This window comes from Caretta caretta, chromosome 1, assembly GCF_965140235.1.
Source record: "Caretta caretta isolate rCarCar2 chromosome 1, rCarCar1.hap1, whole genome shotgun sequence".
NCBI lineage: Eukaryota > Metazoa > Chordata > Testudines > Cheloniidae > Caretta > Caretta caretta.
The window spans coordinates 6,912,770-6,984,351 of NC_134206.1; the positions used below are offsets into that span (position 1 = coordinate 6,912,770).

General features: G+C 47.1%; 3 protein-coding genes and 2 pseudogenes across 3 annotated transcripts; all 5 read left to right on the forward strand.

The window, feature by feature from the left end:
• Positions 1 to 9,124: 9,124 nt before the first annotated feature.
• On the forward strand, positions 9,125 to 10,060 carry LOC125631669 (olfactory receptor 51G2-like). The gene has a single exon (XM_048838712.2). The coding sequence runs from the start codon at positions 9,125 to 9,127 to the stop codon at positions 10,058 to 10,060; it is 936 nt and encodes a 311-aa protein (XP_048694669.2).
• Positions 10,061 to 13,642: 3,582 nt separating this feature from the next.
• Positions 13,643 to 14,578, forward strand: LOC125642536 (olfactory receptor 51G2-like). The gene has a single exon (XM_048864132.2). The coding sequence runs from the start codon at positions 13,643 to 13,645 to the stop codon at positions 14,576 to 14,578; it is 936 nt and encodes a 311-aa protein (XP_048720089.2).
• Positions 14,579 to 17,150: 2,572 nt separating this feature from the next.
• Positions 17,151 to 23,704, forward strand: LOC125631721 (olfactory receptor 51G2-like; annotated as a pseudogene).
• Positions 23,705 to 41,023: 17,319 nt separating this feature from the next.
• Positions 41,024 to 41,958, forward strand: LOC125632113 (olfactory receptor 51G2-like; annotated as a pseudogene).
• An 18,062-nt stretch (positions 41,959 to 60,020) lies between these two features.
• On the forward strand, positions 60,021 to 60,956 carry LOC125644806 (olfactory receptor 51G2-like). Its single transcript, XM_048869375.2, has one exon. It carries the CDS (start codon positions 60,021 to 60,023, stop codon positions 60,954 to 60,956), a length of 936 nt encoding a protein of 311 aa, XP_048725332.2.
• The last annotated feature ends 10,626 nt before the right edge of the window (positions 60,957 to 71,582 follow it).

Below are 71,582 nucleotides of genomic sequence, written 5' to 3' on the forward strand. Positions count from 1 at the left end.
CAAAAAAGACACACAGACAGGAATATTCATTCTTTTCAGCACAGCTATGTTCTCAGCCATTTAAAGAAATTACAATCTAACACATACCTAACTAGATTACTTATTAAAAGTTCTAGGACTCCATTCCTGTTCTGTCCCCAGCAAAAGCCTCACCCAGACAGACCCAGACCCTTTGGTTTTCTCCCTCCTCCCAGCTTTTGAAAGTATCTTGTCTCCTCATTGCTCATTTTGGTCAGGTGCCAGCGAGGTTACCTTTAGCTTCTTAACCCTTTACAGGTGAGAGGATTTTTCCTGTGGCCAGGAGGGATTTTAAAGGGGTTTACCCTTCCCTTTATATTTATGACACAGGGGGATTGAACTCTCCCATGAGAACAAGGGCGTGAGATCTGGAAACTTCTGTTAGTTTTCTGAAGAAAGCCTCGTCTACCTCATCCTCCTGGTCTGGTGGTCTATAGCAGACTCCCACCACAACATCACCATTGTTGCTCTCACCTCTAAACTTACCCCAAAGACTCTCAACAGGCTTTTCCCCAGTTCAGAGCAACTGGAGCTCTGAGCAATAGTACTGCTCTCTTACATACAGTGCAACTCCTCCACCTTTTCTCCCCTGCCTGTCCTTCCAGAACAGTTTATACCCATCCATGACAGTGCTCCAGTCATGTGAGCTACCCCACCAAGTCTCTGTTATTCCATTTACAGCATAATTCCTTGACTGTGCCAGGACTTCTAATTTTTCCTTCCTGTTTCCCAGGCTTCTTGCGTTCCTATACAGGCACCTAAGATAACTACTGATTGCCCTACTTTCACAGTAGGAATCAGGAGGCCACTCCTGTTGCACCCTACTCATTGCGTTTCCTCCCAGTATCCCACTTCCAAGCATTCCACACTGCTTAGGTCACCGTCCTCCAGCGAACCTAGTTTAAATCCCTCCTCACTAGGTTAGCAAGCCTGCCTGTGAAGATGCTCTTCCCTCTCTTCGTTAGTTGGATCCCATCTCTTCATAGCAACTCTTCTTCCTGGAACAACATCCCATGGTCGAAGATTCTCCAGCAGGGACCTGGAGACCGTCCTAGAGAAGATGTGGAGGCACAGAGATTGTGGGTGGGGGACCTAGCTACCAGTGCATCACTGAGATCTGTGTCTCACTTTGGGTATCTCTGGATCCTGGGTCCCCCTTGTCAATCCTCAGGGAGATGGAAAGAGACTTCCCATCCCAGAACAATCTGAAGGAAATTTCCATGTAAGGAGCCTTGTGGCAACTCCCTTCACTTCCCTGGCCTGCACCCTGAGTTTGTAATGTAGGACAGGGGGCTACTGAGGAGAAATCAGTCCCTATATTATTATTATTGTTGTTTTATGTTATATTATTTCAGCAAGATCACAGCTGAGACAGCATCATCCTTACCACTTGGCTGCACCCAACGTAGCCCTGTGACTAATCGGAATCATATGAACAGTGATGACATTCCTAGATACCAGGAATAGGGTTACTTCCACCTGCCTCTGAAGCTTCTGGAACTGGCCACTGGATAGTTTCCTCCCAGTATCCCACTTTCCCGCATACCACAAGGCTTAGATCACTGTCCCCCAATGAACCTAGTTTAAATCCCTCCTCACTAGGTTAGCAAGCCTGCCTGTGAAGATGCTCTTCTCTCTCTTGGTTAGGTGGATCCCATCTCTTCATAGCAACTCTTCTTCCTGGAACAACATCCTGTGGTCGAAGAATCCAAAGCCACGTAGTCTGCAGTGGCCCAGTCAAGGTCATTCTTGGCAGTACATCGACACCCACGTGGAGAAGTACGAAGGGTTAGAGGTCCCAGGGCTTGATCAGTCTCAGTAGATGCTCTGTCACATCCTGAATTCTAGCTCCAGGCAAGCAGCACAGTTCTTGAGTCTCCCAGTCTGGACTGCAGGTGGAGGACTCCATCCCCCTTAGAAAGCTGTCCCCAAAACCCACCACTCATCTCCTCCTCGTGGAACCCCCATCCCTAGGACAATGCATCCCATGCCTTCCAGTTGATAGGGTTTCCTTCTGATCCCTTCCCTCAGATGGCTGTTCCAAGTTATTCTCCGCCATAGTACATGTGTGGAGAACCTGAAAATGGTTTCTTATCTCTATTTACAATGGTGTGGATGGGTTCTCCTCTTTCTTCTTCTGGAAGTAACATACTGCCTGTTTTCTTACCCATTCTGCACTGCCCTCTCTGATTCTCCAGCATGCTGTGCCTGCAATACCAAAAGCTGACTTCTATCCAGAAAGTCTTCATTTTCTCTTGTTACGCATTACACCTGGTAGGACACGCACACAACTGCTGCGAATTACACCTGGTAGGACACGCACACAAGTGCTGTGAATTATACCTTGTAGGACACGCACACAAGTGCTGCGAATTATACCTTGTAGGACACGCACACAAGTGCTGCGAATTATACCTTGTAGGACACACACAGTTCGAATCTAGGCTGAGGCACAGAAATAAAGTCCACAACTGCAGAGTTCCCAAAAAACACTAAATTTATTACGCTCAAGCGTGGTGCCCCCCTGCTAGCCAGAAGGGGACCCTGAATGCAGATTATACAAAGGTTATATACCTTTTAGCAAAGCATGTTGCCCTCGTGCATCGGAAACCTTAGCCAATAAACAAACCCTTGTCTTATCTACCACCTATCCCTGCTTGGTGCATTCCTCGTGCTATACCAGTATGTTAATTACACAGCATGGTCCTAAAGCCATGCATCAGTAACTTTTATTATTCGGATGGGAGGCCTCACATCAAGGCCAAGAGACAGGGAGTTAGAGACTGACAAAAACCAGATACTGGGAGTCAAGGCAGGCTGGAGACAAGGAGGAGGATTTTCACAGGGATTCAGTATTTAAGGATTACTCCTCCTGGTGTATGATGTGCTGGCATTTAAACAATGGTGGGCCCCAAACCAAAATGGAGTCACATGTGCTAACTTTTCCTTAACACTCTGATGTAATGCAGGGTTCATACTTGGGTCTTGAGTCCTTTAACCTTCTCTTCCAATATGGAGGCCAGCCTGCACTTCACACAGATGGAGTCACTTCTATCCTCTGGGAGAGAGACAAACATGGCACATCCTATCCAGGTCACAACAGCTGATCACTCACTATCCATAATGTGTTCCTTCTAAGAGCCTCTTCAGAAGTTGTAGTTACTGATCACAGAAGCCTGAAAGGCAACCCCCAGCCCAACATTCTGTGGGATCTCCCCCCAAGGCAAACTCTCAGGCAAACTCCGTATATTTAGTTACTCTAACCAGCCTAGCCATCTCTGTGAGCCCCATCCACCTGTACAATGTCTCTTCAGCAGATCCTGTGGGCAGTGACTACTGTGAGAAGCCCTGGAAGCACAACTCTGATAAACCTGTTTTAGCAGGGAGCTGGAGACCGTCCTAGAGAAGATGTGGAGGCAAAGAGATAATGGGTGGGAGACCTAGATACCAGTGGATGACTGAGATCTGTGTCTCACTTTGGGTATCCCTGGATCCTGGGTCCCCCTTTACAATCCTCAGGGAGATGGAAAGAGACCTCCTGTCCCGGGACAATCTGCAGGAAATTTCCATGTAAGGAGCCTTGTGGAATCTCCCTTCACTTCCCTGGCCTGCACCCTGAGTTTGTAAGGTAGGACAGGGGGCTGCCGAGGAGAAATCAGGTCCTAAATTATTATTATTGTTGTTTTATGTTATGTTATTTCAGCAAGATCACAGCTGAGACATCATCATCCTTACCACTCGGCTGCACACAACGTAGCCATGTGACTAATCGGAATCGTATGAAAAGTGATGACAGGCCGAGATACCAGGAATAGAGCTGGCACTGCAGTCCAGTTGTGTAGCATCCCCTGTGATTTGGCCTCCTGCAGTTTGCCATTGGACATGACGGGAGTTAAAGCTGATGTACAGTAAGTCAAGCAGCTGAGGCTCCCTGTTGGCCAAGTGGCCCCCAGGGGAATGTGCCGGAAGGCTTCATAAAGGGAGATGCCTCTCGATCTGAAGAGATACTGCCTGCAGCCTGTGCAGGCTTGCCGATGACTCCTTGTCATTTAGGGTGAAGACCTCTAGTGTCAGCGGCTCCTCTTCTAGCAGGAACTGGGTACGTTGGCAGGTTTCACTGTCTTTAAAATGCGAAGCGAACGGGAAAGGCTGGAAGCTGTTTCCATTGGCAGGTGTTCTGTGCAGCGGCAGAGGACTCAGACAGGCTGTCGGGGTCACTCAGTGACGGGGCTGGAGGACAGGCAGCGCTAGGTAGCTTAGGAAGCCCTCCCCCACATCTGCCCATGCTGGGTGGTGGCTTGTTCAAGCTACACAGAAATCTGACATTCAAAGTGAGCTCGGACTGTTAAAATCCTGATGCTCCAAGTCCGGATTTTTCAAGGGGTCATGTTTCTAGAGGTGCCGTGTGCTCTGGGCTATAACGGGGTTCAAAAAAGAACTCGATTATTTCATGGAGGACAGGTCCATCAATGGCTATTAGCAGGTTGGGCAGGGATGGTGTCCCTGGCCTCTGTTTGCCAGAAGCTGGGAATGAGTGACAGAGGATGGATCACTTGGTGATTCCCTGTTCTGGTCATTCCCTCTGGGGCACCTGGCATTGGCCCCTGTCAGAAGACGGGACACTGGGCTAGATGGACCTTTGGTCTGACCCAGTATGGCCGTTCTTGTTTTTATGTTCTTATGGGCCCAATCCTGCCAGTGTTTGAGCGAGATGAGACCCCATGGAATATCAGTGACTAGTTCACAAATCGTCTCAGGTATATTTGCTGCTGGAAATTTATTCAGCAAAAGCATTTTCAAAGGTTTTATTCTCTGGCTTGATTGTGAAAGCAGGAATTGAGAGCTGCGTTGTTCTATAGTAAGAGGTCTGATATGGCATGTATCTTTTACCTGACTGGCTGAGGGCTCCAATGTTTCTGCCCTGTAGATACCCCTCAGAGCTGCAGGGATACTGGCATCTCCACCCCCTCTCTGGCCTCTGAGTGCCAGACATCAGACCTTGTAGTTTTCCGTCTCCTGGGCTGGAATCCCGTGATCCTCCCACTCTCAGGCTGGGCTCTGGGCTACCACACACTGCGGGTCCACCGGGCTGGCCCTGCAGGTCTGAGTGCATTTGGCACCTGTGGCTCTTCCCTCTGGGAGTCTGTGACCAGTGGTGAGAGGAGTGACCAGCCAGCCTTCTTGCCCCCAAATACTGTTTGATCTGAAGAGAAGGAAGAAAGTGTAACATGGGAGAATAAGAGGTTTTTTCAAACGATGGTCTGTACACGTCTCTGAGTCCAAGCCCTCCCACTCTGTTGGGGACCCAGGCAGGCTGAGAGCCTTTAGACTTCCCCAGCCGTGTCTGTGCCTGTCAGCCTGAAGAGCTTCTGAGCAACAGCTGCCCCACCTCTGGACAGACTCCCAGTGCTGGCAAAACAAGCTGTGTAATGTGGCTGGAGCCTGGAAATAGGCTCGTCCCAGCTTGTAGCTCCCGTGTTGTCTCTCAACCTTCCTGAAGTGCTCACTGAGTGATGGCTTTTCTTGAGCTGTTGCTTCTCTTCCTGCTTCTTTTTTAGCAGCCTGCTGCTAAACTAAGATGAGCCAGACGAGTTTCTCCTAATATAGGTGGAGCACAAACATCCCAATACTTAACCCAATACAGCTCTACAGCAAACATCCCCAGAACTGGGTTTAACCCACACATTCATTATGGCAGCTCAGCTCCATAGATGTCACAGTGCCGTTCCCAATGCTCCGCATTTTATGAATACAGAACACAGGCAGCCAGAGAACAATAGGCTACTTTCCTGTGGGAAATGAGGTTCCATTTCCCTGAATACTCATACACTTGACTTTGAAATCCACGTCCGGCAAGCTCTCATCCTGGCTGAATCACAGGTCCTGGGGTTACCTTGTGCTAGTGAGTGAAAGCTCAGGGAATGAATATTTTCTATAGCAATCCCAATGCTTGTTCCTACTCCGGAGACAGGCTACAGACTGACAGAACAGAAGCTGAGGAGACCCAGTCAGCTATTAAACCAGGGACAGAGGAGCGACTAGACATTTGTTTGCTGCCAAGGGACTGAATGAGGGCCGAGATGCTGTCATTTTTTCAGGTTCTGAAGAAATCCAGATGACATAAACTAGGTTTTAAGTCCCACTCTAACCTGAGAAATCATCTCTGAAAGCAGATCAGAGGGGAAAGAATGGGTTGGCAGGAGTGGACTAAAGTACAGATATGCAAATGGAATGCCTAAACTTTTCATCATAATACAAATATTACAAACCAAAGTTTCATAACATGCATCTCTAGCCAAAGCTGGCAGTAGAGTTGTTGGAACCGCGATAGGAACGAGCACTGGTAACAGATGTGGAAGAAATTATCTGATAAGTTTTTGTGATGCCCCTATTGCAGGATAATTGTAAGTGCTAAGAAGGATGGGAAAGGGTCATCTTAGTGGGTGGCCAACAGGGAATATGGCAGCAAAAGAGTATCTGAAGGCCCCTGATTATCCAACTACTTCCACTTAAATTTCCCCTAACCGCAATAAGTCTGTTATAACCCATGGAATACTGTTAACCGCACTTGGACTATGATTTACCCTCAAAACTGGCTTAAACTGGAAACATTACTTATCACTGCAATATGTATGATTTTGTCCTTACAAGGCATTGTTGGAAGGGTCTGTGGAAAAGTACCCATGCAGAAGAGTATTGTTTGAAAATGCCACCGAAAACCCTGGATAAGTCTGTTAAAGTGTATGGAAAACAGAGCAGCTTCCCACCCTGTGTGGGGCTATGCTGACTCTCCTGCTCGCAAAAAATAAAAAAAGCCTCAGGCAATTCTGATTCCTAAAACAAAGTGCAGTTAATTTTCCATGACACAGTTAATGGCCTTTGTTTTAGAAACTATTTCAGAAGTACTCCACATCCTGGTTGCAATAGGTTTGTGCTATTAATTGTTTTGTTCAGTGAACCATTGTATGATACTATCTCCTGGTAACTCACAAGAAGCTGTTTCTAACACATACATTAAGGTCCTGCATTCATTTACTCTGCAAGTCTTGTGCAAGGCTTTCCATACAGCCCTGAGAGAACAGAACCATTGGCCTGTGTTTCTGCAAAGAGCAGAGCCGAGGTGCATCAAAGGGGAGTACAATAGAGGTTGTATATAATTTACACCCATCAGCTGTTACGCACTCATGGCTGAAGTAACTTGCACTCTCAGCTGGATATTAGTGCACAACTAGTGTTTGCATTATTCACCCATTTGTGAAGCCAACCCTTCCCCCCAGCTGAAGTAACTGTCAGTCTTATCTTTTAACTTGCCTGATATCCACAGATCCTTGCACGGGGAGATGATGCAGTTCCTGTGAGGATGAAGAGAAACTTGTTGGATGATTGAATTCTCTGGAATCAGTCAATGCTGACCAGGCAAAGCACTTCAATTTCTCTTGGAGGGATTCTTGAGAGTCAGGGTGTATCACCAAGAGCATTTGGTAAGGGAGAGTTAACAGAGTTCAGTTCTGATCGAATTTATACATTTATATCTGGAGTGATGCAGTTGAAGTCACTGTTACTGAATTCAGAACCTGGCCCTGCGAATTGATCCCATGTGCTACAAAGAGGCAGTGGCAGAATTTTGACTCTGAGGATTTGTCATAAACATACAGCTGTGGGTAGCCTAGAATTCCTCCTTACCTGTAAGGGGTTAAGATGAGCAAAAGGACCAATGGGGAAATAAGATATTTTCAATTCGGGGTTGGGGGGGGAAGAAGGCTTTGTTTGTGGTCTGTGTTGTGTGTTCTCTGGGGAAGCAGAGAAGCATTAGGTCAGAAAACTGCTTCTCCTAAAATCATCTTAAAATGAGTCTCAGTATTGCAAAAAGAGTTAGTAAATAAGGCAAGGCATGTTAGATTATCTTTTGTTTTTAGCTTGTGAATTTTCCCTATGCTTAGAGGGAGATTTATCCCTGTTTTCTGTAACTTTAAAGTTTGACCAAGAGGGGAATCCTCTGTGTTTTGAATCTGATTACCCTGTAAAGTTACCTTCCACCCTGATTTTACAGAGGTGCTTCTTTTACTTCTTTATAATAATGTTCTGTTTTTGAAGAATCTGGTTTACCTATTTGGTTGGTAGATTATTCTCAAGGCTCCCCAGGAAAGGGGGTGAAAGGACTTGGGGGGATATTTTAAGGAAACAGGAACTCCAAGTGATCCTTTTCCTGAATCTTTCTCTAACTCACTTGGTGGTGGCAGCAGCACCCATCCAAGGACAAGGAATGATTTGTGTCTTGGGGAAGCGTTTAACATAAGCTGGTAGAAAAAAGGTTCGGGGGTCCTTCATGTGGGTCCCCAGATCTGTACCCTAGAGTTCAGAGTAGCATGGGAACCTTGACAGGAGTAGAGAAAGTGAAAAAGAATGTATATAATGAGGCAATGAAACACATTTACAAATAGCTTCAATGGAGGACAGATAATACAACGACCGCTTTCACCATGCACTTGCCATGTGTTTATGCACGTGTCATGATACAATGGGCCACACTCAGAAGTGAAGGGCCAGAAAGGGTGACTGTGTGAAAGTTACAACTGTAAAATCACAGTTATCAAATAGGCTGCGGAACTCCCAGCCACAAGATATCACTGGGGATCAAAGCATGCAGGATTCAAAGAGGGACTGGATGCTTCTCGGGGTAATTGGAAAATCCAATTTCATTAGTGAGCATTTTTTTTTAGAAAAGGCTTGGAAGGGCTCTAAACCCTCCTGATTTATACCACAAAATATGGCTAACTTGTGGGTGTCAGGGGGAAACTTTCCCTGAGTGCTCGTCATCTCATAGCTCCCTATTGCAGGGTTTCTTCCACCTGCCTCTGAAGCTTCTGGAACTGGCCACTGGATAGTGCACTAGATGGACTCAGGTCTGATCCAGTCTGGCAAAGCCTATCTTCCCATTAATTGGGTAAATCCAAGAGTATGTTTTTGCTGATCTTTTTTGAACTCCTGGGAGTCTCTAGACTTGCACTCAGAGCAGAAAGATATCTAGTTAAATATCAGCTAGTCTCCTGTTCTTTTACTTTTCAGGAACAAATGATGAAAACTCCTTGAACCTGCCCAGTCCATTATGTCAGCTGTCAATCATACCAAATTCCAATTTACAATTTTCCTTCTCCCCGGAATACCTGGAAAGGAAGATGTCTATCTCTGGATCTCTATCCCCTTCTGCTTAATGTATGTTATTTCAATAGTAGGAAATTCAGTCATTCTGTTCATTATAAAAACAGATCCAAGCCTCCATGAGCCCATGTATATTTTCCTTTCCATGTTGTCCATCACAGACCTTGGCTTATCAATATCTACCATACCGACGATACTGGGCATGTTCTTGTTCAACTCTAGGGAGATCAGCCTTGATGCCTGTTTTGCCCAGCTGTTCTTCATCCACTTGCTTCAATGTATGGAATCCTCCTTCCTCTTGTTGATGGCCTTTGACCGCTTCATTGCAATCTGTCACCCACTGAGATATGCCTCCATCTTAACTCCATGGAGGTTATCCAAAATGGGACTGCTGTGTGTGCTAAGAGGTGTAGTCCTAGTATTACCACTCCCTTTTCTGCTGAAACGGTTCCAATACTGTCGAACTAATATTCTCTCCCATTTCTACTGCGTACATCAGGAGGTCATGAACCTGGCTTGTTCGGATATCACAGTCAACAATGTCTATGGCTTGTCTATTCTAGTCTTAACTTTCGGGTTGGACTCGTTGCTCATCTTCCTCTCTTATGTGATGATCTTCAAAACAGTGCTGAATGTCGTGTCCCATGCGGAGTGTCTCAGGGCTTTGAACACCTGCGTTTCCCACCTCTGTGCTGTCCTGCTCTTCTACCTACCAGAGATCGGCTTGTCTGTGATACACAGATTTGGGAATAGCTCTTCTCACTTGCTTCAGTTTGTCCTGGGCTACTTCTATCTGCTGGTCCCACCCCTAATGAACCCCATCGTGTACAGCGTGAATAGCAAACAACTTCGTGCAAGGATAATCAGGGTGTTCATCAACTGAAGGGTCAGTTCCTCACGCTGCTCCCATATTAGTGACCTGGGAGTCAAAAAACACAGGCCACAGCCATCTATTCCATCCTGGACCCTTACATCTGAGACAAACAGACACAAATCTGACATCAGGAATCATAACATTCAAAAACCGGAAGGAGAACACTTCAACCTCTCTGGCCACTCAGTAAAAGATTTAAGGGTGGGAATTTTGCAACAGAAAAGCTTGAAAAACAGACTCCAACGAGAAACTGCTGACCTTGAATTAATGTGCAAACTAGATACCATGAACTTGAGTTTGAATAGAGATGGGAGTGGCTGGGTCATTACACATATTGAATCAATTTCCTTAACTTAAGTATCCTTACACCTTCTTGTCAACTGTCGAAATGGGCCATCTTGGTTATCACTACAAAAAGTTTTTTTCTCCTGCTGATAATAGCTCATCTTAACTAATTAGCCTCTCACAGGTCCTATGGTGACTTCCAACGTATCTGTTTGTATATATCTATCTATATCTTACTATATGTTCCATTCTATGCATCTGATGAAATGGGCTGTAGTCCACAAATGCTTATGCATGAAATGGGCTGTAGTCCACAAATGCTTATGCATGTTGTTTCCAGTTACACCTGGCCTGTCCCTGTACCGTCTCTGCTGTAGTCCACAAATGCTTATGCATGAAATGGGCTGTAGTCCACAAATGCTTATGCATGTTGTTTCCAGTTACACCTGGCCTGTCCCTGTACCGTCTCTGCCTAAACATCCAGGGGCCATGACAAAAGCTGCAGAGTTCTTCTCTTGTTGCAGTCCTGGCCCTTCCTGAGCGCTCTGGGTGCTGCATGATTCATGGAGCTGCACCAGCTGTGGACAGGGGCTACTACTTGGGCAGAGACATCCACCCTTCCGCGACACCTTCAGCCAGATTCTTGTTTCTGAGTGGTGTCAGAGACTTGATTTACACAGGAGCCCCAGGAGAAGCCATTCATGCATCCCCTCCCCTACTGATGGCTCTGCACACTGCACAACCACTGAGCCCTCTTCCCACAGAGGCAGAGCAGAACTATTTGTGTGAGTGAGGGTCTGACACACACGAGTCCTGCCAAGAGACTCAGGCCCAGTTTCTCTCCCCTTCCTCCGATTTGTGCTTCCCCAGGTGATTGGAAAGTGGTGGAAATGCATCTCAGCTCCCCCAGGAAGGCACGGCTAGCTCCTAGCTCATGCAGTTTTGGGTGACCACCTAGTCAAAAGGTAAAAGCAAGACACATGAAGGAGCCTTGCCTCCCTGTGACCCTGCCCCTGCCCTTCTTCTCCCCCCTGAGGCTCCACCCACTCCTCCTCCTCTTCCTCTAAGGCCTTTGCTCCATCTTTCCCCCCACAAGGCTTCATGCTCTGCTCCTCCTCTTCTCCTTGAGAGCCCTCCTCCTAGTCTTCCTGAAAGATAGAGCTAGGCTGTGTTAAGTGCCACCCAGGAATCCTGGCCCACCGTGGGGAACCATGGACCCCCTATCTGCCCTGGGCATGGGGAGGCAAGAGGAGGAGCAGTGGCTGGAAAACAGTCCCCATCCCATGACTCTGACTGCCCACAGGTAGCAAAATGGAGTTTAGTGTAAGCTTAGGTTAAAACTTCCCCAAGGTACAAATTAATTTTATCCTTTGCCCCTGGATTTCCACTGCCACCACCAAACTTTAACTGGGCTTACTGGGAAATGTAGTTTGGACACGTCTTTCCCCCCCAAATCCTCCCAACCCTTGCACCTCACTTCGTGGGAAAGGTTTGGTAAAATCCTCACCAACTTGCATAGGTGACCACAGACCCAAACTCTTGGATCTTAGAACAATGAAAAAGTATCCAGTTTTCTTACAAGAAGACTTTTAATAGAAGTAAAGGAATCACCTCTGTAAAATCAGGATGGTATATTCCATACAGGCTAATTAGATTCAAAACACAGAGAATCCCTCTAGGCAAAACCTTAGTTTACAAAAAGACACAAAAACAGGAATACACATTCCCTCCAGCACAGCGAATTTCACAAGGCAAAACAAAGAAAACCTAGCTCATTTTCTAGCTAGATTACTTACTAACTTTACAGGAGTTGGAAGGCTTGCATCCTTGATCTGTTCCCGGCAAAGGTATCACACAGACAGACAAAAGCCTTTCCCCCCCTTCCAGGTTTGAAAGTATCTTGTCCCCTCATTGGTCATTTTGGGTCAGGTGCCAGCCGGGTTACCTGAGCTTCTTAACCTTTTACAGGTAAAAGGACTTTGCTTCTGGCCAGGAGGGATTTCGTAGCACTGTATACAGAAAGGTGGTTACCCTTTCCTTTATATTTATGAAGGGAAGGGTAACCACTCATCAGTTGGTTCACCCTCTATAACACTGATAGAGAGGTATTCAAAGCTGTTTGCCTCCCTGCCCAGGTATTAATACATACTCTGGGTCAATTAAAAAGTAAAAAGTGATTGTATTAAATACAGAAAGTAGGATTTAAGAGGTTCCAAGTAGTAACAGACAGAACATCTTGTGGGTGGAGACCCCCTCCACTCCCCTAGACAAAGTCCAGCTGCAAAATGGAGTTTGGGGGTCCCCCGGGCAAGTCACATGTCCACGCATGACTGAGTTCCGTATCAGCCAAGCCACATTCCTGGGAAAGCCCAGATGTGGATCGGCATCTCCTAGTTCATTGTTGGCATAAGGGCTTCTTGATCGGGCACTTACTGAGAATAGTCTTTTCTCACGAAGCTGACCAACTGCTTCACTGAAACCTACTCAGAATTAAACAAGTATGCAGCCAATATTCATAATTTCAAATACAGAAATGAGACATGCATACAAACAGGATTAATAGATTCAGTAGATCATAACCTCTACAGAGGCAATAAAACCTGTTTATACGTAGCTTCAATGCAGGACAGCTAAATAGAATGACTGTTTTCAGCTCTATAGAATGACTCTTTTCACTGCACTTGCCATGTCTTTACCATCTGATACATATGATACAACGGGTCACACTCAGAAGTGGAGGGCCAGAAAGGGTGTCTTTAGGAAGGTCGCAACTGTACAATCACACAGTGCTCAAGTAGGCTGTGGAACTCAAAGCCACAAGATACGAATGGGGCCAAGGGCTAAGTATGATTCAAAGAGGGACTGGAGGTTAATATGGGTAACCAGAAAATCCAATTACAGTCATGAGGATTTGTTTTTTAAAGTCTTGGAAGAGCTCTAAACCTTCCAGATTTACATCACAAAATATGTCTAAGTAGTTGGTGTCAGGGGGACACTTTTCCTGGGAGCAGGTTATCTCATAGCTGCCTATTGCAGGGCTTCTTCCACTTTCCTCTGTATCATCTGGAACTGGTCACTGGATACTGGGCTAGATGAAGTGCGGGTCTGATCCACTCTGGCAGTGCCTATCTTCCAATTGGTGCTGCAAATCCAACGATATGTATTTGTTGATCTTCCTTAAGCTCCTGAAAGTCTCTCAAGTGGCACAGAGAGCAGAAAAATGTCTCATTAAATATCATCTAGTCTCCTGTTCTTTTATCTTTTAGGAAGTAAATCTCAAAACTCTTTGGAATGGCCCAGTCCATTATGTCAGCTGCGAATGACACCGTATTCAACTCTGCAGTGTTCCTTCTCACTGGGATACCTGGGCAGGAAGACGTCCATATCTGGATCTCTATCCCCTTCAGCTCAATGTACGCTATTTCGATAGTAGGAAATTCAGTAATTCTGTTCATTATAAAAACAGATCCAAGCCTCCATGAGCCCATGTATATTTTCCTTTCCATGTTGGCCGTCTCAGACCTTGGCTTATCGATATCCACCACACCGACAATCCTGGGCATATACTTGTTTAACTCTAGGGAGATCAGCCTTAATGCCTGTTTTGCCCAGCTGTTCTTCATCCACTTTCTTGCAAAAATTGAATTTTCTGTACTCTTGTTCATGGCCTTTGACCGCTTTGTTGCCATCTGTAACCCACTGAGATATGCTTCCATTTTAACTCCACCGAGAATAGCCAACATGGGGTTGGTGTTTGTGGTAAGAGGGGTGGCTGTAGCTTCACCATTCCCCTTTCTCCTGAAAAGGTTCCAATACTGTCGAGCCAACGTCCTCTCGCATTCCTACTGCCTGCACCAGGATGTCATGAAGTTGGCTTGTTCGGATATCACAGTCAACACCATCTACGGCATGTTTACTACAGTTTTCACATTGGGGTTGGACTCGCTGCTCATCTTCTTCTCTCATGTGATGATCCTCAAAACAGTGCTGAGCATCGCATCCCACACGGAGTGCCTCAGGGCCCTGAACACCTGCTTCTCCCACATCTGCGCCGTCCTGCTCTTCTATATACCAGACATTAGCCTGGCTGTGATACACAGATTTGGGAATAGCTCTTCTCACTTACTTAGGATTCTCCTGGAATACGTCGACCTGCTGGTCCTGCCCCTGATAAGCCCAATCGTGTATAGCGTGAAAAGCAGACATCTTCGTGTGAGGATAATCAGGGCCTTCGTCAAATGAAAGGTCAGTTCTTCACCCAGCTCCAGCATGTGTGAAAGAAGAGAGAAAAAACATGAGTGACGGCAATGGCCACCTATTCCATCCTGGGTCCTATTTCCCTGAGGCTCCTCTCTTTGCCTCATCTCTTCCCCCAAGGCCCCACCCGTACTATTCTCCTTTAACTGAGACTTTGCTCTCTCTTCTGGCTGCAAGCCAGAGCTGGGCCATGGTAAGAGCTGCCCAGACAGCCACAGCCACTGTGAGGTGCCCCAGACTCCCCACATTTTACCCCCAAGGATGTACAAGTCGGGGAAAGTGAACAGTCTGGAGTTCCTCACAGCAGCCAGTGCTCCCGGAGCAGCTCTTACCATGGCCTGACTCAGGCCTGCATGTAAGGCGGAGCATCGGGGAAAGTGGAGAAGCAGGAGGCAGGGCTTAGTGGGAAGAGATGGGATACAGGGTGGGGCTTCAGGGGAAAAAGGGGAGTAGGGGATGTGGCAAGTCTGAAACAAATGTCACCCCAGCAAGCAAGATGGTGGGGATGTTCCTGAGTAAAGGAGGAAGATGGGGCCGGAGGATCGGAGAGCCTGTGTTTTGGAGAAGACTAAATTAATGTGACCCCACAAAGGGGGCTCCTCTTTTAAGTGTCCCAGGCTGAGAGTAAGCCACTGCAAGAATCTCAGAGGGAGGGTCAGCGTGCCTGCAGGGCCACCTCAGGCCTGAACGAGGCACCCTGAGGTGGCATCTGTGCTCAGCGACTTAGCCAGAGTGTGCTGTGCTCTAAGAAGCTGTTACCAATGGGAGTATGTGTGAAGTTATTGACATGAACTGTGACCGTATTGATCATTGTTGCAACCAAGGTCCTATGGTGGCACCAAATATTGTAAAGCTTGTTGTGTAAGGTGTCTATGGAAAGGTTATGATTTGCTGGGGATGATCATGCTGTCTGTATGCATGTATTGTTGTTGTACTTAAAGTTATAAGTATTGGTTCTATGCTGTCTGTATTCCAAACTTGCGCTATACTTCTGGGTGACACCCCAGACAATTTGGCATTAGCAGTACCTAGCCTGCTTGATGGCCAATCATCAGCTATACAGTTGACCCTTTGAGAGAAGGCAGATACACTTTGTGACTCAGCGAGGAAGGCAGGGACATGCCTATGGACAGAACTGGTTTTACCATGCCGTGTGCTGGGAAGCTTGTGTTTGGAATCAGAGACTATAAAAGGCAGCTGCATCTTCTCCATTTTGTCTTCAATCCTGCTCCTTACCCCTGGAGGAACTTTGCTACACTGAAGCTCTTAATAATGGCCTGAATGACCCACCCAAGCTGTGGATGGACTCCAGAGACTTGATTTGAGCCTGCAGTTTATTCCATCACTGCTGCAAGCCTGAACCAAGAACTTTGCCATTGCTGTATGTAATTGATTACTTTGACCAATTTTAGCTCTCATCTATATTTCTCTCTTTTATGAATAAACCGTTAGGTTTTAGATTCTAAAAGATTGGCAACAGTATAATTTGTGGGTAAGATCTGACTTGTATATTGACCTGGGTCTGGGGTTTGGTCCTTTGGGATCAGGAGACCCTTTTTCCTTTCACTGGGGTGTTGGTTTTCATAACCATTCATTTCCATAAGCAGTGATGCTAGTGGTGATTCTGGCAAACTGGAGTGTCTGAGGGAATTGCTTAAATGATTTCTGCTTAGCGAGTGGGGTAAAACCGAAGTTCTCTGTGTTTGCCTGGTTTGGTGTGCCTTAGTTGTGAAGGACCCACAGCCTTGGGCTGTGACTGCCCTGCTCCAAGCAATTTGTCCTGAATTGATACTTTCAGAGGTGTCCCGTCAGAGGCCGCATTGCTACAGCATGCCAGCCCAGCCCCCAGGCTGCCCTAAACTCCACTGCAGTAGGGTGAGAACAGGCCAGTGAATCAAACCTCTCCTTACCATCCTCAATCTCGACAGCGCAGAGGGGAGATCTGCTGGTATAGCAGAGAATCCAGCCAGGCCTGTCACCACTCTGGTGACTGGAAGTCTGGTTCTGTGCTCCAGACACTGCTCTGTGACTCAGGACTGCTGGGTTTGCTTCCCTTGCCATGTGTCACCATGGCCAAGCCATTGGCTGCCTCTCAGCCTCTGCACAGGTGGATAAGAGCCCTGCCCTGCCTCACAGCAGTGGCGAGACATTCCAGGTGCTCAGACACTCTGAGACCCTAAGATCAGGGCGGTGTCAGGGTTCCACAGAGCATCACCTCTGACATTTGTTGATAAAAGGCTTCTTACAACAGCCTCCTGTGACAGCTGGCCTCTGGGAAGCCCCATGATTCCAGCACCTTAGTGTCTGCGACACATTTGGGGGTGCTCGGGGGTGAGAGTGAAGGGTAGGTAGTGGATTTCTGAGGGGAGTGATGGAGTGTCACAGGGATACCAGGAGTTTCAGCACAGTCACCCGGTCAGTATTTGCAACCCGTTGAATCTCAATGGGTCTAACTGCCAAACAGTGGAGCAAGGGTCACTGGGGCTTCATCTTAGATGTCTGGCTGAGAGAAAGCAGTCTCGGGGCAAAAGTCAGTTTCACACCTCAGCTCTGTAACATGGACATGGCTGAGCACTGTGGTGACTGGGCCCAGGCTCACACAGGTTTCAGCAAAGGCTGCTTCCACAAGAAAATGGCCAAAAGATGGGAAGATGCTCTCATAGACACAGGGTAACTAAGCTGTGTCCCAAGAGCTCCTTGGCTTTCCAAAAGAACATAAGATGGGCCAGCTCTGTTCCTCTATCTACAGAGCAAACCCTGTCTAACTCAGTTGGTAGTGAGACATGAGATGGATGAGTGTAGATGTGTGACAGCTGCCTGTTATTTTAAAACCATTTTCTCTAATGCTTTGTGCTATTTGACAATAAACCTTCTACTTTGAAGGAGGCTGGGTTGGACTATGCAGTGCTGGTCACAAAGCCCCCTAAAGGGAAGGGATTGTGCTGTCCAATTGAACCTGCTTGGCGATAAACTTTTAGCATAGATGAGGCGTTGTTTCCAGCTGGAAGAGTGGGACAATGATGAGACTCCCCCCAAGAGAGGAAAGGACCTAGTTAAGAGGGTAAAGAGACCATATATGCCAGTTTTAGAGCGACAATCCTGATTCTTCTTGGCCAGTATATATCTTTGTTGAGTGCTTATCAGGATTTAGAGGAGCAACTTGTTCGAGTTGCATCCAAGATAACATTCCACTCAATACAATTCTTAACTGGGTCCAAAAAACAATTATATAAGTTCATGGAGGATAGGTCCATCAATGGCTCTTAGCTAAGAGGGTCAGGGATGCAGCCCCATGCTGTGAGTGTCTCTAAAACTCTGACTGCCAGAGGATAGGAGGAGATAAGGGAGGATGGGTCACTTAATAATTGTCCTGTTCTGTTCCTTCCATCTGAGCCAACTGCACTGGCCACTATCAGAAGACAGGACACTGGGCTAGATGGACATTGGTCTGAATCCATATGGCCATTCTTCTGTTCTTAAATTGTTCCTCTGATAGATGGGCTGGTGCAGAGAAGCCTTTTCCACGGGGATCCCTCTGTTGTAGGGCTGTTGTAGCCGTCCAAACAGATGTCCATGGTAGGGGGACCATACTTCCTGTTTTGGCCAGGGCAATTCCTTTTTTAAGCCCTCTCTCAGCCTCCCTCATCTTTTTATTTCCCCCACACACACCCCAAATGAGCCATTTGTCCCGGTTGCTCTTGCTGACTTTATCAGTTGGGAGGAGGAAACAGGACTAATTCCCACTTCTGTGAGAAAAGTGGGGAAGTGGGGAATGGAAGAACGTTCTGGGGAGGTGACGGAAGATGCCAGCCCCAAAAAGGGTGAGGCAGAGGAGCGGGGGAGGGTGTTTAGCATTCCAGCCAAAGTGACATCCTCTTGAGACCTAAGTGGGCCCCTGTAGGGTTCCAGCGACGGTCAACAGTCTCGTATGGGGAGAGAAACTGGGGGTCTCCAGTTTCTCCTTGGGAAATATGGTCACCCTAAGCGGGTGCTCTGCATGGGAGGCCAATGGGGGATGAGTGCTGCCACCTACGGGTGTGGTCCTGTAGCATGAGGGAGCTGGGCTCATGGGTGGAGCTTGAGTTGGGCTGGAAAACAAGAGAGTCCTGTCCCCCTCCCCCCCCCCCCATGAAAAATTTTGACTCAAATGAAATGTTTCCTTTTCACCCATTTTTGTGGGTTAGTTTTCATAAAAAATGGATCATTGTTCTCTGAAAGCTCAGCTGCCAGGATGCTGCCCAGCTGCAGCTGCCTGGATCCCCAAGAGAAAGTGGAGGCTTTTGATCGCCTCTCCCTCATCATGGTAATGAAGGTTGCACTGACCGAGTCTCTGGCTGCACTCTGGGTATGGAAAGGTTGAAACCTCCCGACCAGTCTGTGGCTGGGGCATTGTGCCCATCAGCTACTCTAACCAGCCCTCCCATCTCTGTGCAGCACCCGCCACCCTGTTCAGCAGATGCTGTGGGCAGTGGCTACTGTGACAGGCCCTGGTAGCACATCTCTGATGAGCCTGTGGTAGCAGGGAGCTGGAGAGGGTCCTAGAGCAGTTGTGGAGGCCCAGAGATTGTGGGTGGGGTGGTCTAGCTACCAGTGGATCACTGAGCTCTGTGCCAAACTTTGGGGATCCCAGGTTCCTGCGTCCCCTTTTTCATTCCTCATGGAGAAGGGAAGGGATCCCTCCCACACCATAATGATCCCAGGAAATATTGTGGAATCCTCCTTCCCTGGCCTGCACCCTGGATTTGTAATGCAGGAAGGGGGGCTGCTGGGGGGTATAATATAATTATTATTATTCTATTTTATTTTCTTTCAGCAAGATCACAACTGTGACAGCATTGTCGTTATGACTCGGCCATTCCCAAGGTAGCCATGTGACTAATCAGAACCATACAAACAGTGATGACAAGCCTGGATTCCAGAAATACAGGCTGTAGCAGGGCTTGCGCTGTGGCCTAGTTAGGTAGGATCACCACACATCCTCTGTGATTTGGCCTCCTGCAGTTTGCCATTGTCTGTCTGGGGTTAAAGCTGTTGCACCCAAAGCCAAGCATCTGAGCTTCCCTGGAGGCCAAGTGGCCCCCAGGGGAATGTGCCAGCAGGCTTCATAAAGACACCTGCCTCCCCGTCTGAACAGATACTGCCTGCTGCCTGTGCAATCTCTAAGATGACTCCTTCTCCTTTTGGGTGAAGACCTCTGGTGTCAGCAGCTCCACGCCGAGCAGGAACTGGGTACGTTGGCAGGTTTCACTATCTTTGAAATGTGAAGTGATGTGTAAAGGCTGGAAGCTGTTTCCATGGGAAGATGTTCTGCGCAGCGGCAGAGGGTTCTCTGCTGGGCTTTTCTGGGTGGCTCAGTGATGGGGCTGGAGGGAGGGCAATGCTAGCTCGCTTGGGAACCCCTCCTCTGCATGTGCCCACGCTCCATGGGGCTGCTGAAGCTGCACAAAAATCTCACATTCAATGTGAGCAATCTCCGAGCGTTAAAACCCCAATGCCCCACGTCAGGATTTCTCAAGGGCTACCATGTCTAGAGGTGCCGTGTGCTCTGGCCCCAATACTGCCAGGCACTGAAAGAGACGATACCCCATGGAATGTCAGTGACTAGTTCCCAAATCGCCTCAGGTTTATTTATTCCTGAAAATTTAATCAGTAAATGCATTTTCAAAGGTTTTATTTTCTTGCTCGACTGTAACCACAGGAATTCAGAGCTGTGTTACTCTGTGGTCACAGGTCCAGTAGGGCATATTTCTATTTCCTGACTGGCTGAGGTCTCCAGCACTTGTGCCCTTTGGATACCGCTCAAAGTTACTGGCATCTCTGCCCTTTTCTGGTCTCCAAGAGCCAGATGTCAGACCTCAGAATCTGCCCTCTCCTAGGTTGGAATCCTGTGATCCTCCCACCCTCAGACTGCGCCCTGGGCTACAGGACACTGCAGACCAACTCTGCTTGGCCCCTCAGGTCTGCGTGGGCTCGACACCAATGGTTCTTCCCTTTGGAACACTGTGAGTGGTGGTGAGACGAGTGACCAGCCAGCCTTCTTGAACCAAACTACTGTTTAGTCTAACCAGTAGGAATAAAGAGTAACAAGGGCAAAAAAGAGGGTTTTCAACAACAGTACACTTCCTGACCCCAAGTCCTCCCACTCTGACCGGGACTCAGGCAGGCCGAGGGCCTGCAGGCTTCCCCAGCCGTGTCCATGACTGTCCGTCTGAAGAGCTTCACAGACTTCTGAATCCAGTAACGTGGCTGGAGCCCAGAAATAGGCTCTGCTAGCTTGTAGCTCTGGTGCTGTCTCTCAACCTCATTGAGGTGGTTACTGAGCAATGGCTTTCCTTGAACTATTGCTTCCCTTCCTGCTTGTTTTTCAGCAGCCTGCTATTAAACTCAGAAGAGCCATACTGGTTTCACTGAATGTAGCCATAACATGAACATCCCAATAGTTCACCCCTGTCACTATGCAGTAAACATCCCAAGAACTGGGTTTAACATGCACATTCATTATAGCAGTGCAGCTCCATGCCTGTCACAATGCTGTTTCAGTGTGCTAGATATTTTATGAATAGAGGACATAGGCAGTCTGAGAGACAGAGAGAGCAATGGACTACTTTCCTGTGGGAAATGAAGTTCCATTTCCATGAATACTCATGCATTTGACTTTGAAATCACTTCCTGCAAACCCTCATCATGCCTGAATAATAGGTGCTGGGGTCACTGTGTACTAGAGGTTTCAGAGTAGCAGCCGTATTAGTCTGTATCCGCAAAAAGAAAAGGAGGACTTGTGGCACCTTAGAGACGAACCAATTTATTTGAGCATAGCTCACAAAAGCTTATGCTCAAATAAATTTGTTTGTCTCTAAGGTGCCATAAGTCCTCCTTTTCTTTTTGTGTACTAGAGAGTGAGAGCTCAGGGAGTGAATCTTCTCTATCCTGACCCCAATGCCTGTTACCACGCCGGACACAGGCTACAGACTGACAGAACAGAACCTGAGGAGAACCAGTCAGCTATTAACCCAGGGACAGGGAGCTACTAGACTTTTGTTTGCTGATAAGGGACTGAATGAGGGCTGAGATCTGAGATCTTTTCAGATTCTGAAGAAATCCAGATAAGAGACGCTACTTTTAAGCTCCTCTCTAACCTGCAAAATCATCTCTGATGGGAAAGAATGGGTTCACATGTGTGTATGAAAGTACAGACATCTAAATGTTATGCCACAACTTTTCATTGTAATACAAATATTACAAACTAAACTTTCAGACATGCATGTATATCGAAAGCCTGCAGCAGAGTTGTTGGAATCTCTACAGGAAGGAGCAGTGGCAATTTTACTGCTTAATTGCTTTTGCTTTAGAAAGTATTTCAGAAGTGTAGAATCATAGAATCAGAAGAGTAGGATTGGAAAAGACCTCAGGAGATTATTAAAGAGGCAGTGGCATAATTTGAACACTCAGCAGTGGAGAAAATAAAAAAAATATACAGATAGTGAGGCCATCAGTGCAGGACAAATAAATAAATAAATAAATAAATAAATTCAATGACTGTTCTCACCATGCAATTGCCTTCTGTTTACACAGATATCATGATACCATGGGCCACACTCAAAGGTGGAGGGCCAGAAAGGGTGTCTGTGGGAAAGTCACACTGTAAAATCACACGTTGCTGAATCAGGCTGTGGAACTCCCAGCCACAAGATATCAATGGGGCCAAGAGTATAGTAGGATTCAAAAAGGGACTGGATGTCTATATGGGTAACCAAAAAATCAAAATACAGTAGTGAGGATAGTGTTAAAAGAGTCTTGGAAGGATCTTAAACTTTCCAGATTTACACCACAAAATATGTCTAACTAATGTGTTTCAGGGGGAAACTTTCCCTAGGAGCAGGTTATCTCATAGCTGCCTATTGCAAGGTTTCTTCCACCTTCCTCTGAAGCATCTGGAACTGGCTACTGGATACTAAGCTAGATGGACTTCAGGTCTGATCCAGTTTTGCAGTGCCTATCTTCCTATCGGTGATGTAAATCCAAAACAATGTTTTTTCTGATCTTCCTTGAGCTCCTAAGAGTCTCTAAACTTACATTGAGAGCACAATGAAGTCTAGTTAAATATTATCAAGTCTCCTGTTCTTTTTTCCTTTCAGGAAGGAAAGCTCAAAACTCCTTGGACCTACCCACAACATTACGTCAGCTGTCAATGACACCAAATTCAAATCTGTCGTGTTCTTTCTCACTGGCATAGCTGGACAGGAATACCTCCATCTCTGGATCTCTATTCCTTTCTGCTTTAGATATGTTATCTCAATAGTAGGAAATTCAGTCATTCTGTTCATTATAAAAACAGATCCAAACCTTCATGAGCCCATGTACATTTTCCTTTCCATGTTGGCTGTCACAGATTTTGGCTTATTGATAGCCACCATACCGACGATACTGAGCATATTCTTGTTTAACTCTAGTGAGATCAGCCTCAATGCCTGTTTTGCTCAGCTGTTCTTCATCCACTCACTTGCAAAAATTGAATCCTCCATGCTGTTACTGATGGCCTTTGACCGTTTCATCGCAATCTGTAACCCACTGAGATATGCTTCCATCTTAACTCCACCAAAAATAGCCAAGATGGGGTTGGTGTTTGTGCTAAGAGGGGTGGCTGTAGCATTGCCATTGCCTATTCTCCTGAAACAGTTCTGATACTGTCGAGCCAACGTCCTCTCCCATTCCTACTGCCTGCACCAGGATGTCATGAAGTTGGCTTGTTCGGATATCACAATCAACTACATCTATGGCTTGTTTACTACTCTCTTCACGTTTGGATTGGACTCTTTGCTCATCTTCCTCTCTTACATGATGATCCTCAAAACAGTGCTGAGCATCGCATCCCACACAGAGTGCCTCAGGGCCCTGAACACCTGCGTCTCCCACCTCTGCGCCGTCCTGCTCTTCTACACACCAAACATCGGCCTGGCTGTGACACACAGATTCGGGAATGGCTCTTCTCACTTGCTTCAGATTCTCCTGGGATATGTCTACCTGCTGGTCCCGCCCCTGATGAATCCAATCGTGTATAGCGTGAAAAGCAAACATCTTCGTGCGAGGATAATCAGGGCGTTTGTCAAGTGAAGAGTGATTTCATCCCCCATCTCCAGCACTGGACACACAGTAGACAAAAAACACAAGTGACAGCCACAGCCACCTGCTCCATCCTGGTTCCTTTTACCCTAAGGCCCCTCTCTCTGCCCTATCTCTTCCCCCAAGGTCCCACCCCTACTACTCCCCTTTACCCGAGACTCTTCCCCATCCCCAGGCTACAGCCCAGAGCCAGGATGTGGTAAGAGCTACCCAGAGAGCCACAACACCTTGAGGAGCCAGAGACTCTCCACATTTTACCCACCCAGGATGTGAAACCCAGGGAAGGTGGACAGTTCAGGGATTGAAACAGCAGCCTGAGTTCTGGTAGCAGCTTTTACCATAGCCCGACTCTGGCCTGGCTGGGAGGCAGAGAGTCAAGGAAAGTGGAGGAGCAGGGGGCAGGACTTAGTGGAAGAGATGGGGCGGGGAGCAAGGCTTCAGAAGAAAAAGGGGAAGAAGGGGCAAGTCTGGAAAAACGCTGACCCCAGCAAGTAGGATGCAGGGGTGTGGGGGTTCCTGAGTAAAGGAGGAAGATGAGGCTGGAGGGTCGGACAGCCTGTGTGTTGGAGAAGATTAAATTAATGTGACCCCACAAAGGGGGCTCCTCTTTTAAGTATCCCAGGTTGAGAGTAAGTCATTGCTTAGACCTTATCTTTGAAAACTCATTGCAATCAGGGGAAGTCCCGGAAGACTGGAAAAAGGCTAATGTAGTGCCAATCTTTAAAAAAGGGAAGAAGGAGGATCCTGGGAACTACAGGCCAGTCAGCCTCACCTCAGTCCCCGGAAAAAATCATGGAGCATGTCCTCAAGGAATCAATTCTGAAGCACTTAGAGGAGAGGAAAGTGATCAGGAACAGTCAGCATGGATTCACCAAGGGCAAGTCATGCCTGACTAATCTAACTGTCTTCTATGATGAGATAACTGGTTCTGTGGATGAGGGAAAGCAGTGGACGTGTTATTCCTTGACTTTAGCAATGCTTTTGAAATGGTCTCCCACAGTATTCTTGTCACCAAGTTAAAGAGGTATGGGCTGGATGGATGCACTACAAGGTGGGTAGAAAGTTGGCTAGATTATCGTGCTCAACGGGTAGTAATCAATGGCTCCATGTCTAGTTGGCAGCCGGTATGAAGTGGAGTGCCCCAAGGGTCGGTTCTCAGGCCGGTTTTCTTCAATATCTTCATTAATGATCTGGAGGATGGTGTGGATTGCACCCTCAGGAAGTTTGCGGATGACACTAAACTGGGAGGAGTGATAGATACACTGGAGGGTAGGGATAGGATACAGAGGGACCTAGACAAATTGGAGGATTGGGCCAAAAGAAATCTGATGAGGTTCAAAAGCGACAAGTGCAGAGTCCTGCACTTAGGACGCAAGAATCCAATGCACCACTACAGACTAGGGACAGAATGGCTCGGCAGCAGTTCTGCAGAGAAGGACCTCAGGGTGACAGTGGATGAGAAGCTGGATATGAGTCAACAGTGTGCCCTTGTTGCCAAGAAGGCCAATGGCATTTTGGGGTGTATAAGTAGGGGTATTGCCAGCAGATTAAGGGATGTGATCGTTCCCCTCTATTCGGCATTGGTGAGGCCTCATCTGGAGTACTGTGTCCAGTTTTGGGCACCACACTACAAGAAGGATGTGGATAAATTGGAAAGAGTCCAGCGAAGGGCATCAAAAATGATTAGGGGTCTGTAACACATGAGTTATGATGAGAGGCTGAGGGACCTGGAATTGTTTAGTCTACGGAAGAGAAGAATGAGGAGGGATTTGGTAGCTGCTTTTAACAAACTGAAAGGAGGATCCAAAGAGGATGGATCTAGACTATTCTCAGTGATAGCAGATGACAGGACAAGGAATAATGGTCTCAAGTTGCAGTGGGGGAGATTTAGGTTGGATATTAGGAAAATCTTTTTCACTAGGAGGGTGGTGAAAAACTGGACTGGGTTACCTAGGGAGGTGGTGGAATGCCCTTCCTTCGAAGTTTTTAAGGTCAGGCTTGACAAAGCCCTGGCTGGGATGATTTAGTTGGGGATTGGTCCTGCTCTGGGCAGGGGGTTGGACTAGATGACGTCCAGAGGTCCCTTCCAACTCTGATATTCTATGATTCTATGATTCTTAGAGGGAAGGTCAGTGTGCCTACAGGGCCACCTCAGGCCTGAAGGAGGCAACATAGGGTGGATCCTGTTCACATGGACTTGGCCAGAGTGTGCTGTGCTCTAGGAAGCTGTTACCTGGGCCGATGTAAGCCTAGCCCTCAGGCTGCTCTAAACTCCAGTGAGGCAGGGGGAGAACAGGCCAGCGAATCAAACCTCTCTAACTGGATCCGTGCCATCCCTGCTCTCTGCCGTCCATGGGGGAGCTCTGCTGGCGCAGCAGACAATCCAGCCGGGCCTGTCACCATTCAGGAGTCTGGAAGGCTGGTCCTGTGGTCTGGCCATGGCTCTGCAACGCAATGCAAGAGAACTGGGTTTCATTCCCTTACTTTGGGCAAGCCATTGCCTGCCTGAGCCTCTGCTCAGGTGTATAATAGCTCTGCCCTGCCTCACAGGAGTGGCAGGAGGATAAATACATTCAAGGTGCTCAGATACTCTGAGACCCAAAGATCAGGGCGCTGTCAGGGTTCCACAGAGCAACACCTCAGACATTTGTGTATAAAAGTCCTTTTATCACAGCCTCCTGTGACAGCTGTCTTCTGGGAAGCCCCGTAACTCCAGACCCTTGGTGTCTGTAGCAGATGTGGGGATGCTTGGGGCTGACAGTGAGGGGTAGTTATCGGATCTCTGAGGGGAGCAATGGAGTGTCACAGGGATGCCGGGAGTTCCAGCACAGTCACAGGACCAGTGTTTGCAAGCCATTGAGGCCGAATCGGTTTAACTGCCAAACAATGGAGGAAGCAGCACTGGGACCTCATCTTAGATATCTTGCTGCGAGAAAACAGTCTCAGGGCAAACGTCAGCTCACCCCTTGGCCCTGAAACATGGACATGGCTGAGCGCTATGGTTACTGGCCCAGGCTCACACAGGTGGCACCAAGGGTTGCTTTCACTAGAATGGAGTAAACAGATGGGAAGATGCTCTCAGAGACACAGGGAAAGTAGGATGTGTCCCAAGAGCTCCTTGGTTTCCCTAAAGAATGTAAATGGGCCAGTTCTGTTCCTCTGTCTCCAGAGCAAAGTCTGTCTAACTCAGCTTGTACTGAGACGTGAGATAGATGAGTGTAGACGTGTGAGAGCTGCCTGCTATTTTATAACCATTTTCTCCAATGCTTTGTGCTGTTTGCTAATCAACCTACTAGTTTTAAGGAGGGTGGGGGTGAGTCTATAGCTCTGGTCACAAGCATCCCAAATGGAATAGACTGAGGTGTCCAATCAGATCTGCTTGTTGATAAGCATTTAGCACAGATGCAGCATTGTTCCAAGCTCAAAAAGTGGAACAATTGTAAGACTCCCCGCAAGACAGGAAAGGACCTGGTTTAGAGGGTACAAAGATGATATACCCCGGTTTTATTGTGGCAGTCCCAATTTTTCTTGGCCAGCATCTATCCTTATTAAGTGCCTGTCAGCATTCAGAGGAGCAACTTGTTCAAGTTGCAGCCAAGGTACGATTCACTCAAGACAATGATTCATAGCCCTGGTCTACATTACGAATTTCTTGTTTCTTGACTTTAGCAAAGCTTTTGACATGGTCTCCCACAGTATTCTTGTCAGCAAGTTAAAGAAGTACGGGCTGGATGAATGCACTATAAGGTGGGTAGAAAGTTGGCTAGATTGTCGGGCTCAATGGGTAGTGATCAATGGCTCCATGTCTAGTTGGCAGCCGGTGTCAAGTGGAGTGCCCCAGGGGTCGGTCCTGGGGCTGGTTTTGTTCAACATCTTCATAAATGATCTGGAGGATGGTGTGGATTGCACTCTCAGCAAATTTGTGGATGATACTAAACTGGGAGGAGTGGTAGATACGCTGGAGGGCAGGGATAGGATACAGAGGGACCTAGAGAAATTGGAGGATTGGGCCAAAAGAAATCTGATGAGGTTCAATAAGGATAACTGCAGGGTCCTGCACTTAGGACGGAAGAACCCAATGCACAGCTACAGACTAGGGACCAAATGGCTAGGCAGCAGTTCTGCAGAAAAGGACCTAGGGGTGACAGTGGACGAGAAGCTGGATATGAGTCAGGAGTGTGCCCTTGTTGCCAAGAAGGCCAATGGCATTTTGGGATGTATAAGTAGGGGCATAGCAAGCAGATCGAGGGACGTGATCGTTCCCCTCTATTCGACATTGGTGAGGCCTCATCTGGAGTACTGTGTCCAGTTTTGGGCCCCACACTACAAGAAGGATGTGGATAAATTGGAAAGTGTCCAGCGAAGGGCAACAAAAATGATTAGGGGTCTGGAACACATGAGTTATGAGGAGAGGCTGAGGGAACTGGGATTGTTTAGCCTGCAGAAGAGAAGAATGAGGGGGGATTTGATAGCTGCTTTCAATACCTGAGAGGGGTTCCAGAGAGGATGGTTCTAGACTATTCTCAGTGGTAGAAGAGGACAGGACAAGGAGTAATGGTCTCAAGTTGCAGTGGGGGAGGTTTAGGTTGGATATTAGGAAAAACTTTTTCACTAGGAGGGTGGTGAAACACTGGAATGCATTGCCTATGGAGGTGGTGGAATCTCCTTCCTTAGAAGTTTTTAAGGTCAGGCTTGACAAAGCCCTGGCTGGGATGATTTAATTGGGGATTAGTCCTGCTTTTGAGCAGGGGGTTGGACTAGATGACCTCCTGAGGTCCCTTCCAACCCTGATATTCTATGATTCTATGATTCTATGATTTAGGTCGGATTTAGCAACATTAAATCAGTTTAGCCCTGCACCTGTCCACATTACAAAGCCATTTTTTTCCGAATTTAAGGGCTCTTAAAACCGGTTTCTCTACTCCTCCCCGACGAGTGGATTAGTACTGGAATCGACCTTGCTGGGTCCAATTTAGGATAGTGTGGACGCAATTTGACAGCATTGGCTTCCGGGATCTATCCCAGAGTGCTCCATTGTGACCAATCTGGACAGCACTCTCAACTCAGATGCACTGGCCAAGTAGACAGGAAAAGCCCCGCAAACTTTTGAATTTCATTTCCTGTTTGGCCAGTGTGGCGAGCTGATCATCACAGGTGACCATGCAGAGCTCATCAGCACAGGTGACCATGCAGTCCCAGAATCGCAAAAGAGCTCCAGCATGGACCAAACGGGAGGTACTGGATCTGATCGCTGTATGGGGAGAGGAATCCGTGCTATCAGAACTCCATTCTAAAAGACGAAATCCCAAAATATTTGAAAAAGTCTCCAAGGGCATGAAGGACGAGGCTAGAACAGGGACCCGCAGTAGTGCCGCGTGAAACTTAAGGAGCTCAGGCAAGCCTACCAAAGAACCAGAAAGGCAAACAGCTGCTCCGGGTCAGAGCCCCAGACATGTCGTTACTATGATGAGCTGCATGCCATTCTAGGGAATGCCCCTTTAGCTACCCCAGCCCTGTGCGTGGACTCCGTCAATGGACTCTCACACAACAGGGATGCAGATTTCAGAGATGAGGAAGATGATGGTGAGGAGGAAGTTGAAGCACAGCAAGCAAGCGGAGAAACCATTTTCCCCGACAGCCAGGAACTGTTTCTCACCCTGGATCTAGTACCCCCCCACACCCACCGAAGGTGGGCTCCTGGACCTAGAAGGCAGAGAAGGGACCTCTGGTGAGTGTACCTTTGTAAATATAATACATGGTTTAAAAGCAAGCATGTTTAATGATTAATTTGCCCTGAAGACTTGAGATGCATTCGCGGCCAGTACAGCTACAGGAAAAGTCTATTAACGTGCATGGGGATGGAGTGGAAATCCTCCAGGGACACCTCAGTGAAGCTCTCCTGGATGTACTCCCAAAGTCTTTGCAAAAGGTTTCTGAGGAGGGCAGCCTTATTCCGTCCTCCATAGTAGGACACTTTACCCTGGCAGGCCAGCAGTACGTAGTCTGGAATCATTGCATAACAAAGCATGGCAGCGAATGGTCCCAGTTTTTGTTGGCATTCAAGCAACATCCATTCTTTATCTCTCTGTGTTATCCTCAGGAGAGTGATATCGTTCATGGTCACCTGGTTGAAATAGGGGAATTTTATTAAGGGGCCATTCAGAGGTGGCCGTTCCTGCTGGGCTGTTTGCCTGTGGCTGAACAGAAATCAGCCCCGCGATTCGGGCAGGGATGAAGTGATCATCCCAGAGAATTGTGTGTCTGTGTGTGTGTGTGTGGGATGGGGGGTTAGTTGGGTTTGTGCTGCACATTAACCAGAAAACTGCAGCCCCTCCTTTTAAAGGGCCAGCCCAACGGGTGCTTTGTATGGGAAATCAGGGCACTGCTGTTTGAAACCATTCTCACATGTTAGGAAGGCTAAAGAAGCCAAAAGACTGTGGCTTACCATGGCTCCCTGCAAGCCGAATTCTGTTGTCCGTCAGCCCTGTGTGTGTGATCTCTCACAACAAACTGGCAGGCCTTTGATATAACAGGCAAAATGCAACCTTGTAAAGAAATCACACCTGCTATGTAATGTTAACAGCTTGGTTCAGCATGAAAGAGTCAACCCATTGTTCTCTAAAATGTCTCTTTTTAAAGACTAATCTCCCTTTTCTCCCTCCCGCAGCTGAAAATGTTTCATTGCTCCATGTATCATCTCCATCCCAGAGGCTATCAAAGATGAGAAGCTGAAATAAACCGCACTCTTGATGAAATGTTCTCTGAGCTCATGCAGGCCTCCCACGCTGAAAGAGCCCAGCACAATGCGTTGAAGGAGACAATGTCAGAGTCCAGGAAAGCACAAATCAACGCGAGGACAGGAGGGATGAGCGAGAGAAGAGATGGCGTCAGCATGATGAGAGGAGGCAGGATGCAATGCTGAGGCTACTGGAGGATCAAACTGATATGCTCCGGCATATGGTTGAGGTGCAAGAAAGGCAGCAGGAGCACAGAAAACCACTGCAGCCCCTGTGTAACCAACCGCCCTCCTCCCCAAGTTTCATAACCTCCTCACCCAGACGCCCAAGAACGTGGTGGGGGGACATCCGGGCACCCAACCACTCCACCCCAGAGGACTGCCCAAGCAACAGAAAGCTGGCATTCAATAAGTTTTGAAGTGCAATGTGGCTTTGTCTTTCTGTCCTCCCCTCCTCCCGCACCCCACCCGGTGCTTCCCTCCTCCCCCATCCCTCCTGGGTTACCTTGGCAGTTATCCCCCCATTTGTGTGACAAATTCGTAAAGAATGCATGAATTTGAAACAACAATATTTCCAAATAGCCCTTAACCTGTTATTTCACCACCAAGAGCTGCTCACCTTCACGAAGGGTCCCATACTTTCCCTGACCTTCTTCTTATTGCTAACATACCTGTAGAAACCCTTCTTGTTACCCTTCACATCCCTTGCTAGCTGCAACTCCAAATGTGCTTTGGCCTGCCTGATTACACCCCTGAGTGTTCAAGCAATATTTTTGTACTCCTCCCTAGTCATCTGTCCAAATTTCCACTTCTTGTAAACTTCCTTTTTGTGCTTAAGCTTACTGAAGTTTTCTCTGTTAAGCCTGCCGTAATTGCTATTCTTTCTGCTATTCTTCTCCTTACAAGAAGACTTTTCATAGAAGTAAAAAAGAATCATCTGTGTAAAATCAGGATGGTGAATACCTTACAGGGTAATTAGATTCAAAACATAGAGAATCCCTCTAGGCAAAACCTTAAGTTACAAAAAAGACACACAGACAGGAATATTCATTCTATTCAGCACACCTATTTTCTCAGCCATTTCAAGAAATCATAATCTAACACATACCTAGCTAGATTACTTACTAAGTTCTAAGACTCCATTCCTGTTCTGTCTCCAGAAAAAGCATCACCCACACAGACCCAGACCCTTTGTTTTTCTCCCTCCTCCCAGCTTTTGAAAGTATCTTGTCTCCCCATTGCTCATTTTGGTCAGGTGCCAGCGAGGTTACTTTTAGCTTCTTAACCCTTTTCAGATGAGAGGATTTTTCCTCTGGCCAGGAGGGACTTTAAAGGGGTTTACCCTTCCCTTTATATTTATGACACGCCCCCCAAATCTCAGCTAGGGTGAAACGTTGGCTGGGATTTCTTCCTGGAGCTCTAGGAAAAAACAGAGTTAATAAGACACATGCACCTCTAAATATACTACCAAGTACATAAAGACTAACAATATTTTGCACATCTCAAGGATGATTTTAACCAGTTGATTCCGGGAAACTTTCACGGGAGAGTGCATCAGCCACTTTGTTAGAAGCTCCTGAGTCGTGTTGGATGTTGAAATCAAAATCTTGGAGAGCTAAACTCCACTGAATAAGTTTTTTGTTATTTCCCATGGTGGTCTGAAGCCACTGTAGCGCAGCATGGTCAGTTTTCAGTGGAAACGCCATCCCCAAACATATGGGCGTAGCTTTTCCAGGGCATAGACAATGGTGTAACATTCTTTTTCACTGACTGACCAGTTGCTTTCCCTCTCAGAGAGTTTTTTTGCTGAGAAACATGACTGGGTGGAATTCTTGATCCGGTCCTTTCTGCATTAAACTGTTCCCACACCACGCTCGGACGCATCTGTGGTTACTAGGAATGGTTTGTCAAAGTCTGGGGCCCTTAGTACAGGGTCAGACATGAATGTCTCTTTAAGCTGGTTAAAGGCCTTCTGACACTCTGCGGTCCACTGAATGGCATTTGGCTGTTTCTTTTTGGTTAGATCTGTCAGTGGAGCGGCGATTTGGCTGTATTGTAGTACAAATCATCTGTAATAACCGGCCACGCCTAAGAAGGATTGAACCTGTTTCTTTGACTTTGGGACAGGTCACTTCTGGATAGTATCCACTTTGGCCTGTAGGGGGCTGATAGTTCCTTGACCCACCTGGTGTCCAAGGTAAGTCACTCTGTTTAGGCCTATTTGACACTTCTTAGCCTTAACAGTTAGTCCTGCCTCCCTTATGCATTCAAGGACTTTTTGTAGATATTCTAGGTGTTCTGCCCAGGAATCCGAAAAGATGGCCAACTCATCAAGGTAGGCAACTGCATATTCTCCTAATCCCACTAGGTGACCATCTACAAGTCTTTGGAAGGTGGCGGTTGCATTTCGCAGCCCGAAAGGGAGTACATTAAATTCATACAGCCCGAGATGTGTGGTGAAGGCTGACCTTTCCTTGGCAGATTCATCTAGCGATACCTGCCAGTACCCCTTGGTTAAGTCCAAGGTAGAGATGAACTGGGCCCGTCCCAGTTTCTCTAATAGTTCATCTGTGCATGGCATTGGATACTTGTCTGGGCAAGTTACAGCATTTAGCTTACGGTAGTCCACGCAAAAACATATCTCCCCATCTGGTTTGGGAACTAGAACCACTGGAGATGCCCATACACTTCCAGAGGGGCGGATTACACCCATCTGTAACATATCCTGGATCTCCCATTCTATAGCACTTTTAGCTTGAGGAGACACCCGGTAAGGTTGGACTTTAACTGGGTGAGCATTACCTGTGTCAATGGAGTGGTATGCCCGTTCAGTCAGTCCTGGGGTGGCTGAGAATGTTGGCGCGTAGCTAGTGCACAGCTCCTGGATCTGCTGTCGCTGCATACGTCCAAGATTCATGGAGAGGTTCACCTCTTCCACACCACCAGCACTTTTCCCTTCGTAGTAGACACCTTCAGGGCACTCAGCGTCGCCTCTTCCCTGGGCTGTATACTGACAAACCTTTAATTCTCTGGAATAAAAGGGCTTTAGAGAATTAATATGGTCCACCTTAGGCTTTGGGTTGGAGGTGGGGAATGCTATGAGATAATTAACAGCTCCCAGGCGCTCCTGGACCGTGAATGCCCCTTCCCATGATGCTTCCATTTTATGGGCCTGGAGCACCTTTAAGACCATGACCTGGTCCCCTACTTTGAAGGAACGCTCTCTGGCATGTTTATCATACCAGGCTTTTTGCTCTTTTTGAACATCCTGTAAGTTTTCTTTAGCAAGGGCTAAAGAGGTTCAGAGGGTGTTTGTAGGTTGGTTACAAAGTCCAGAAGGTTAGTTCCTGGAGAGGTGTAAATGCCTCCCATCGTTGCTTCACCAATTGTAAGGCCCCTTAACCTCACGGCCATATACAAGTTCAAATGGGGAAAACCCTAAACTGGGATGTGGTACAGCTCTGTAGGCAAAGAGCAACTGCTGCAACACTAGGTCCCAATCATTGGAGTGCTCAATTACGAATTTACGTATCATGGCCCCCAAAGATCCATTAAACTTCTCCACCATGCCATTTGTTTGATGGTGATAAGGAGTGGTGACCAAGTGATTTACCCCATGAGCTTCCCAAAGGTTTTCCATAGTTCCTGCCAGGAAATTAGTCCCTGCATCTGTGAGGATGTCGGAGGGCCAACCTACCCTGGCAAAAATGTCTGCTAGTGCCTGGCACACACTTTTAGGCCTTGGGTTGCTTAGAGCTACTGCTTCTGGCCATCGGGTGACAAAATCAATGAAAGTCAGTATGGACTGCTTTCCTCTGGGGATCTTTTTTGGAAAAGGACTCAGAATATCCACAGCTACTAGCTGAAATGGAACTTCAATGATGGGGAGTGGCTGGAGAGGGGCTTTGACCTGGTCTTGGGGTTTTCCCACTCTCTGGCATACTTCATAAGACCGGACATAGGTAGAAACATCCTTGCCCATTCCCTCCCTGTGGAATGACCCCCCCAAACGGTCTTTGATCCTGTTCACCTCAGCATGGCCACTAGGATGATCGTGGGCTAAGCTCAAGAGCTTGGCCCGGTATTTAGTTGGAACTACCAACGGTCTCTGAGAATGCCAGTCTTCCTGGTGTCCACCAGAAAGAGTTTCCTTGTATAAAAGTCCTTTTTCTACAATAAACCTGGATCGATTAGAAGAGCTGAGAGGCGGTGGGTTGCTCCGTGCCACCGTCCAAGCTCTCTGGAGGCTCTCATCTGCTTCCTGTTCGGTCTGGAACTGTTCCCTTGATGTTGGAGACATCAGTTCCTCATGGGATTGTGGACCTATGCTTGGTCCCTCTGGAAGCGATGTAGGGGATGGGGCTGTTTCTGTTGACTGTGAACTGCTCTCCGCTGGGACACTATGTTGGGGTTCACGCTCCGGCTGAGCCTCTTTTGTAGGGTTATGGGCTGCTGCCGGTTCAGGTTCGGTGGGGCCCTCTGGTGTTGAGGTTGCAAGTACTGGATTCAGTGCTGGCAATGGGTCTGGTGGTGGTTGTTCCGCTGGTTCCGGTTCTGGGGCTGGTTCCCTCTGGGTCTCTGAGACTTGATCCACTACTGCTGTTGCAGAGATTGGCCTGGGGTCCGGCTCCATCACCTCTGACCGGGTCCTGATAGAAGATTCCGGAACAAAGGTAGGCCTCCCGGCTTGCTTAGCCTGGCTGCGGGTAACCATTCCCACCCTCTTGGCCCACTTCACATGATTGGCCAAGTCTTCCCCCAACATCATGGGAATGGGATAATCATCATAGGCTGCAAAAGTCCATGTTCCTGACCAGCCCTGGTACTGGACAGGCAACTTGGCTGTAGGCAAATTGGAAGAGTTGGACTTGAAGGGTTGAATCGTCACGTGGATCTCTGGGTTGATTAAATTGGGGTCCACTAAGGAAGCATGGATAGCTGACAGTTGTGCTCCGGTGTCCCTTCACACGGTGACCTTCTTCCCGCCCACACTCACAGTTTCCCTCCGCTCAAAGGGTATCTGGGAGGTATCTGGGCCTGCGGATATCTGGTGTGATTCCGGTGCAATGAACTGTAATCTGTTGGGGTTCTTGGGGCAGTTGGCCTTTACAGGCCCCAGCTCGTTACATTTAAAACATCATCCAGCTGACGGGTCACTGGGATGAGGCGGGTTGCTGGAGAACGGGGTGGTGGGACAATAAGGGGTCTGGAGGGTTCTTTGGGAGGAAGGTGGAGCTTTGGGCAGCCTCCGGGAATAGGGTGTAGTCTGGGGTTGTCCCTTCTGGACTCCGCTCCAACTGCGATCAGTTTTCTTCTCCTCTGCCACCTCTTCCCATGTGGCTCCAATCTCTCCTACCTCAATTACAGTTTTTAGCTTCCCATCTAGGATGTATCTTTCTATTTCCTCAGGAACACCCTCTAAGAATTGTTCCATTTGCATTAGGAAGGGCAAATTTACTGGAGATTCAACACTGACTCCTGATATCCAGGCATCCCAATGTTTCCCAATGTGGTAGGCATGTCGGGTAAATGACACGTCTGGTTTCCACCTTAGGGCTCTGAACCTCTGACGAGAATGCTCGGGTGTTATCCCCATTCTGACTCTCACCTTGGATTTAAACAGTTCATACTTGTTCATGTGTTCTTTAGGCATTTCAGCTGCCACCTCAGCTAAGGGTCCACTGAGCTGCGGCCTCAGCTCTACCATGTATTGGTCAGTCAAGATGCTGTACCCAAGGCAGGCCCTTTCGAAGTTTTCTAAGAGGGCCTCAGTATCCTCGCCTGCCTTGTAGGTGGGGAACTTTCTGGGATGGGAAGTGGTACCTTGAGAAGGATTGCTAGGGTTTGTTGGTATATTCTGCTGAGCCTTTATTTTCTCCATCTCCTCCACATGCTTCCTCTCTTTTTCCTTCTCCTCCAGTTCTTTGGCCCTTGCCTCCATTTCTTTGTCCCTTGCTTCCATAGCTCTCCTGTGAGTAGCCGCTTGGTGTTCTTCTGCCTCTTTCGCTGCCTCACTTTCTTTGTCCTTTGCCTCCATCTCTTTGTCCCTTGCCTCCATCTCTTTGTCCCTTGCTCCATCTCCCTCCTGTGGGCAGCCTCCTGTACCTCCTTCTCCAGCCGCATGAGTTCTATCTGTCTTTCATGTTCCTTTTGTTTTTCATCAGCCTGAAATCTGGCTAATTCCGGCTTTTGTTGAGCCGTGGAGTCTGTCATCCTAACCTCTCTGTTTTTAACTAACTTTACACCCGAGGTTTAGAAATAAAACAAACAAAACTTGGCTTGTAAAATTTTGCTGTGCTGGAATAGCATACCTATTCTCTGATAGTGATTGTCAGCCTACTGAAAAATTTAAAAAAAAAAAAAAAGACCCAAAAACTAACACTTTTGTCTTCAGGCAAATAGGTAGAAATCCCCTCTAGTTGCTCTTAGGTCTGTGAAGACTTTTGAATTTCCCTGCAGGAGGTTAACTACTCTGCCTTTAGGAAGAGAAACTGCAGCTCCCAAAGACAATTCCCTTTTGTCTCTGCTCTGGCCCCAAAGCAAAGCAAAAAAAGCCAACTTCCAACTATTGCCAGTTGGAGACCTGCTTTCTAGCAGCACAAAGGATTTTAAAAATCACACGATCCATCGTCTACAGCCAAGCTCTGCGATACAACCGCATTTGCTCCAACCCCTCAGACAGAGACAAACACCTACAAGATCTCTGTCAAGCTTTCTTACAACTACAATACCCACCTGCAGAAGTAAAGAAACAGATTGATAGAGCCAGAAGAGTTCCCAGAAGTTACCTACTACAGGACAGGCCTAACAAAGAAAATAACAGAACGCCACTAGCGGTCACCTTCAGCCCCCAACTAAAACCCCTCCAACGCATTATTAAGGATCTACAACCTATCCTAAAGGATGACCCAACACTCTCACAAGTCTTGGGAGACAGGCCAGTCCTTGCCTACAGACAGCCCCGCAACCTGAAGCAAATACTCACCAACAACCACATACCACACAACAGAACCACTAACCCAGGAACTTATCCTTGCAACAAAGCCCGTTGCCAATTGTGCCCACATATCTATTCAGGGGACACCATCACAGGGCCTAATAACATCAGCCACACTATCAGAGGCTCGTTCACCTGCACATCCACCAATGTGATATATGCCATCATGTGCCAGCAATGCCCCTCTGCCATGTACATTGGTCAAACTGGACAGTCTCTACGTAAAAGAATAAATGGACACAAATCAGATGTCAAGAATTATAACATTCATAAACCAGTCGGAGAACACTTCAATCTCTCTGGTCACGCAATCACAGACATGAAGGTCGCTATCTTAAAACAAAAAAACTTCAAATCCAGACTCCAGCGAGAAACTGCTGAATTGGAATTCATTTGCAAATTGGATACTATTAATTTAGGCTTAAATAGAGCAAACCTAGTTTAAATCCCTCCTCACTAGGTTAGCAAGCCTGCCTGTGAAGATGCTCTTCTCTCTCTTGGTTAGGTGGATCCCATCTCTTCATAGCAACTCTTCTTCCTGGAACAACATCCTGTGGTCGAAGAATCCAAAGCCACGTAGTCTGCAGTGACCCACTCAAGGTAATTCTTGGCGGTACATCGACACCCACGTGGAGAAGTACGAAGGGTTAGCGGTCCCAGGGCTTGATCAGTCTCAGTAGACGCTCTGTCACATCCTGAATTCTAGCTCCAGGCAAGCAGCATAGTTCTTGAGTCTCCCCGTCTGGACTGCAGGTAGAGGACTCTGTCCCCCTTAGAAGGTTGTCCCCAAAACCCACCACTCATCTCCTCCTCATGGAACCCCCATCCCTAGGACAATGCATCCCATGCCTTCTGGTCGATGGGGTTTCCTTCTGATCCCTTCCCTCAGATGGCTCTTCCAAATTATTCTCCGACATAGTACATGTGCAGAGAGCCTGAAAATGGTTTTTTACCTCTATCTACATTGGGATGGATGGGTTCTCCTCTTTCTTCTTCTGGAGGTAACATACTGCCTGTTTTCTTACCCATTCTGCACTGCCCTCTCTGATTCTCCAGCAGGGAGCTGGAGACGGTCCTAGAGAAGATGTGGAGGCACAGAGATTGTGGGTGGGGGACCTAGCTACCAGTGCATCACTGAGATCTGTGTCTCACTTTGGGTATCCCTGGATCCTGAGTCCCCCTTGTCAATCCTCAGGGAGATGGAAAGGGACCTCCCATCCCGGAACAATCTGAAGGAAATTTCCATGTAAGGAGCCTTGTGGAAACTCTCTTCACTTCCCTGGCTTGCACCCTGAGTTTGTAATGTAGGACAGGGGACTGCTGAGGAGAAATAAGGCCCTATATTATTATTATTGTTGTTTTATGTTATGTTATTTCAGCAAGATCACAGCTGAGACAGCATCATCCTTACCACTTGGCTGCACGCAACATAGCCATGTGACTAATCGGAATCATATGAACAGTGATGACAGACCTAGATACCAGGAACAAAGTCTGCAGCAGGGCTGGCAATGTAGTCCAGTTTTCTAGCATCCCCAGGCATCCCCTGTGATGTGGCCTCCTGCAGTTTGCCATTGGCCATGATGGGAGTTAAAGCTGGTGTACAGTAAGTCAAGCAGCTGAGGTTCCCTGAAGGCCAAGTAGCCCCCAAGGGACGGTGCCGGCATGCTTCATAAAGAGAGTTGCCTCCCGATGTGAACAGATACTGCCTGCTGCCCATGCAGCCTTGCCAATGACTCCTTGTCTTTTAGGGTGAAGACTTCTAGTGTCAGCAGCTCCTCTTCTAGCAGGAATTGGGTACGTTGTCAGGTTTCACTTTCTTTAAAATGCGAACTGAAGGGGAAAGCCTGGAAGCCGTTTCTTTTGGCAGGTGTTCTGTGCAGCGGCAGAGGATTCAGCGGGGCTGTTAGGGGTGATGGGGCTGGAGGACAGGCAGCACTAGGTAGCTTGGGAACAGCTCCCCCATATCTGCCCATGCTGGGTGGTGGGTTGTTCAAGCTACACAGAAATCTGACATTCAAAGTGAGCTCGGACTGTTAAAATCCTGATGCTCCAAGTCCGGATTTATCAAGGGGTCATGTTTCTAGAGCTGCCATGTGCTGTGGGCTATAACGGGGTTGAAAAAAGAACTAGATAAGTTCATGGAGGACAGGTCCATCAATGGCTATTAGCAGGTTGGGCAGGGATGGTGTCCCTGGCCTCTGTTTGCCAGAAGCTGGAAATGAGTGACAGGGGATGGATCACTTGGTGATTCCCTGTTCTGGTCATTCCCTCTGCGACACCTGGCACTGGCTACTGTCGGAAGACAGGACACTGGGCTAGATGGACCTTTGGTCTGACCCAGTGTGGCCGTTCTTGTTTTTGTGTTCTTATGGGCCCAATCCTGCCAGTGTCTGAGCGAGATGAGACCCCATGGAATATCAGGTTTCAGAGGAACAGCCGTGTTAGTCTGTATTCGCAAAAAGAAAAGGAGTACTTGTGGCACCTTAGAGACTAACCAATTTATTTGAGCATGAGCTTTTGTGAGCTACAGCTGATTGCTGTAGCTCACGAAAGCTCATGCTCAAATAAATTGGTTAGTCTCTAAGGTGCCACAAGTACTCCTTTCCTTTTTTCATGGAATATCAGTGACTAGTTCACAAATCGCCTCAGGTATATTTGCCTGTTATGGGACTTGGGGGGATATTTTAAGGAAACAGGAACTCCAAGTGGTCGTTTTCCTGAATTTTTCTCTAACTCACTTGGTGGTGGCAGGAGCACCCATCCAAGGACAAGGAAGGATTTGTGCCTTGGTGAAGTGTTTAAGCTAAGCTGGTAGAAATAAACTTTGGGGGTCCTTCATACGGGTCCCCACATCTGTACCCTATAGTTCACAGTAGGGAGGGAACCTTGACAGGAGTGGAGAAAGTGAAAAAGAATGTATATAATGAGGCAATGAAACACATTTACAAATAGCTTCAATGGAGGACAGGTAATACAATGACCGCTTTCACCATGCACTTGCTATGTGTTCATGCACGAGTCATGATACAATGGGCCACACTCAGAAGTGAAGGGCCAGAAAGGGTGTCTATGTGAAAGTTACAACTGTAAAATCACAGTTATCAAATAGGCTGCGGAACTCCCAGCCACAAAATATCACTGAGGATGAGACTATAGCCGGATTCAAAGAGGGGCTGGATGGTTATAGGGGTAATTGGAAAGGGCTTTAGACCCTCCTGATTTACACCACAAAATATGTCTAACTAGTGGTTGTCAAGGGGAAACTTTCCCTGGGCGCTGGTTATCTCATTGCTCCCTATTGCAGGGTTTCTTCCACCTGCCTCTGAAGCTTCTGGAACTGGCCACTGGATAGTGCACTAGATGGGCTGCAGGTGTGATCCAGTCTGCCAGTGCCTGTCTTCCTATTAATGGTGTAAATCCAAGAGTGTGTTTTTGCTGATCTTTCTTGAGCTCCTGGGAGTCTCTCGACTTGCACTCAGAGCAGAAAGATGTCTAATTAAATATCAGCTAGTCTCCTGTTCTTTTTCCTTTCAGGAAGGAACGCTGAGAACTCCTTGAACCTGCCCAGTCCATTATGTCAGCTGTCAATGATACCAAATTCCAATTTACAATTTTCCTTCTCACCGGGATACCTGGAAAGGAAGACATCTATCTCTGGATCTCTGTCCCTTTCTGCTTAATATATGTTATTTCAATAGTAGGAAATTCAGTCATTCTGTTCATTATAAAAACAGATCCAAGCCTCCATGAGCCCATGTACATTTTCTTTCCATGTTGTCCATCACGGACCTTGGCTTATCAATATCTACCATACCGACGATACTGGGCATGTTCTTGTTCAACTCTCGGGAGATCAGCCTTGATGCCTGTTTTGCCCAGCTGTTCTTCATCCACTTGCTTCAATGTATGGAATCCTCCTTCCTCTTGCTGATGGGCTTTGACCGCTTCATTGCAATCTGTAACCCACTGAGATATGCCTCCATCTTAACTCCATGGAGGTTATCCAAAATGGGACTGCTGTTTGTGGTAAGAAGGGTGGTCTTAGTATTACCATTCCCTTTTCTGCTGAAACGGTTCCAATACTGTCGAACTAATATTCTCTCCCATTCCTACTGCATATATCAGGAGGTCATGAAGCTAGCTTGTTCGGATATCACAGTCAACAATATCTATGATGTGTCTACTCTAGTCTTAACCATTGGGTTGGACTCGTTGCTCATCTTCCTCTCTTATGTGATTATCTTCAAAACAGTGCTGAATGTCATGTCCCATGCAGAGTGTCTCAGGGCCTTGAACACCTGCGTTTCCCACCTCTGTGCTGTCCTGCTCTTCTACCTACCAGAGATTGGCTTGTCTGTGATACACAGATTTGGGAATAGCTCTTCTCACTTGCTTCAGTTTGTCCTGGGCTACTTCCATCTGCTGGTCCCACTCTTAATGAACCCCATTGTGTACAGCGTGAAAAGCAAACAACTTCATGCAAAGATAATCAGGATGTTCATCAACTGAAGGGTGAGTTCCTCCCGCTGCTCCCATACTAGTGTGGAAGTATAACATTGTATAAGTATAACGTTGTATAAGGGGACATGCTGGATACATTGTATATGAGAGGGCATGCCAAAATACGTTACAAAGTATCTGAGGGAGCACAGGAAGGGACAGTTAGCTTTTGAATGGAGAAGCAATTAAGATAGAGCCAGCACGTCTATGAAGCAGGTATCAGAATGGAAGGTGTGAAGGGCAATTAGTTAAGTTAACTGGAAGCTGTTAAAGGAGATTGTTAAGGGTGGCAGGTAATTGAAGATACGTGACTGGTCTCAGGGATCTCGAAGGGTGGTGACTAAAATCTTTTTCTTCTTTTGTCTGTAACTTCTCTGTAACTTGTTCTACAGCAAGCTGTATGAATTAAGAGACACAAGCCCCACTCAGGGGGCTCACTTCTAAATATATTCGTAGAGCAGCTTTGCTAATAAAACAGAGTGGTCTGATAAATTTTGAGTCTGAGTCAAACTTTGACAATTTGGAGGTCCCACCGAGATGGCAAGCGGCTTCACTGAGGCTGTGTGATCCCTGACTGCCTTGCAGGATGATCGTGGTAGCCGGCGCCTGGATGCTTAGTCCAAGCGATCCTCCACAAGACAGAAAGGTACACAGCAGCAGCGCAGTCTACGCCATTGAACTTGTTGGTTCCCACTCTGTTTGGGTAGGGGTCTTTGGATCCAGCTTCTGGAATCAGACGTCTCAGGTAATTATTATTTTTGTGCTTTAACTGGTTTGAGGACTGTCTTGTCTTTGTGTCTATCCGTCTTCCCCGTGGTGTGTGTGTGAATCTGGGAGCCATCTCTGTCCGGAGACTGGCTGACCAAGGGGTCCCCGTCCCCACGGTCTGAATAAGTGGAATCTGCACATCTGCAGCCGCACCACGCCTTGGGTATAACCCCTGGTCTGAAAGCAAGGGCAGTTGAGGCAGTAGCCTGTGGGCTCCTTTCTGTGTGTTGCATCGGGCACCACTCTGCTGAGCCCGAATTTCCTTCTTGTGTGAGTGCTGTGTGAAGTCCTCCTGGATGGGTAGTCAGAAGTCTAAGGTTGAACAGTTCCCTAAGGGAACTCCAGCTTATTTTATGTATTTTAGGAGGGGTCCGGACTCTTGTAGGTTTCTTGAAAAATGGTCCAAATTAGCTCTAGAGAACCCCAAATTACAGTGGCCACTGTTAGGTTCTTGGGACAAGGATCTAGTGGACGCTTTAAAAAGCAAACTCGTCCTCCCAAAAACCAAATTGGAGAGAGGAGAAGTAGACTGCTTCATGCACTGGTGGGAAGAGGCAAATCGTAGATGGACTGAGTCAAAACTCACCTCTCTTAAAAATTAACAGTTCAATTGGATGCAGTCTCTCCCACCACTAGTCCGAGCGCTCCCCTTTGTCCAGTCCTGTGCAATGATCCGGATCAAACCTGACCCCCACCATACTCCTGTGCAAATAAGAAATCAGAAAAGAAAAAATCTTCAGTGACTACAGATAATGAAAGTGAAGAAGATACACTCATTGGCCTCGCAGCTCTGCAAAATATTATGAAGAAGAAATCCAAAGCAGACTGCAAAGATTCTCTTGACATCTCTTCTTGGAAAAGAGAACCTGCTGGGAGGTTAATGAGAGACTCTGATCAAACTGTTGTGGCACCCTTACGAGTCCTTAAAATGGGAGAAAGTGAGTCCATATGGGATTATAAGCCCTGGACTCGTACGGAACTTTTATCTATAGTTAAAAGTTTTCCCAAACCACAGGAAAACTCTGTCAAATTTGCTGAGGAGTTTCTGTTAATCTGTGAAACCTATGAACCCTCTGAGACAGATCTCCTCCAACTATGTAAATTGTTAGCTCCTGCCAGTTTTTATGAAAAATGTTTGGCTGCCGCAGACTGACCAGCTGAGGCATGCCACTCAACCATAAAAAGTACTGGCCCAGATTCGGCATACAGAGACCGGTGTATGGCTCTTTGGATGCGCCTGCATCAAGCCATTCCCAAAGTGTGGTCTCCTAAAACAAACTGGACAGCAATACATTGCTGTAAGCAAGGGCAAGGAGAAAGCCCAGGCGACTATAGGTCCCGGCTAACTGATATTTTCCTACAACATTCAGGAATACAAGAGCCCGATGTAAATGGGCAGGGGGCCTTGGCACATGCATTTGTTGATGGTCTTCTCCCTGCCACAGGCAGCATGTTAAAACTAATAAGTGTGGGATGGGAGACTGAAACCATGGACAAATTGCTGGCGGTAGCAGAGCATTGCCCCCACACTTTAAAAGAAAAGGAGGAGCAGTCCTCCCAAAAGTTAATGGCTCTGCAGATACAGCATTATTCAGGACTAAGCAGACCACACCGGGGACAGGGACGGGGTTGCTGAAGGGGGCGGAGGGCTGCATTAACTGGGGTTTGTAACTACTGTAAACAGCCTGGACACTGGAAAAAAGAGTGTCCAAGACGACCTAATAATTGTATGGGAAATCAAGTGAACCCCCCGCTGGTTCCTCCAGCTGATCCCCAACCCTATTTTTCACCCCAACAATGATGGGATGCTGGGGAACCTCACAAAGGTTTAGCTCCCTTATTACCTCTGTCCCCTACTGGAGAATGTGTCCTGACTGTAAATGATCTCTCTCTCCCTTTCCTTGTTGATACTGGAGCTTCTCTTTCTACAATCCACACCACTGACTTGCCTGAGGTTCCCCGATCTGGAAAATCTGTGTCTGCTGTTGGCATTACAGGGATCCCTACCTCTTTGACCCTCTCAAAACCTTTGTCTGTTCAGGTCGGTCCCCGCTCTGAGGAGCATGCATTCCTCCTCTCTGATTCCACCCCTGCAAACCTTCTGGGAAGGGACTTGCTATGCAAACTTGGCTGTTCTATTTACTGCTCCCCAGATGCTGTCTATCTGCAAATCCCTCAGTCTTCCTTATGTGATTCTGTAGCCTCCCTGCTGTCTGAAACTTCCCTCTCCACTCCGGTTCCTTGCTCTCCCTTAACTCCGTCCCTAGAGCACCTAATCTCTCAGGTTCCTTCCTCCCTATGGCCATCTCACCCATCTGAAGTGGGCCGATTAAATACTGACCCAGTTCGGATTACTGTAGACAATTCCAAACTTCTGCCTTGCCTGTCTCAGTATCCTTTGAATCCTGAGGCAGAGGCTGGGATTGCTCCAGTTATATCTGCATTAAAAGAACAAGGAATTATTGTCCCTTGTTCCAGCCCCTGTAACACCCCTATCCTCCCAGTTCAAAAGGCTGATGGCAAATCATGGTGATTTGTTCAAGACCTTCGAGCTATTAACCGTATTGTCATACCTTCTTTTCCAGTGGTTCCTAACCCTGCTACAATACTAGCGTCTATTCCTCCAAATGCAACCCACTTTACTGTTGGAGATTTGTGCTCCGCTTTCTTCTCTGTCCCAGTTCACTCTGAATCCCAGTATCTCTTTGCCTTCTCCTACAAGGGTCAGCAATATACATGGACTACCCTTCCCCAGGGGTATACAGAGAGTCCATCCTATTTTTCTCAAGCCCTAGCCAGGGATCTCGCTGATCTGGTTTTCCCATCAGGATCCACACAGATCCAATATGTGGACGACTTACTCCTGTGCTCCCCCTCTCTGTCTGCCTCAGAAACTGATTCACTAACACTTCTCACAGCTTTTGCAAACAAGGGTCATAAGGCTTCTCGCACAAAATTGCAGCTCTGCCAAACCTCTGTCACATACCTAGGCTTCCTTCTCTCCTGGGCTCCCGTACACTCTATCCGGCCTGGATACAAGCCATCCTTAGCTTTCCCCAGCCTTGCTCTCCACGCCAGGTCAGAAAATTCTTAGGCATGACAGGGTTCTGTAGGCAATGGATTCCCCAATATGCTTCTCTGGCTAAAACACTCCAAGAACTCACTCGGTCCTCTGTACCTAACCCCATGCCATGGCCACTTGAAGCAAATGCTGCTTTCATCTCCCTTAAGCAGAATTTAGCCTCTGCCCCTGCCTTAGGGTTGCCTAACTATGACAAGCCTTTTACCCTTTTCTGTCACGAACAATCTGCTTGTGCCCTCGGGGTTCTTACTCAGGAGCACGGTGACAGAAATCACCCGGTGGCTTATTTTTCTGCAACCTTGGACCCTGTAGCCCAGGGTTTACCCCCTTGCCTACACACTGTAGCTGCTGCAGCGTGCCTGGTCGAGATGTCTGAGTCCCTTGTCCTCCGCTCTCCTCTCACTCTCATGGTTCCCCATTCTGTGGAAACTCTCCTTCTGCAACGCAACACGGCTCACCTCTCCTCTGCTCGCCTCACTAGGTATGAACTTTTGCTGCTTTCAGCCTCACATATCACTATTAAGCGCTGCTCCCGGTTAAACCCTGCTACCCTCCTTCCTTTACCTAGTGATGGTGAACCCCATGACTGCCTTGCAACTGTCTCCGCTATCACTGTCCCGCGCCCCAACCTTTCAGCTGTACCTCTCCCTAACTCTGACCTGGTATTATTCACTGATGGGTCCTGTTATAGAAATGACCAAGGCCACCTTCTTGCAGGGTATGCTGTGGTCTCTCTCTCTGAGACCATAGAAGCTGCGCCCTTACCCTCTGTGACCTCTGCCCAGGTGGCTGAACTGATTGCTCTAACCCGTGCCTGCTTTCTAGCCGAGGGGCTCTCTGCCACTATTTTTACTGATTCTCGGTATGCCTTTGTGGTTGTGCATGACTTTGGCACCCTCTGGCAGGCTCGAGGTTTTCTTACCTCTACTGGTACCCCTATCAAGAATGGCCCCTACATTGCCGCCCTCCTGTATGCAGTTTTACTACCGTCTGCCTTGGCAATTGTTAAGTGTACTGGCCACTCAGCGGCAGACACCGAGGTGGCAAAATGTAATGCCCTTGCTGATGCTGCTGCAAAACATGCCACCACTATAAAACCTTCACCAGAAGCATTTCTTGGTCCCCTCTCTGTCTCTGTAACGCCACCATCCCTGTCTCATCTCGCTCAGCTCCAGGATTCTGCCCCAGAAACAGAGAAAGACTCCTGGAGTGCTTTGGGTTGCTCTTTGCATTCTGATTCCCTTTGGCGATCGCCCACCAGTACCTTTGTAGCCCCCCTCTCACTCTACCCATCTCTAGCCGCCCTGCTACATGGTGTTTCGTATGTTGGCAAGGAGAGGATGGTCTCTGCTATGAGTAAGGCGGGGTGGTGGGCTCCCCATTTCAGCTCCTTTGCAACCCGCCACTGTGCCGCTTGTGTTACTTGTCAAAGCCACAGTGTAGGCAAATCTGTAAAAGTAACACAAGGGTTCCGGGGTTTGCCTCAAGCACCTTTCCTACACTGGCAACTTGATTTTGTATAAATGCCAAAGTGTCAGAAATATTAATTCATTTTAGTTATAATATGTCTGTTTTCAGGTTGGATTGAAGCCTTTCCCTGTCGCAAAGCTGATTCATTGTCCATTGCAAAATGTCTGTTAAACCACATTATCCCTACCAAGGGAATTCCTGCCACTTTGTCTAGTGACCGGGGAACACATTTTACTGGAAAAATTGTTCAACATCTAAACCAGGTGTCATAAATATAAAGGGAAGGGTAAACCCCTTTGAAATCCCTCCTGGCCAGGGGAAAGCTCCTCTCACCTGTAAAGGGTTAAGAAGCTAAAGGTAACCTCGCTGGCACCTGACCAAAATGACCAATGAGGAGACAAGATACTTTCAAAAGCTGGGAGGAGGGAGAGAAACAAAGGGTCTGTGTCTGTCTGTATGCTGCTTCTTGCCAGGGACAGAACAGGAATGGAGTCTTAGAACTTTTAGTAAGTAATCTAGCTAGGTATGTGTTAGCTTATGATTTCTTTAAATGGCTGAGAAAAGAATTGTGTTGAATAGAATAACTATTTCTGTCTGTGTATCTTTTTTGTAACTTAAGGTTTTGCCTAGAGGGGTTCTCTATGTTTTTGAATCTAATTACCCTGTAAGATATCTACCATCCTGATTTTACAGGGGGGATTTCTTTATTTCTATTTACTTCTATTTTTTATTAAAAGTCTTCTTGTAAAAAAACTGAATGCTTTTTCATTGTTCTCAGATCCAAGGGTTTGGGTCTGTGGTCACCTATGCAAATTGGTGAGGCTTTTTATCCAACATTTCCCAGAAAAGGGGGGGTGCAAGTGTTGGGAGGATTGTTCATTGTTCTTAAGATCCAAGGGTCTGGGTCTCTAGTCACCTAGGCAAATTGGTGAGGCTTTTTACCAAACCTTGTCCAGGAAGTGGGGTGCAAGGTTTTGGGAAGTATTTTGGGGGGAAAGACGCGTCCAAACAGCTCTTCCCCAGTAACCAGTATTAGTTTGGTGGTGGTAGCGGCCAGTCCAAGGATAACGGGTGTAATATTTTGAACCTTGGGGAAGTTTTGACCTAAGCTGGTAAAGATAAGCTTAGGAGGTTTTTTTCATGCAGGTCCCCACATCTGTACCCTAGAGTTCAGAGTGGGGGAGGAACCTTGACACCAAGTATTACATGTCACCCACCTGTTGCACTGCCCTTACCATCCACAGAGTGCAGGGGCAGTTGAAAGGCAAAATGGTGTGCTTAAAAGTAAGCTGGCAAAAATCTGTAGTTCCACAGGGTCAAACTGGCCAGCTGCTTTACCACTGACCCTTATGGAAATTCGGTCATCCCCATCCCAGAGACACAAATTGAGTCCATTTGAAATCATCATGGGACGCCCTATGCGAACAATGGCTACTATCACCCCAGCCCCAGACCTAAACCTAACTCACAGCACGCTCCTCCAGTACTGCAAAGGGTTAATGCAAGCAGTGAGCTCCTTCCATTCGTAGGTGCGAGCAGCTTGGCCGAGGGAACCCACCTCTGCTGCCTGTCACACTCTTCAGCCTGGTGAGTGGGTCTGCCTGCGGCACCACCTTCGGAAGCACGCCTTGGAACCCCGGTGGAAGGGTCCATACCAGGTACTGCTCACCACCCAGACAGCAGTGAAAGTATCCGGCATCGCTGCATGGATCCACGCCTCACAGTGTAAGCCAGCACCACCTCAAGGGGACCAAGCACCTCTGCAAGACCACGCAGAACCAGCTTCAATCCCAGAAGACAAAGAGGAACAGCCTGCAATACCTTACAATCTGCGCTCTCGTAAGGATTGCCAGAAGCAGAGGGTAAGCAGACAGCAGGACCCAACAAACAAGAAGCAGTAGTGAGCCTAGCACCTGCTGCCTGGTGGATGTAAAACCGTGACTGCGGTTCCCTCGAAAGGGGTTGTCGGAACCCAGAAAGGGTCCTGCTTCCAACATGTGTCCTTTGAGAAGCTTAATCCTCAGCTACTGTGTCCTGAGGGTCTGGGGAATCCAGAGTGACAGTGACAATTCTTTCATCCAACAACAGGTGCAGATAGCCCAGATCCTGAATATTTCTAATTGCTGGGTCTGCAGCCACATCCCAGCTCACTCACAAGCTAGTATCCCCACCATGGTAATCCCTTTGAATTCCTCAGAGCTTGCTGGAGAACCCTATCCACTTAAAAGGACATGGAAGGAAAATGACACTTGGGGGCTGGGAAAAACATATGTTCCTAAACTTATAAGTGTGGTGAAAGGAAAGGGCCACTGGTGCTGGGTGTGTAATGGGACATTGTTGAATCTAGGGAGGAGCAGCTGTCTCCAATACATCGTGTCCCATGGTGTATGGGACTATTTAAACAAGATTGGAGAATGGCAAACCGGGTATGGAAAGATAAACTTCCTCTCAACCTGGGACCAAACCAAAGATTCAATCTCTTGCTCCCCCTACAGCCTCCCTGAGAAAAACAGCACCATCTACAAATGTCCTGTGAATGCTACCTCTTCTCCCAGTGAAAATCATCCTGTGCCCTTTGGGGGATACTATTCCTCCTTTGTAAATTTCCAATTGATTTCTTGTATCCAAAACTGCACAAGACACACCATCCATCAGGTTACCCCTAACCAGAGTGCTAATCTAATGTTGTTGAATGTCACCAGTGAAAGTAATGAAAAAAAAAAAAAAGATTGATGTATGGAATCCACTAAGTCATTGGTCATGGGCATAGCCTTGACCAAAAGGGGGAATTGTGGAAGTATAACACTGTATAAGTATAACGTTGTATAAGGGGACATGCTGGATACATTGTATATGAGAGGGCATGCCAAAACATGTTACTAAGTATCTGAGAGAGCACACGTAGGGACAGTTAGCTTTTGAATGGAGAAGCAATTAAGATAGAGCCAGCACGTCTAAGAAGCAGGCATCAGAATGGAAGGTGTGAAGGGCAATTACTTAAGTTAACTGGAAGCTGTTAAAGGAGATTGTTAAGGGTGGCAGGTAATTGAAGATACGTGACTGGTCTCAGGGATCTCGAAGGGTGGTGACTAAAATCTTTTTCTTCTTTTGTCTGTAACTTCTCTGTAACTTGTTCTCCAAAAAAAACTGTATAAATTAAAAGACACAAGCCCCACTCGGGGGCTCACTGCTAAATGTATTAGCAGAGCAGCTTTGCTAATAAAACAGAGTGGTCTGATAAATTGTGAGTCTGAGTCAAACTTTGACACACAGCATACTTGAGCACTGTGTAATTTTACAATTGTGACCTTCACGGGGGCACCCTTTCTAGCTGTCCACTTCTGAGTTGGCCCGTTGTATCATGATGCCCATAAATACATGGAAGTGCATGGCGAAGATGGTCATTTTATTTATCTGCCCTGCATTGAAGCTATTTATAAATGTGTTTCATTGCCCCACAGATATACTTTTTATTTTCTCCATTCCTGAGACTTCAAATTATTCCACTCTCTCTTTCCAGCACATGGGATAAATTCTTAGTGCCAGGTTCTTAATTCAATAATCGTGACTTCTACTAGGTTGATCCAGGTTTACATGTGTAAATTCAGTCAGAATCGGACTTTGTTAACTTTCCCTTACAATATGCTCCTGGTGATAGACTCTGACCCGCAAGAATCCCTCCAAGAGAAGCTGAAGTGCTTTGCCTGGCCAATGTTAACTGGAGCCTGAGCATATGATCATCCCCACAGGACCTGCATCCTCTCCCCATGCAGGGGTCTATAGATACTTGGCAAGTTACCAGCTTACACAGACAGTTAATTCAGCTGGGCGGGGGAGGGATTGACATCACAATTGGGTGAATATGCAAACACTACATTTGCACTAATATCCACTTGTGTGTGCAAATTACTTCAGCCATACTCACATAAGTGGCGATGGGCAAAAATTATTTACAACTAATATTACACTCCCCTTTCCTGCACCTCAGCTCTGTAACACTACTGAAACAACTACCAGTGGCTCCGTTCTCTCATAACTTTTTGGAAAGACTTGCAGCGGTATTTGTGAGGGATTATCACATCTGTAGTTTAGCACACACTTCAACCCATCCCTTCCCCTCTGATCTTCTTTCAGACCTGATTTCTCAGCTTACAGTGGGACTTAAAATGTAGCGTCTGTCACCTGGATTTCTTCAGAATCTGAAAAGATCACAGTGTCTCAGCCCTCATTCAGTCCCTTGTCAGCAAATAGAAGTCTAGTAGCTCCTCTGTCCCTGGGTCAGTAGCTGACTGGTTCTCCTCAGGTTCTCTTCTGTCAGTCTGTAGCCTGTATCTGGACTGGTAACAAGCCTTGGGGTCAGGATAGAAAATATTCATTCCCTGATCTCTGGCTCACTCGTACATAGTAACCCCAGCACCGGTTATTCATCCAAGATGAGTTTGCAGGAAGTGGATTTGAAAGTCAAATGCATGAGTATTCATAGAAATGGAACTTCATTTCCCACGTGAAAGTAGTCTATTGCTCTCTCTCTCGCTCGCACTTTGACTGTCTCTGTCCTGTATTCACAAAATACTTGGCATCTGGGAACAGCATTGTGACAGACATGGAGCTGAGCTGCCATAATGAATGTTTATGTTCAACCCAGTTCTTGGGATGTTTGCTGCAGAGCTATATTGGGTTAACATTTGGGATATTTAAGTTATGGCTCTATTGGGTGAAACCAATATGGATCTTCCTAATTTCATAGCAGGCTGCTGGAAAACAAGCAAGAAGGGAAGCAATAGCTCAGGAGAAGCCATCGCTCAGCCACCACCCCAGGGAGGACAAGAGACAACACAGAAGCTACAAGCTGGGAAGAGCCCGTTTCTGAGTTCCAGCCGCATTCCACAGCTTGTTTTGCCAGTTCTGTCAGTCTGTCCAGAGGTGGGGCAGCTGTTGTGAGAATCTCTTCAAACTGACAGGCACAGACACTGTTGGGAAGTCTGAAGGCCCTCAGCCTGCCTGGGTCCCCGTAAGAGCAGAAGGGCTTGGGGTCAGAGATCTGTACAGATTGCTGTTTTAAAACCCTCTGATTCTCCCATGTTCCACTTTCTTCCTGCTGTTCGGATTCAACAGTATTTTGCTTCTCGAAGGCTGGCTGGTCACTCGTCTCACCACTGGTCACAGACTCCCAGAGGGGAGAACCACAAACACTCGGACCTGCTCACCAAGCACAGTCGATCGCAGTGTGTTGTAGCCCAGAGCCTAGTCTGAGGGTGGGAGAATCGTGGGATTCCACCCCATGAGAGGGAAAACTACAAGGCCTGACATCTGGCACTCAAAGACCAGAGCGGGGACAGAGATACTGGTCACCCTGTAACTCTGACGGGTAGCTAGAGTGTAGAAATGCTGGAGCCCTCAGCCAGTGAGGAAATGAAAATATGCCCAATTGCAGCTCTTACCACAGAGCAACAGAGCTCTGAATTCCTGCGTTGACAATCAAGCCAGAGAATAAAACCTTTGAACATGCATTTGATGGTTACATTTCCCTGAGAATATAAACCTGAGATGATTTTGGAACTAATCTCTGATGTTCCATGGGGTCTCTTCTCACTCAGCCCCTGGCTGGATTGGGCCCAGAGAACACGGCACCTCTAGCAATGGGACCCCTTGAGAAATCCTGACTCAGGGCATCGGGGTTTTAACAGTCCGAGCTCGCTTTGAATGTCAGATTTTTGTGCAACTTGAGTAACTCCCAGAGCAGCATGGGCAAATGTAGCCGTGGGGTTCCCAAGCTACCTAGCACTGCCTGCCCGTCAGCCCCTGTCACTGAGTCACCCCGACAGCCCCACTGAGTCCTCTGCTGCTGTACAGAACATCTGCCAATGGAAACAGCTTGCAGCCTTTCCCCTTCACTTTGCATTTTAAAGACAGTGAAACCTGCCAACGTACCCAGGTCCTGGTAGACGTGGAGCTGCTGACACCAGAGGTCTTCACCCAAAAGGACAAGGAGTCATCGGAAAGGTTGCAAGGGCAGCAGGCAGTATCTGTTCAGATAGGGAGGCAGGTGTTTTTATGAAGCGTGCTCACACAGTCCCTGGGGGGGCCACTTGGCCATCAGGGAACCTCAGCTCCTTGGTTTCTTGTGCATCGTCTTTAACCCCGTCACGGCCAATGGCAAATGGCAGGAGGCCAAATCACGGGGGATTTGTGGAGATGCTACCCAACCGGACTGCAGGCCAGCCCTGCTGCAGGCTCTGCTCCTGGACTCCGGGCTTGTCATCACTGTTTATGGTTCCGATTAGTCACAAGGCTACCTCGAGGGCAGCTGAGCGATAATGATGACACTGTCACAGCTACGATCTTGCTGAAATAAAATAAAATAGAATAATAATAATATTATATAGGAGCAGATTTCTCTCTATTTCCCCTTGTTTTTTCCTACCCCCACCCCCCACCCCCAGACGTTCTGGTTAAACTTGGATTTATGCTGGAAATGGCCCACCTTGATTATCATGCACATTGTAAAGAGAGTGGTCACTTTGGGCAGTCTTCATAAGAAGTCTTCCTGGAGACATTCAAGATGCCATCTGGGCAATGGCTGCTGCCTGTAAAAACTGAGAGTCATGCATGGACATGTGACTGGCCCAGGTGACTCCAGAACTCCATCTTGGAGCTGGATTCTGCATAGGCGAGAGGAGGGGGTCTCCACCCTCAAGAGAAAGTCTAGTTAAGCCCGTGGGAGACTCTTCCTTTTTGTCTTCAGCTGGCTAAGGAGACAGCGTCTCCACCCCCAAGGATACCTGAAAGAACCTGGAACAAAGGACAGCAATTACAGTGGGTGTGAGTGATTGCTGGACCCAGACTAGAAGGAGTCTGGTCTGGAAAAGAGAGCTTACTGGAACTGGTGAGGTTTTTATCTGTATTCAGTTTGATTCAACATAGACTTGCCTCTTTTATATTATTTTGCTTGGTAATTCACTTTGTTCTGTCTGGTACTACTTGGAACTACTGAAATCCTACTTTCTGTATTTAATAAAATCACTTTTTACTTCTTAATTAACCCAGAGTATGTATTAATACCTGTGGGGGCGGAGGGGGGGGACAGCTGTACATATCTGTCTATCAGTGTTTTAGAGGGCGAACAATTTATGAGTTTACCCTGTATAAGCTTTATACAGGGTAAAGCGGATTTTTTTAGGGTTTGGACCCCATTGGGAGTTGGGCATCTGAGTGTTAAAGGCAGGATCAGTTCTGTAAGGTGCTTTCAGTTAAGCCTACACCTGTTAGGGGATGTAGTTCAGGCCTGGGTCTGGGCGTGCAGCAGGCTAATTGGTTTCATTAAACCAGGCAGGGCACTGAAGTCCTCAGCTGCCAGGGCAGGAAAACAGGAGCAGAAGTCATCTTGGCACATCAGGTGGCAGCTCTCAGGGGGTTTCTGTGATCCAACCCGTCACAGGAGGCATTTCTATGTGCTCCCCCTGCCCCGCAGACCCACTCCCCCGCTCCCCTCCAGGGGCACACAGAGATTTCCAGCAGCCGCACAGCAGGCCGGGGTGTAACGATGTTGTCTCTGCCGGGACTCAACTGAGAGTGTCAATTCTGGACAAATTGCTTCGAGCAGGGCAGTCACAGCCCAAAGCTGGGGATCCTTTACATCTAAGGCACGCCAAACCAGCAAACAGAGAGGACTTTGGTTTTACCCCACTGGCTAACCAGAAGTCACACAAGTAATTCCCTTAGACACTCCAGTTTTCCAGTATCATCACCGGTGCCACTTATTATGAGGGTGAATGGTTATGAAAACCAATGCCCCCGTAAAAGAAAAAAGGTTCCCCCGATCCCAAAGGAACAAACTCCAGACCCAGGTCAATATACAAGTCAGATCTTATCCACAAATCACACTGTTGCCAATCTTTTAGAATCTAAAACCTAAAGGTTTATGCATAAAAAGAAAGAAATTCATAGATAAGAGCTAAAATTGGTTAAATGGAATCAATTACAGACAGTTCTTGGTTCAGGCTTGCAGCAGTGATGGAATAAACTGCAGGTTCACATCAAGTCTCTGGAGTCCATCCACAGCTGGGATGGGTCTTTCAGTCCATTCTTCAGAGCTTCAGTTTGTAGCACAGTTCCTCCAGAGGCAAGAAGCAGGATTGAAGACAAAATGGAGGAATTTCCAGGGCCTTTTATATTCTCTGCCATGTAGAAGGACACCCCTTTGTTCTTACTGTGGAAATCACAGCAGCAAGATGGAGTTTGGAGTCACATGTCCATGCATGACTCAGTTCTTTGCAGGCCAATGCCATTGTTTACATGATAGTTTGAACGTTCCCAGCAAAACTCAGATGTGCTTTGGAGTCTCCCAAAGTCCATTGTCAGTTAAGTGTTTCTTGATTGGGCACTTAATCTGCAGAGTCCCTTCTCAAGAAGCTGACCAAATGCTTCACTTATGTGACACATTTAGATACAAGTACATAGCCAATATTCATAACTTCAACAACAAAATGATACACACATACAGATAGCATAATCATAACCAAGAAATCATAACCTTTTCATAGACACCTCATATATCAACTTTTGTACAATATTTGCTGCAAATATATAACAGTGGTTGCAACAATGATCTATATGGTCACAGTTTATGTCAATAATATCATACAGGGCGATGCTGGCTCCCTCCCCACTCTGCCTCCCTCCCTCTACCCCGCTCCCAGAAGTGGCGGGCATGTCCCTCCAGCCCCTGGGGCCGGGGGGTGTCACTGTGTGCTGCCTTCACCCCGAGCGCAAACTCCACAGCTCCTATTGGCCAGGAACATCTGCCAGTGGAAGCTACTGGGGTGGCGCCTGCCGCCAACTCCCCCCCCCGGCCTAGAAGCTGCTGCCAGAGGGGTGCCATGCCCCTGACCCCTGCTGCACTGGAAGGCCCTGGCCCAGCCCAGAACCCACACCCGTCACCTAAACATCCTCTCAGAGCCCGACCCCCTCACTGCCTCCCATACCCCAACCCCCTGCCGCAGGCCAGAGCCGGCACTCCAACCTCTTGCCCAGCCCAGAACCCACACCCAAACTTCCTCCCAGAACCCGACCCCCGACACCCCCTCCCATACCCCAACCCCCTGCCCCAGGCCAGAGCCTGCACCCTGCACCCACACCCCCTCCCATACCCCCACCCCCTGCACCAATCAAGCTACCTCACTTTATTTTCATTTACTTCCTATTACTTATAACAGAGGAGGAGGAGGAAGGAAAACAGAATGAAAAATGGGAGGGGCAGATAAGAGAGAATGTTCTTTTCTTGGCTGGGTCCCAAAGGGGGGGACCCAAAAATAAAGCGACGCATGGGGGGCCCCACTAACTCTATGTCCCCCACTGGTAACGACAAGCCCGGATTCCAGGAATAGAGCCTGTGGCAGGGCTGGAGCTGCCGTCCAGTTGGGCAGCATCACTGGGCGTCCCCTGTGAATTGGCCTCCGGCAGTCTGCCATTGGTCACGCCAGGGGTTAAAGCTGGTGCGTACAAAGCCAGGCAGCTGACATTCCCTGATGGCCAAGAGGCCCCCGAGGGACTGTGCCGGCAGGCTTCATAAAGACAGTTGCCTCCCAATCTGAACAGAGACTGCCTGCTGCTGATGCAAATGCTCCGATGACTCCTTGTGCCTTAGGGTGAAGACCTCGGGTGTCAGCAGCTCCCTTCTAGCAGGAATTGGGTACGTTGGCAGGTTTCACTGACTTTAAAACGTGAAGTGGAGGGGAAAGGCTGGAAACTGTTTCCATTGGCAGATGTTCTGTGCAGTGGCAGAGGACACAGCTGGGCTGTCGGGGTGACTCAGTGAGGGGTTTGGAAGACAGGCAACGCTAGGCAGCTTGGGAACCGTGCTCCATGGTGGACTGTTCAAGCTGCACAGAAATCTGACATTCAAAGTGAGCTCAGGCTATGACAATTCCCATGCCCTGCATCAGGATTTCTCAAGGGGTCCTATTTCTAGAGGTGCCGTGTGCTCTGGGCCCGATCCTGCCTGGGCCTGAGCGAGAGGAAATCCCACGGATTATCAGTGACTAGTTCCCAAATCGCCTCAGGTTTATTTGCTCCTGGAATTATATTCAACAAATGCATTTTGAAAGGTTTTATTGTCTGGCTCAATTGTGAACGCAGGAATTCAGAGCTGCGTTGCTCTGTGGTAACAGGTCCTGGTAACTGACCAGAAGCTGTTTCTATCACTTACATTCAGGGTCATGTAGACAATCCCAATGCAAATCTCTGTTTCAGCAGTAGAGAGCTGAGGAGCAGGAAAGAGGAGTGTTATAGAGGTTGTATGAAATTTACAAATATCACCTCTTACATGAGCATGGCAGAAGTAACTTGGACACTCGACTGGATATTAGGAGAATCCTCGTGTTTACACACGTCACCCATGTCTGACGCCAACCCCTCCCCCATCCAGCTGAAGGAACTGTCCATGTTAGCTTATAACTTGCCAGATAACTACAATCCCTTGCACGGGGAGAGGATGCAGTTCCTATGAGGATGAAGAGAAGGCTGTAGGATGATCCACATCTCTGGATTCAGGCAACACTATTCAGGCAAAGCATTTCTCTTGGAGGGATTCTTGGGGCTCAGATTGTATCACGGGGAGCATTTGTTAAGGGAAAATTAATAGATCCCAGTTCTGATCAAATTTACTCATTTAAATCTAGAGTTATGTAGTTGAAGTCTTTATTATTGAATTAAGACCTGGCACTAAGAATTTATCCCATGTACCTTAAGAGACAGTGGCATAATTTGGACTCTCAGGAGGTAGGTAAATTTGGACTCTATAGGAGGTAAAAATATTATATATAATGTAAACCTTCTGCCAATCAGAGTTGGCAGCAACAAGGGCTGGGTTCAGTATCTAGGGGTTCCATTCCAATGACACAATGCAAAATCGGCTCAAGCCCCCACCCAGTGACCTGGCACAAATATATACCACCCCCGCTGGGCGCCTCCAAGAGGTAATACTTCCCCTCTCGCAAGCACAGAGTCTGAGTGTATCAAAAACCCTTTTAATAACAGAGAGAAATAGAGTGGTATTATGTTGGGCAAAAACCACCAAAAGGATTCGTAACACAACCCATGAGCAAAAAACCCACCCAAGCAAATTGGGGCGTGTCCTTTCCCTTTGGTTCTTGAGTCCAGCAACCCAAAATCACCCAAAGTCCCAAAAGTCCAAGAACCCAAAAGTCTCTGTCCCTGGTCAGGGCAGCCCCAGAGTTCGAAAGTTTATCTGCAGAGTTTTACCTCCCAACCTGGGTGGAGACGTGGGTGGGAGGGGGGGTTAAAGGGCACCTTAAGTAGTCCAAAGCTGATTGCCCCACCTCTCCATGGGGCTCCGCTCTGCCAGCCACCCCCATGAGCTGCTCCAGGCATCCAACAAACTGCTCTGCTCCACCAGCCGCTCTGCTCTGCTAGCCGTCACGCAAACTGCTTTGCAATAGATTTTTGGGCTCCCCCACTACTTAACACAACACTCAGTGATTTCAGCTATTAGTAACTTTAGCTCTTTTGTGATTTCAGCTTGTAGTAGGGGAACCCCAGTGCTCGTGCACTATTATCCCAAAGCAAATTCAGCTTAAGAGCCTGTAACTAAACCCCTAATAGAATCATAATTAGCTCTGAAAACCTACAGTAGAGAGAAAAGGAAGCACAATCAGCAAGTGATACCCTCACTAGGGGGCCCATACCAACAAGCATTAATACCTGTCCCCATCCTCACTCTAGTCACTGGGTTTTGGAATCCATGACCCTTGTCTAGCAAGTGCTGCTTAGTTGATGATGAGTCCCTCCATCATAACAAAAGGCCAAGTACAGTTCCACTGTCCTTGAATCATATAATCAGGATAATAACAGTTTATTCCTGCCCCAATAACAGAGAAACTGGGGCTCTTAGAGTAGACAAAGTGACCACTCGGCAGGGTGGGTGTGCCTATGCAAATGAGATCAGCCCTTGAAATTCTTTTCCACAACACACCATGACTCGCCACCAGATGTCAGGGTAAAGCTCATCCTGACTCTGCTTACATATATATATATATATATAAAATGAGGCAATGAAACATGTTTATGAATGGCTTCTATGCAGGGCAGATAAATACAATGACCATTTTCACCATGCACTTGCCATGTGTTTACACACATGTCATGATACAATGGGCCATACTCAGAAGTTAAGAGCCAGAAAGGGCGTCTGTGCGAAGGTCAAAATTGTAAAATAACAGTGTTCAAGTAGGCTGCGGAACTCAAAGCCACAAGATATCAGTGGGGCCAAGAGCTTAGAACCTTCCAAAGAGTGACTGGGTGTGTATATGGGTAACTAGAATATACAATTCCAGTATTGAGGATTGTTTTAAAAAGTTTTGGAAGGGCCCACAAACTTCTTGATTTATACCACAAAATACGTCTTACTTGTGGGTGTCGAGGGAAACTTTTCCTGGGAGCAGGTCATCTCATAGCTCCCTATTATAGGGCTTCTTCCACCTTCCACTGAAGCATCGAGAACTGGTCACTGGATACTGAGCTAGATGGACTGCAGGTCCAGTCTGGCAGTGCCAATCTTCTTATCCGTGGCGTAAATCCAAGACTATGTTTTTGTTGATCTTCCTTGAGCTCCAGGGAGTCTCTAGAATTGCACAGAGAGCAGAATGATATCTCATTAAATATCACCTTGTCACCTGTTCTTTTTCCTTTCAGGAAGGAAAGTCCAAAACTCTTGGGACCTGCCGTGTACATTATGTCAGCTGTCAATGACACCAAACTCAACTCTGCAATATTCCTTCTCACCGGGATACCTGGGCAGGAAGAGGTCCATCTCTGGATCTCTATCCCCTTCTGCTTCATTTATGTTTTTTCAATATTGGGAAATTCAACCATTCTGTTCATTATAAAAACAGATCCAAGCCTCCATGAGCCCATGTACATTTTACTTTCCATGTTGGCCATCACAGATCTTGGCTTATTGATATCCACCATGCCGACAATACTGGGTATATATTTGTTTAACTCTAGGGAGATCAGCCTCGATGCCTGTTTTGCCCAGCTGTTCTTCATCCACTCATTTGCAATGATTGAATCCTCCATACTCTTGCTGATGGCATTTGACCGCTTTGTCGCAATCTCTAACCCACTGAGATATGCTTCCATCTTAACCCTGCCGAGAATATTCAAGATGGGACTGGTATGTGTGCTAAGAGGGGTGGCCGTATCATTCCCATTCCCCTTTCTCCTGAAACGGTTCCAATACTGTCGAGTCAATGTCCTCTCCCATTCCTACTGCCTGCACCAGGATGTCATGAAGCTGGCTTGTTCGGATATCACAGTCAACTACATCTATGGCTTGTTTCTTACCATTTCCATGGATGGGTTAGATTCACTGCTCATCTTCCTCTCTTATCTGATGATCCTCAAAACGGTGCTGAGTGTTGCATCCCACACGGAGGGCTTCAGGGCCCTGAACACCTGCGTCTCCCACCTCTGTGCCATCCTGCTCTTCTACACACCAGAGATCGCCTTGTCTTTGACACACAGATTGGGGAAGGGCTCTTCTCCCTTACTACAGATTGTCCTGGGCTACATCTACCTGCTCATCCCGCCCCTGATGAACCCAATCGTGTACAGTGTGAAAAGCAGACACTTTCGTGGGAGGATAATCAGGGTGTTCGTTAAGTGAAAGGTCAATGCTGGCTCTCATACTGCTGACCTGGGAGATGAGAAACATGGTCCACCTATTCCTTGCTGGACCCTTACATCTGAGAAGACATGAGCTACTGATCTCCAGTCTGTAGAGAGAGGTTCAGATAGTGTTTAAGGTCTGGAGCAATGGGAGAGGGGCTGGTGAGGGAGGACAGCTCACTGGGGGATGGAGAACAAGACAGTCAGCAGCATTTACAAAGGGCTTGTCTACACTACCAAGTTTTGTGAATGAAACTTATGTTGACCCAACAATCGACAAAAGCAAAGTCGCCAAAGCGAGTCTACATTTGCCCCCTCTGTTAACAGATTGTGTCCACATTCGGGGCACCATTATCGACAGTGTGAATGTATCCCAGAGTGCCTGGTGGCACCATTCTGACTTTGCACTCTATAATGCTTTCTGGAAATATGCTCATGAATGTAAATATGACATAACTGGAATATGTTTGATTCTACGTATGCATGTAACATATCCCTGTAAAGGTTCTGATCTACTGAATATATTCATCCTATTTGTATGCATGTGTCATTATTGTGTTTGAAGTTATGAATAGTGGCTGTGTACTTGTTTGATTTTAAGTAGCCTTCGTAAGGCATTTGGTCAGCTTCTTAAGAAAGGAATTTGCAAGAGCCCAAACAAGAAACACTTAATTGACAATGGAACCTTGGAAAACTGCAATCCACATAAGAAGTCTACTTGTGATGTTCAAGGTAGCATGTGAACAATGGCTGCCACCTGTAAAGTTCTGAGTCATGCATGGACATGTGACTTGCCCATGTGACTCGAAAACTGCAGCTTGTAGCTGGATTCTGCATAGGAGAGAGAAGGGGATTCCACCCACAAGAGAAAATCTATTTAAGCCTGGGGGAGACCCCTCCATTTTGTCTTCAGCTGGGTCAAGAGATAGCCTTTCCACCCCCAAAAGAATACATGAAAGAAACTGCAACACAGGACAGGAACCACAGGGGTGTGAGTGATTCCTGGACCCAGACTAGAAGGAGGCTAGTCTGTCAAAGAAACTTACTGGAACATCTCTGAGGGTGAGATTTCATCTGTAATCATTTGCTTACTGTACTAGGTTTAGACTTGCGTGCTTTATTTTATTTTGCTTGGTAATTCACTTTGTTACTCTCTTTTATTACTTGGAACCACTTAAATCCTACATTCTGTATTTCATAAAATCACTGTTAACCTATTAATTAACCCAGATTATGTATTAATACCTGGTGGGGGGGGTATTTGAAATACAGATATATAGTCCATGTTGATAACTTCAGGTACAAAAATGAAACATGCACACAAATAGGATAATAATATTCAGCAAATCCTAACTTTTCCAGTGACACATCACAAGACATATCTTATACCAGATGCAACATAATTATGTCATAATCATGTCAGAATCATACAACTATCATCAATATGGGATGTAGTGTCACAACCTCCTTTACTGACCCCTCGATGTGGGACTCAATTTGTCTCCTAAAAAGAGGGACTCGGGTGTGAGAATCTCCCTCACATCCTCTGCAGTGAACACCAATACAAAGAATTCATTTAGCCTCTCCGTAATGGCCTCATCTTCCTTGAGTGCTCCTTTAGCACCTCAGTCATCCAGTGGCCCCACTCATTCTTTGGCAGGCTTCCTGCTTCTGAGGTACTTTTAAAAAATTGTTCCTAATTGTTATGACTTTTCCCAGTTTCCCTTCACATCTTTTGAACTACTTGCACGGTACTGCCGAGCTCAATTCAAAAACTATGAGCCACACCCCAGAAAATCATGAGATGGTTCCAAATAATGAGATTTAAAAATATACTTATGAGAGCCCCCGACTGTAGGTAACAGAGTTATGCCACAGAGCTCCGGACATAACAGTGACTGGCTTGCACAGCCGCTTGGTACCTGAGACACAACTCAGTCTCTCCCCTTCTTCAGCCATGAGACATACAGACACTGGGTAAGTAAGGCTATGTACATTCTTAACAGAAGAGGAATGACCCAAATCCAGCTACAACTCTCTGTTGGACCCAAACAACTTCCTCCCCCTGATCCAGCTACCCCCAAACTGGGTGATAATGGAAATTTGGATGCAGAGTGTGAGGTCTATCACCAGCACTAGAGCGGCTCTCACTGATCATGGAGCAGGTGGGGGTCAGGAACAAAGTGAGGGGCAGCCCCGCAGGGCTCTGTTTGCCCAAGCAACACTCTCCACATCCTTCACTCTCTGAAACCACGTCCTGATTCTCCCTCTTACTGCCGAGCTGCAGGAGGGGCCCAGAACTCCCTCATCAAAAGGTGCTGTGCTAATGACAGGCCTCATCACCACGGTTTGTTGGGAAGAGTTCAGGTTCTCCACCCAATACCCCAAATCATCCTTAGGAGGCATAGAGCTGAAATCTCTCTAAAGCTCTTAGCTCCGGCCCCAATTATTGTAGCATCTGAGCGCCTGTCAATCTGTGACATATTTATCCGTACAACACCCCGTGCGGCAGGGCAGAGCTACTAACACCACTGGGCAGATCCCAAGGCCAGAAGGCACCACTGCTATCTCGTAGTCTGACCCCTGCCTAGCACATGGCAGAGACCTGCACCAAAATAAGTCCTGGAGCAGAGCCGTTAGAACTACATCCTGCCTTGATGTAACAATTGTCAGCGACGGCAAATCTACTACGGCCCTCGGTAAATTCATCCAATACTTAACTACTCTCGTTGTTAGAAAATATTACACCTTAGTTCCAGTCTGAATGTGTCTTCCTTCGGCTCCAGCCACTGGATCCTGCTATAACCTTCTCTGGTAGATTGAAGAGCCCATTGTTCAATGTTTGGTCCACATGCAGGTACTTACAGACTGTGATTAAATCACCCCTTAACCTTCTCTTCCTAATGCTAAATACATCGAGCTCCTTCAGTCTATCACTCTAAGGCTGGTTTTCTAATCCTTTAATCATTCTCATGGCTCTTCTCTGAACTGTCTTCAATTTATCAACGTCTTTCTTGAACTGTAGACAAAAGAACTGGACACAATATTACAGCAGTGGTTGCACCAGTGCCAAATATAGAGGCACTGAGCCCCGGGTTAGCACTTTAACGCTGAACCACCCTTCCTCTCTGGGGCAAGTGACTGAGTGGGGGCAGCTGGCAGCTCAGCATGGAGTGTTCAGAAACTCATGGAATTACACTCCTGTGACAACACGAAACAGGAACCTAAGAACAATTCCTTTTTCAGACAATGAGGCTAAGTCATGCTTTCTCCTGAATCTCCTGAGGGACAGATCCATTGGCCAGGGCACAGAGCAGGGTCATAGTGGACAAGCAATTCCACAGGAGCTCCCAGTGTGACTCAGAATGGCCTAATGTGATCCATAGGGACATGAGACTGGAAGGGACCTCCTGGGTCAATGAGTCCAGTCTCCTTTTATGGCAGGCGACCCCAGCATATCACCAGTGCATAAACCTGTCAAGCTCTATTTTCAAATGTTGTTTCCCCCCTTTCTGTTGGGCAGCTGTTCCAGAACCTCCCTACTCTAATGCTCAGAAACCAACTTCTCATTTCCAGCCTCAGTTTGCTCTTAGCCAGTTTCTCCTCATTTCTTCTTGTGCCAATGCTGTCCTTTAGCTCCAGGAGCTTGGCTACCTCCCTGGTGTTTCCCCCTTCCCTGACTTGATGAATTTATAGAGCAATCTGATCCCCATGCAGCCTGCATTGTCTTATGCTGAACCAGCCAAATTCTTCCAGTGTCCTCCAAAAGCCAGGCCCTCCATTGCCGTGACCATCCTAGGAGCCCTTCTTTGCACCTGTTCCAGTCTGAATTCTTCTTTCTGTAATACGCATGACCAGAATTTTACATAGTTTGCCAGAGGAAGTCTGACCAGTGTCTGTTATAAGGATCTTACTACTTCCCTATCTCGCCTCACACATTCTAGGATCTCATTTGCTTTGTTCACACCTGCAGCACACTGGTGGCTTACAGTCATCCTGGGACTGACGAATACATCACTTCCAACTTACCCTTGGCTGTATAAACTCGCATGTAGTGAGTCGAACCTGGGAAGATTCAGAACTGACTTGATAATAGTGTGCAAGCCCTTTTACAGGAATGAAATACCAGGTACGAATGGGCTCTTTAACCTTGCCGGGAAAGGTATAACAAGGACCAATGGCTGGAAACTGAAGCCAGAGAAATTAAATTTGGAAATGAGACACACATATTTTTGACTGTGTTGGTCATTAACCAGGGGAACAAACTCTCAAATGACTTTGTGGATTCTCCTGATATCTCCAAACCAATATTACATGCCTTCCTAAAAGATACGGTTTAGAGGAACAGAAGTGATACTTAGTCAGATACAAGTCAATATTGGGGTAAACTGGGAGAAAGTCTCCAGGAGGTCAGACTCGATAATCTAATGGTCCCTTCTTTCCTCAACTTCTATAAAACTATCATTTATTGTCTTGAGTGAATTTCTATTTTGGATGCAACTGGAGAATGTAAGCATTCAGAATAGCAACTATCACACAACAAGAATATATGCTGGCCTAGAAGACTTAAGACTGTCACAGTGAAACTAGGATATATGTTCTCTTTACCCTGTAAACCAGATGATTTTCTGTCATGAGAGGAGTCTCACAATTTAATCATGACAGGTGTGCATAAAGTACATAGGGAAGTGTTATTTACTCCTTCTCATAACACAAGAGCTACGGTCACCAAATGAAACTAATAGGCAGCAGGTTTAAAACAACAAAAGGAAGTATCTCTTCACACAACGCACAGCCACCCTATGGAACTCCTTGCCAGAGGATTTAGTGAAGGCCAGGATTATAACAGGGATCAAAGAAGAACTTGATAAATTAGTGGAGGAAAGGCCCTTCAATGCCTATTAGCCAGGATGGGCAGGGATGGTATTTCTCGCTTACGTTTCCCAGAAGATGGCAGTGGACGACAGGAGAAGGATCATTGATGATTCCCTGTTCTGTTCATTCCCTCTGGGGCACCTGGCATTGGCCACTATTGGAAGACAGGATACTGGGTTAAATGGAACATTTGTCTGACCCACTCTGGCTGTTCTTGGATTCTGATGTTTTTAATTGTCCCACTGTTTGAGCTGGGAACAACATCCCATCAACGATAAAAGCTTATCACCCAGCAGCACTGAATCGACACTTGAGACTCTTACTTGTGACCAGAGCTACATAGTCACCCCCAGCCTCCTTGAAATGAGGAGCTTTAGTAGCAAACAGAACTGGCCCAACTTACATTCTTTTGGGAAGACAAGAAGCTCTTGGGACCCAGCCTAGTTTCCCTGTGGCTCTTAGAGCATCATCCCATCTGTCTTGCCTTTTCGGTTGGAAGCAGCCTTTGCTGAAACCTGTGTGAGCTTAGGCGCAGCCACCATAGTGCTCAGCCGCATCTGTGTTACAGGTCCTAGGTGTGAAGCTGACCTTTGCCTCAGACTGCTTTCTCTCAACCAGACAATCAAAGAGGAGGCTCCCGAGGCCATTGATCCATAGTTTGGTAGTGGGACCCATTTAGCCTCAAAGGCTTACAACCATTGGTTCTGTGACTGTGCTGAACCTCCCTGTTACACCCCAACATTACCCTCAGAAATCCACTACTTAACCTTCACTGTCACCCCCACATCTGCCACAGACACTAAGGGGCTGGAGTCATGGGGCTTCCCAGAAGCCAGCTCTCACAGGAGGCTGTGGTAAGAGGCCTTTTATAGACAAATGTCAGAGGTCTTGCTCTGTGGAACCCTGACACCGCCCTGATCTTAGGGTCTCAGAGTATCTAAGTTCATTGAATGTATTTATCCTCCCACCACCGCTGGGAGGCAGGGCAAGGCTATTATCCACCTGTGCAGAGATATCCAATGGCTTGTCCACAGTCACGCATGGCCTGGGAGTCAAACGCAGCTGTCTGGAGTTGCAGAGCCGTGCCCAGACACAGGACCAGCCTTCCAGACACATGAGCGGTGACAGGCCTGGTTGCATTCTCTGCTGCACCAGCAGACCTCCCCCCTTCACTGCATAGAGTGGGCATGGCCATATGCCAGTTACAAGGGTTTGATTCACTGGCCTGTTTTCTCCCTCCCTCAGCAGAGTTTAGAGCAGCCTAGGGGCTGGGATGACATCTGCCCATCAGTAATGACTTCGAAGAGCACAGCCCACTTTAGCCAAGTCCCTGCAGAAGGAATCACCCCAGAATGCCCTCTTGGGGTCTGAGGTGGCCCTGCAGGAACACTACCCATCCCTCTACGGTCCTTGCAATCACTTACTGTCAACCTCAGATACTTAAAACAAGAGCCCCCTTTGTGGGGTTGCATTTCTTTAGTCTTCTCCAAAACACAACATCTCTTACCCTCCAGCCCCAGCCTTCTCCTGCACTCAGGATCACCCCCACGGTCCTGATTACTGCAGACAGCGTTGGTTCAGACCCTATTCCCCTTTTCCCCTGAAGCCCTGTCCTCTGCCCTATATCTTCTCACGAAGCCCAGCCTCTTGCTCCTCCAGTTTCCCCAAGGCTCTGCCTCTGAGCCAGGCCAGAGTCGGGCTACTTTCAGAGCTGGCCTGGGAGCAAAGGTTGCTGTGGGGAGCCCAAGACTCTCCACATTCCCTGACTTGTACATCCTGGGGGATAAAATGTAGAGGGTGTAGGGCACCTCACAGTGGCTCTGGCTCCCTGTGCAACTCTTAGCAAGGCGTGACTCTGGCTAAGGGGGCAGAGTCTCGGGTAAAGGGGAATAGGAGAGGTGTGGTCTTCGGAGAAGAGATGAGGCAGAGGACAGGGCTTCGTGGGAAGAGGATCCAGGATGGAATTCGTGGCCATGCCCATCGCTCGTGTTTTTCCTCCCCCATGTCACCAGCACTGGAGCCAGGTGATGAACTGACCCTTCACTTGACAAATGCCCTGATTATCCTCTGTTTGCTTTTCACACTGTACACAATTGGGTTCATCGGGGGCGGGAACAGAAGGTAGATGTAGCCCAGGATATCCTGCAGGAGGATCTGGATGACCTTGTAAACTGGAGTAATAGTAATAGGATGAAATTGAATAGTGAGAAGTGTAAGGTCATGCACTTAGGGATTAATAACAAGAATTTTCGTTATAAGCTGGAGACGCATCAATTAGAAGTAACGGAGGAGGAGAAGGACCTTGGAGTACTGGTTGATCATAGGAGGACTATGAGCCGCCAATGTGATATGGCCGTGAAAAAAGCTCATGCGGTCTTGGGATGCATCAGGAGAGGTATTTTCAGTAGGGATAAGGAGGTTTTAGTATCGTTATACAAGGCACTGGTGAGACCTCACCTGGAATACTGTGTGCAGTTCTGGTCTCCCATGTTTAAGAAGGATGAATTCAAACTGGAACAGGTACAGGGAAGGGCTCCTAGGATGATCCGAGGAATGGAAAACTTGTCTTATGAAAGGAGACTCAAGGAGCTTGGCTAGTTTCGCCGAACTAAAAGAAGGTTGAGGGGAGATATGATTGCTCTCTATAAATATATCAGAGGGATAAATACCGGAGAGGGAGAGAAATTATTTAAGCTCAGTACCAATGTGGACACAAGAACAAATGGATATAAACTGGCCACCAGGAAGTTTAGACTTGAAATTAGACAAAGGTTTCTAACCATCAGAGGAGTAAAGTTTTGGAAGAGCCTTCCAAAGGACGCAGTGGAGGCAAAAGATCTGTCTGGCTTTAAGATTAAACTCGATAAGTTTATGGAGGAGATGGTATGATGGGATAACATGGTTTTGGTAATTAAATATTCATGGTAAATAGGCCCAATGGCCTGTGATGAGATATTAGATTGGGTGAGATCCGAGTTACCCGGGAAAGAAATTTCTGTTGTATCTGGCTGGTGAATCTTGCCCATATCCTCAGGGTTTAGCTGATCACCATGTTTGGGGTCGGGAAGGAATTTTCCTCCAGGTCAGATTGGAAGAAGCCCTACAGGTTTTTCGCCTTTCTCTGTAGCATGGGGCAAGGGTCACTAGCTGGAGGATTCTCTGCTCCTCGAAGTCTTTAAAGCACAATTTGAGGACTTCAATAGCTCAGACATAGGTGAGAGGTTTTTTGCAGGAGTGGTGGGTGAAATTCTGTGGCCTGCGTTATCCAGGAGGTCAGACGAGATGATCATAATTGGCCCTTCTGACCTAATATCTATGAATCTAAGACATTTTTTTCAAAAATACTCAGTACTGTAATAAATGTTAAATTTTCAGAATGGAGAGGGGTAACGAGTGTTGTTCCCCAAGGGTCAGTCCTATGACCAATCCTATTCAACTTCTTCATAAATGATCTGGAGAAAGGGGTAAACAGTTAGGTGGCAAAGTTTGCAGATGATACTAAACCGCTCAAGATAGTTAAGACCAAACCAGACTGTGAAGAACTTCAAAAAGATCTCACAAAACTAAGTGAATGGGCAACAAAACAGCAAATGAAATTTAAGGTGGATAAATGCAAAGTAATGCACATTGGAAAAAATATTCCCAAGTCCACGCAGTGTGCAGCGACAGTGAAAAAATGCCAACGGGATGTTAGGAATCATTAAAAAAGGGATAGAGAATAAGATGGAGAATATCTTATTGCCCTTATATAAAACCCTGGTTCACCCACATCTTGAATACTGCACACAGATATGGTCCCCTCATCTCAAAAAAGATATACTGGCATTAGAAAAGGTTCAGAAAACTAAAAGGATTAGGAGTTTGGAACGGGTCCCGTATGAGAAGAGATTAAAGGGGCTAGGCCTGTTCAGCTTGGAAAAGAGGAGACTGTGGAGAAAGTGAAAAAGGAAACGTTATTTACTTGCTCCCATAATTTAAGAACAAGGAGCCACCAAATGAAATTAATGGGCAGCAGGTTTAAAACAAAGAAAAGGAAGTTCTTCGTCACTCAGTCAACCTGTGGAACTCCTTGCCTGAGGAGCTTGTGAAGGCTGGGACTATAACAGGGTTTAAAAGAGAACTGGATCCATTCATGGAGGTTAACTCAATTAATGGCGATTAGCCAGGATGGGTAAGGAATGGTGTCCCTAGCCTCTGTTTGTCAGAGGGTGGAGATGGATGGCAGGAGAGAGATCACTTGATCGTTACCTGTTCGGTTCACTCCCTCTGGAGAACCTGGCATTGGCCACTGTTCGTAGATAGGATACTGGGCTGGATGGACCTTTGGTCTGACCCAGGAAGGCCATTCCTATGTTCTTATGTAATTGGATTTCCTGATTACCCATTTAAACATCCCATCCCTCTTTGAAGCCTGAGACGTTCTTGGCCACATTGATATCTTGTGGCTGCGAGTTCCATAGCCTACTTGAGCATTATGTGATTTTACAATTCTGACTCTTTCTGGCCATGCACTTCTGAGTTGGCCCATTGTATCATGATGCCCTTAAACACATGGCAAGTGCATAGTGAACACGGCCATTTTATTTATCTGCCCTGCATTGAAGCTATTTATAAACGTGTTTCATTGCCTCACAGATATACTTTTTATTTTCTCCGCTCCTGAGACTTCAAATTATTCCACTCTCTCTTTCCAGCACATGGGATAAATTCTTAGTGCCAGGTTCTTAATTCAATAATCGTGACTTCTACTGGGTTGCTCCAGATTTACATGTGTAAATTCAGTCAGAACCGGGCTCTGTTAATATTTACCTTACCATATGCTCCCAGTGATACACTCAGACCCCCAAGAATCCCCCCAAGGGAAGCTGAAGTGCTTTGCCTGGCCAATGTAACTGAAGCCTGAGTATTCGATCTTCCTCACAGGACCTGCATCCTCTCCCCATGGTCGGGTCTATAGATACTTGGCAAGTTACAAGCTAACACAGTCAGTTACTTCAGCTGGGCGGGAGAGGAATTGGCGTCACAAATGGGTGAATATGCAAACACTACGTTTGCACTAATACCCATTCACACATCTGTAGTTTAGCGCACACCTGTCAACCCATTCCTTCCCCTCTGATCTTCTTTCAGGGATGATTTCTCAGCTTACAGTGGGACTTAAAATGTGGGTTAGTCATCTGGATTTCTTCAGAATCTGAAAAGATCGAAGTGTCTCAGCCCTCATTCAGTCCCTTGTCAGCAAACAGAAGTCTAATAGCTCCTCTGTCCCTGGGTTAATAGCTGACTGATTCTCCTCAGGTTCTCTTCTGTCAGTCTGTAGCCTGTATCCAGAGTAGTAACAACTCTTGGAGTCAGGATAGAAAATATTCATTCCCTGAGCTCTGACTCACTCGTACATAGTAACCCCAGCACCGGTTATTCATCCAAGATGAGGGTTTGCAGGAAGTGGATTTCAAAGTCAAATGCATGAGTATTCAAGGAAATGGAACTTCATTTCCCACATGAAAGTAGTCTATTGCTCTCTCTCTCGCTTGCACTTTGACTGTCTCTGTCCTGTATTCACAAAATAGGTGGCATCTGGGAACAGCATTGTGACAGACATGGAGCTGAGCTGCCATAATGAATGTGTATGTTAAACCCAGTTCTTGGGATGTTTGCTGTAGAGCTATACTGAGTTAACATTTGGGATGTTTATATTATGGCTCTATTGGGTGAAACCAATATGGATCTTCCTAGTTTCATAGCAGGC

Bases quoted from the DNA above. Each gene is read 5' to 3' on its own strand.
- LOC125631669 (XM_048838712.2), top strand. From the start codon at position 9,125: ATGTCAGCTGTCAATCATACCAAATTCCAATTTACAATTTTCCTTCTC.
- LOC125644806 (XM_048869375.2), top strand. From the start codon at position 60,021: ATGTCAGCTGTCAATGACACCAAACTCAACTCTGCAATATTCCTTCTC.
- LOC125642536 (XM_048864132.2), top strand. From the start codon at position 13,643: ATGTCAGCTGCGAATGACACCGTATTCAACTCTGCAGTGTTCCTTCTC.